Genomic DNA, 71,642 nt, shown 5'->3' on the forward strand with positions numbered 1-71,642 from the left:
CTGAAACAGGGAGGGTCTGAGATTAACTTGTCCAATAAGAAACACTCGTTTTTGTTGCAAGACGTTTACAGTGCACTAATGTATACAACCCAGGTCAGGGCAGAGATCTTGTGGCCTACTGGTATGACATATTTGTTTATTAGGATTCCCATGAGCTTTTGTAGAGGCAGCAGCTACTCTTCCTGGGGTCCACAAAAACACAAAACATGACAAGTAACAAAACACTGGTACACTAACTAGGTTTCCATCCAATTGGCAACAGATTTTCATGCTAATATTCTGAAATCCGCATTAAAACAATATGCACATTTTTCCCACCAAAGATGTGTTTCCATCAAATTGATTTCTTGCAGATAAAAGGCTGTGCGTGATGACGTCGTACACATAAAAATACGTTTTTGCAGGTGAATTCCCATGGATTTACAAGTTAAATTAGTTTCCATCGCGTTTTCAACTCTACTTTTATAACGTGTGTGCCCGCTTTGTTATTGGCACGTGAGTCTACATTATGACATTATTATGGACAAAAGAGCGAGATTATTTTGTCAAACGGCAGCTAAACATTCATCATGTCACCAGAATAAGACCCTCAATATTTATTGGAAAGGAGCATCAAACTCGTCACCGTGCTCTTTCACCTCCCTGTAATCTGTAGACAAAAAAAACGGCATGATTTCCGAGTCATAGCGTGTCTCCCAAATTTACTTCGATATGATGGTTATTATATCAATATTTGCCCATAAAGGCGTTTCCACCGCCATTTCTCGCAGAATTAATTTTAATAACACAAAAAGATCCCACCTTGTCTAGCGTATTTTGTTTTTGTCGACATTTTGGAAGTTTACGGGGAAATGTTCTGTTTCCATCAGGTCATGACATTTTTTATCCGACATGTAGGCCTACTTTATTTACTCCCATAAAAAGGTTGGATGGAGACCTGGTTAGTAACCAGGTTATAGCGGCAGGTAGCCTAGTGGTTAGAGCGTTAGACTAGTAACTGAAAGGTTGCAAGATCGAATCCCTGAGCTGACAAGGTAAATATCTGTCGTTTTGCCTCTGACCAAGGCAGTGACCAAGGCATTGTTCCTAGGCCGTCATTGTACAATAGGAATTTGTTCTTATTAACTGACTTGCCGAGTTAAATTGAGAAGGAAAAAAAAGTAACGATTGAACGTCACAACCAGGCTGATGTAAACAGGAAATGCCGGTAGTTTTATAAATGCCTACAGACAATATTTGACATTAATTAAAATTAATTATACGAGAAATTACGTCGGAAACGCCTTTATGGGCAAATGTTGATATAATAACCATCATATCGAAGTAAACTTGGGAGTCACGCTATGACATGTTGTGTGGTCCTCCCGCTACGACTCACCGTTAAAGCATGCAGTTAATTAGTCTACAGATTAAATAAATGATGATGAACTTTACAGGGTGGTGAAAAGAGCAAGGTGATGAGCTGGATGCTCTTTTCCAATTAATATAGAGGGTCTTATTCCGGTGACATGATGATCGATGCTTGGCTGCCGTTTGACAAATAAAATAATATCACTCTTATCCATAATAATCTCATAATATAGGCTGACTACCCGCGCTGTATGTGCGAGCTGTTGACTAGAGCGTATGTGTCAAGACCAGAGTGGGCACATTTGCTATATAACGCAAAAGTTTTTGTGACGAAACCATCAGTAGAGTTGAAAAAGTGAAGGAAACTCATTTGACTTGCATTTTGTCATTGGACACATGGGAATTGAACACAAAAAAATTATTTGTATGTGCATTACGTCATCACCCACAACCTTTTATCCGCAATAAGTTAGTTTGATGGAAACACATCTCTGATGGGAAAATGCCTATATTGTTTTATGCAGATTTTAAAATATTAATCTGAAAATTTGCCAGTCACACAAATTAAAAATACGATATACCATTTTTTTTTTAAATAATAAAACAATACAACAAAAATTCGTGTCTATGTTTGTGTCCCCTTTAAGTCACCACCATTTCAGGAGATGTGGTTGTCAATTTTTCTTGGTGATTTTACTGTTTTCTAGAGTAGTGGGAGATGAAAGAGTTTAATTCCCTGTATAATACTGTGCTTTGTTTTGAAATCATTTTAGGAATTGGGGACTGTGAAGAGACCCCTGGTGGCATGTCTTGTGGGGTATGTATGGGTGTCTGAAAATTAATGCTATTTGATTATGCAGAAATCTGGAATTTTCACTACAGTAATATTTCTCATGGAAAGTAGAACAGAAGCAGTTCATTTCGTCAACTGTCAAAAAGGAAAGACTGACATGCATGTTGTTGGACTGGTGAGACGAATTGAAAACACTCCCTGCACTGCCACTTAGTGCATGGAGATGTAAGTGAAGCCTGAGGCCTTGACAATATGCAACACGAATGCAAAGGATCTATTCTGTGTTCCTCTTTATAACCATGCTATAGGAAGCTTGTTAACTAACCAGTGAGTTTTCTGGCTGTGGAGTGGTCAGACCTGAATGTTAACTGTTAAAACGAATAGGGCAATTTTGGGGATGGTTCATTTTCTTTGTACTTTCACTTGAGGACAAATCAAAAGTATGTGGACACCTGCTCGTCAAACATCTCATTCCTAAACCATGGGCATTAATATGGAGTTGGTCCCCCCCTTTGCTGCTATAACAGCCTCCACTCTTCTGGGAAGACTTTGCACTAGATGTTGGAACATTGCTGCGGGGACTTGCTTCCATTCAGCCTCATGGGCATTAGTGAGGTCGGGTGACTGATGTTGGGCGATTAGGCCTGACTCACAGTCGGTGTTCCAATTCATCCCAAAGGACTTCGAAGGGGTTGAGGCCAGGGCTCTGTGCAGGCCAGTCAAGTTCTTCCACACCGATCTCGACAAACCATTTCTGTATGGACCTCGTTTTGTGCACGGGGGGCATTGTCATGTTGAAACAGGAGACTTCCTCAAACTGTTTCCACAAAGTTGGAAGGACAGAATTGTCTAGAATGTCATTGTATGCTGTAGCGTTAAGATTTCCCTTCACTGGAACTAAGGGGCCTGAACCATGAAAAACAGCCCCAGACCATTATTCCTCCTCCACCAAACTTTACAGTTGGCACTATGCATTAGGGCAGGTAGCGTTCTCCTGGCATCTGCCAAACCCAGATTCGTCCGTCGGACTGCCAGATGGTGAAGCGTGATTCATCACTCCAGAGAACGTGTTTCCACTGCTCCAGAGTCCAATGGCGGTGAGCTTTGCACCACTCCAGCCGACGCTTGGCATTGCGCATGGCGATCTTAGGCTTGTGTGCGGCTGTTTGACCATGGAAACCCATTTCATGAAGCTCCCGACAAACTGTTATTGTGCTGACGTTGCTTCCCGGAGGCAGTTTGGAACTCGGTAGTGAGTGTTGCAACCGAAGACAGATTTTGTGCTACAGCACTCGGCGGTCCCTTGCTGTGAGCTTGTGTGGCCCTTGTTGCTCCTAGAGGTTTCCACTTCACAATAACAGCACCTACAGTTAACCCAGGGTAGCTCTAAGCAGGGCAGAAATTTGACAAACTGACTTGTTGGAAAGGTGGCATCCTACTATGATGGTGCCACGTTGAAAGTCACTGAGCTCTTCAGTAAGGCTATTCTACTGCCAATGTTTGTCTATGGAGATTGCCTGGCTGTGTTCTCGATTTTATACAACTGTCAGCAACGGGTGTGGTTGAAATAGCCGAATCCACTCATTTGAAGGGGTGTCCACATACTTTTGTATATAGAGTGTAGCAGGAAAAGGGTGGACCAACTGCATATTAATGCACACGACTTTTAGTCATGTAGTGCATCTAATCCAAGGGGTTGTACGCCCCCTGGCGGACAAACAAAAATACTGCACCATCACCATTTTGACCCACCCATCTACCCCCCCCCCCCAAAAAAAGTATTGCTCATTTAAATACCAAAGCTGCCATTTTGTAGCCTTTGTGTTGAAACTAGCTCCAGACATGAATGACTTTTTGACTAATTTAGAAACTTCCAAATCCTTAAGATGCATTCAGATGAAATCAAATTATTTCCCAAAAGCTTGGTTTCATGTAGCACATAAAATGAATGCAAATTAAATCACATACAATTATTCTCAAATTAGGAAAAGGCTGGTATTTACTCAAGATTATATTCACAGGACACCCCATGAGCCCAGCTCAAAAGTAGCACCCTCCCGAGTGGCGCAACAGTCTACGGCACTGCATTTCAGTGCTAGAGGCATTACTACAGATCCTGGTTCAATTTCAGGCTCTATTACAACCAGCTGTGATTGGGAGTTTCATAGGGCGGTGCAAAATCACCCCAGCGGTGTCTGGGTTTGGCCGTCATCGTAAATAATTATTTGTTCTTAACTGACTTGCCTAGTTAAATAAAAAAAAATTAACTTTAAGTATAAGGAATATGGTGCTACTTGGGACAGATCCAATGTATGCACAGAAGAATCGCGAGGTGGAGGGACGGGAGAATTGCGAGGTGGAGGGACGGGAGAATCCTAAGGTGGAGGGACAGGAGGCACTAGATGTTCAATAATTTATTTTTCACCACATTAAGGCTTTAATGTACGCAACCAATTATTTTATGGACAGCAATTTAACCCTTTATTCATTGTCCAGATTTCAGCTCCATGATTGCTACACCAAAAGATAAAATTATTATTTTACACTGAATTAGCCTGGTCCCAGATCTGTTTGTGCTCTTACCAAATACATTGCTCATTGTTAAGCCAAACATGATAATGACTGACCAGGGATGGCACAAAAGACTGGTACTCTGGCTAGAATTGAAAGGAAATTCAGGCTTAAAAACAGGGTTGCTAGGTGATGGGATACAACAAGGCCACAAAACAAAAATGGACTAAAGTAAAACAAGTCATGTACCATTACTTTTTGGGGGGGGGGGGGGAATTCCATCACCAAAAAACAAATCCAGAAAATGGCATTGTGGAAAACATGTTTATTTGTCAACTCAAAACAACCGCTTCTGTTGGGACCATTGAGACACAATCCACTCCTACTGAAGATCAGTTAGAGAAGGTCCAAGTGCAGTTTAAGGTGGTTGAATGGCTTTAGGTTAAGGTGTTGATGTATAGGGGTCATGGTGCCATCATCCTCCACGCCGCTCACTTGAAGCATTTGCCCTGGTTAAAGGGTTTTCCCACGTGTTTGAATTCACCCTCCCAAGCAAAGTACTCCTTGACCATGGTCTTGGTTTCGCCGCTGTCGGGGTCCAGTTTGCGCCAGGCGTAAGACTCGTAATCAATCTGCCAGTCATCAGACAGCTACACAGGAGGGAGAAATGATAGGTGGTCAACTAAAAGCAATCATACAAATCATTGAATTCCCAACATTGGGACAGCAGAATGAACCTGTAGGGTTTATAAATGCTTGGTGAGACTAACAAGATCAACCAAGTCACTCAAATGTATACAGTTGTAGCACATGGTTCTCCAAGAGCACGTTTTCAATTCAGAACTGCAGTAGACCTCCCAGTTCTCTCTGACACAGATCAACTTCAATCCAGGACTAAAAAGCTTGGTCAAGGGAACATTTAAATGTTTAACTTCTTTTGGACTGGGGGGGCAGTATTGAGTAGCTTGGATAATAAGGTGCCCAGAGTAAACTGCCTGCTACTCAGGCCCAAAAGCTAGAATATGCATATAATTAGTAGATTTGGATAGAAAACTCTGTTTCTAAAACTGTTTGAATGATGACCGAGTATAACAAAACTCATATGGAAGGCAAAAACCGGAGAAAAAAATCAAACCAGGAAGTGGGAAATCTGAGGTTTGTAGTTTTTCAAGTCATTGCCTATCGAATATACAGTGTCTATGGGGTCATATTGCACTACCTAAGGCTTCCACTAGACGTCAACAGTCTTTAGAACCTTGTTTGAGGCTTCTACTGTGAAGGATGAGGGAATGAGAGCTGTTTCAACCAGGTGTCTGGCAGATTGCCATGAGCTCAGTCTCGCGCGCCCGTGAGAGGTAGCTGTGTTCCATTGCATTTCTAAAGACAAAGGAATTGTCCGGTTGAAACATTATTGAAGATTTATGATAAAAACATCCTAAAGATTGATTCTATACATCGTTTGACATGTTTCTACGAACTGTAATATAACTTTTTGGACTTCTCATCTGAACTTTCGCCTGGACGACCACGCCTCTTGAGTTTGGATTTGTGAACTAAACGCAAAAAAAAGGAGGTATTTGGACCTAAATTATGGACTTTATCGAACAAAACAAACATTTATTGTGGAACTGGGATTCCTGGGAGTGCATTCTGATGAAGATCAAAGGTAAGTGAATATTTATAATGCTATTTCTGACATCTCCTTCTTTGGAAAATGGCTGTATGTTTTTCTGTGGCTAGGTGCTGACCTAACATAATCGCAAGGTGTGCTTTCGCCGTAAAGCCTTTTTGAAATCTGACACAGCGGTTGCATTAAGGAGAAGTTTATCTATTTCCATGCATAACACTTGTATCTTTTATCAATGTTTATTATGAGTATTTCTGTAATGTGATGTGGATCTCTGCACTTTCGCCGGATGTTTGTTTGAGACAATGCATTTCTGACCATAACACACCAATTTCAAATGAGGTTTTTGGACATAAAGATTAACTTTATCGAACAAAACACACATTTATTGTGTAACATGAAGTCCTTTGAGTGCCATCTGATGAAGATCAAAGGTTAGTGATTAATTTAATCGCTATTTCTGACTTTTGTGAGGGCTCTCCTTGGCTGGAAAATGGCTTTATGGTTCTGTGACTAGGTGCTTACCTAACATAATCGTTTGGTGTGCTTTCGACGTAAAGCCTATTTGAAATCGTACACTGTGGTTGGATTTACAAGAAGTTAATCTTTAAAATGGTGTAAAATACTTGTATGTTTGAGGAATTTTAATTATTGTATTTCTGTGTTTTTGAATTTGGCGCCCGGCAATTTCACTGGCTGTTGTCGAGCTTTAATCCTGGTCTACACTTAATATATGTCTGGGAAACAAGTCCCCAGTGTATCCCCAAGACTGTTCAGTCAACTTTATTATTCCACAGGGGAATAATGGACAAGAATTGTCTACTAAAATGACCTTCCACCCCAAACAGCCCAAGGGGAATCAGAAACTCACAGTGAAAGCTAAGTCCTGTCCTCTGAAGATCCAGATTCCAGAAATGCTACTGTCGTTGTTCCCGCCGAACAGGATCACGCTGGCAAAGCCGTTCTTGCGGAGTTTGTCAAGTCGCTGGAACATTCCTGAAAGATGAACAGCTCTCAGTATCCCCCAGACATTCCCAGTACCCCCCCCCAGACATTCCCAGTACCCCCCCAGACATTCCCAGTACCCCCCCCAGACATTCCCAGTACCCCCCCCAGACATTCCCCCCAGACTCCAACATTCCGTTTTTGACAATGATTGCTACATGTGAAATCCTTGACGAAATACACAGCTGCAATGCGGAGTGAAAAGTGAGATTAACATGAACAAACCTTTACTATCGAGTCGCCCCTATGAACTGTTGACATAACCATGGATGGCAGTGATTATAGAGCCTATGGATGGCAGTGATTATAGAGCCTATGGATGGCTGTACTATGGATGGCAGTGATTAGAGCCTATGGGTGGCTGTGGGTGTCGAGCCTATGGGTGGCTGTGGGTGTCGAGCCTATGGGTGGCTGTGGGTGTCGAGCCTATGGGTGGCTGTGGGTGTCGAGCCTATGGGTGGCTGTGGGTGTCGAGCCTATGGGTGGCTGTGGGTGTCGAGCCTATGGGTGGCTGTGGGTGTCGAGCCTATGGGTGGCTGTGGGTGTCGAGCCTATGGATGGCTGTGGGTGTCGAGCCTATGGATGGCTGTGGGTGTCGAGCCTATGGATGGCTGTGGTATGGATGGCTGTGGTATGGATGGCTGTGGGTGTCGAGCCTATGGATGGCTGTGGTATGGATGGCTGTGGGTGTCGAGCCTATGGATGGCTGTGGGTGTCGAGCCTATGGATGGCTGTGGGTGTAGAGCCTATGGATGGCTGTGGGTGTCGAGCCTATGGATGGCTGTGGGTGTCGAGCCTATGGATGGCTGTGGGTGTAGAGCCTATGGATGGCTGTGGGTGTAGAGCCTATGGATGGCTGTGGGTGTAGAGCCTATGGATGGCTGTGGGTGTCGAGCCTATGGATGGCTGTGGGTGTCGAGCCTATGGATGGCTGTGGGTGTAGAGCCTATGGATGGCTGTGGGTGTCGAGCCTATGGATGGCTGTGGGTGTCGAGCCTATGGATGGCTGTGGGTGTCGAGCCTATGGATGGCTGTGGTATGGATGGCTGTGGGTGTCGAGCCTATGGATGGCTGTGGGTGTAGAGCCTATGGATGGCTGTGGGTGTAGAGCCTATGGATGGCTGTGGGTGTAGAGCCTATGGATGGCTGTGGGTGTCGAGCCTATGGATGGCTGTGGGTGTCGAGCCTATGGATGGCTGTGGTATGGATGGCTGTGGGTGTCGAGCCTATGGATGGCTGTGGGTGTAGAGCCTATGGATGGCTGTGGGTGTAGAGCCTATGGATGGCTGTGGGTGTAGAGCCTATGGGTGGCTGTGGTATGGATGGCTGTGGGTGTCGAGCCTATGGATGGCTGTGGGTGTAGAGCCTATGGGTGGCTGTGGTATGGATGGCTGTGGGTGTCGAGCCTATGGATGGCTGTGGGTGTAGAGCCTATGGATGGCTGTGGGTGTCGAGCCTATGGGTGGCTGTGGTAGGTATCTCACCCATGATGAGGTTGCAGCTCATGAAGGTCATGGTGAGCTCCTCGGGGAATTTGTACTCGCCGTACCAGATGGAGTAGCCCTCCTTGTCAAAGTGTTCCCAGAAGTGGGGCACGGCTACAGTCAGCGTGTCCTCGTTAGAGTACTTCCTCTTGAACTCGTCCATGACAAATGCACTGCAGGAAGAGAGAGGAATCAGGAGAACAGGGGGAGGGATTGTACACTCCTAGTCACCTAATAACTCAGAGGTTAATATATATACAGTGCATTCGGAAAGTATTCAGACCCCTCAACTTTTCCCACATTGTTACTTTACAGCCGTACTCTAAAATGTATTAATTCAATGAATGTTTTTCCTCATCCATCCACACACACACCCCATAATGACAAAGCGAAAAACTGTTTAAAATATTATTAGTAATATCCCACAGGGCTAATGGCAGTAGATTTGAGGGTAAAGCTATGAGGCATTTCCAATGACTAGAGCCCACAGAGAGGAGTCTGTCAGGAGAATATTCCAGAAAGCAGGATTATTATTCAACTAACTTTTATAGCCACATGTAATTTAGGATTTTTTGGTTGATTAAAGGGGATTTTAGTTGTCAAAAGCGTGACTTTCTTGCGTTTTATATATACACAAACACTGCAGTTCCACACGAAGGTTGGAATAATAGTGACGTTTTAAAAATGTTAATGCCCTTTTAGTGTAGGAACTGGTTGAAAAACCACACAGAAAACACCTGATGTCAGCCTGTTTTGGTGGGATGGAATTTCGGCCTGCCTGGTGACATCACCAAGCATTCAATTAGATAATAGACCAATAAGAGAGCTGCAAAACTCTCTGCCAATAACATCTCGTCTGCCACCCACTCAAACAGTCCTTGCTTGAGAAATTGCTCTTTGCCACGAAGCTAGTTTTGTTCATTTTAGGCCCTTTCAATTTAAAACAAATCACAGTAAGGTACTTAATTGTTACCCAGAAATGATTTGATATCGAGATGAAAAACAGCAGCATTGGTCCTTTAAAAAAGAAATAAGCTACATTTGTAGAAGATAATTACGCCATGACAATTGTAAGTATATTCCTCAAAAAACGATTCAGTTATTTCAAGAAACTTTGGACAGCTGGCCAACTCACTGATCCAGCCTTCTGGAACAGCCTCCAGTCCTCAAAGGTGTTTGAAAGGTTAAAGTTAAGATTTTTTAAATGAACCAGAAAATCTATAGTTATTCCTGGTTGCTAATCAAAGTTAGCTGGCTAACTCATTGATCCAGCTTTATAATATACCCTCTTTGGATCAATGAGTTAGCCAGCTAACTTTGATAAACAACCCAAAATAGGGCAGGGAGTCTCATCTATTTTATGAGGGAGCCCTGCATCTACACTATTTATAAATACAACATAATACAAATACACAAGAATACAAAAATACCCCAAGTGTTTTAAATTGTTGAGTCAATTACACCATGACAAGCTTATTATCTATATATATATATATATATATATATATATTTTAAAAAAAAGTTATCACAATATTTAGGCAAGTTAGCAGGCTAACTCATTTATCCAGATCATTAGTATAACCCTCAGTTCTGATATATGTGGACATATCATGTACCTCTTTGGTAGGTGAGCGAAAGGGTCCTTTGTTTTGGGTTCTGAAGCCAGAGCTGCTTCACACTCGTCCATTTCCTCCTCAGCGGGGGCAGCTTCCTTCTCTTCCTTCTTCTTCTTATCCTTCTTCTCCTGAGGTTTGCCTGCCTCCTTTCCAGCTTTCTCTTTCTTGGGAGGGGTGTCCTTCTTGGGAGGGGTGTCTTTCTTGGGCTGCATATCAGAGAACTTCTTGGCTGGAGTATAAAGACATTCAATAACAAATCCAGTGTAGTGTACTACACCGAGTGTTTCCTTGTGTTTGCATCTTTTAACATCAAAACAAACCTTATTACCATTTGATCACAATATTAGCATACATCGGTCCTTGAAGAGGGGCGTACCTGCACCGCTCATAATATATCAACTATTGTCCCAGGTCTTCTAGTCAGATTATTGTAGATTGGTCTACTTTAACCTGTGCCAAAGTCCTGCGTTATTCTCCCAAGGATTAGATTTCACAACGAGGGGGATGCCTCTGTCATGATAGTACGGTCTTGGGTGGGTGACAAATTACTTCATATAAACTTTTCAATCTTCTCCATGAAAACAAACTCCCCAATTATTTCTAATTTAGAAATCTATCAAAATGTGTAAAATGTGCAGAAAATACAACACAATTCTTCATAGAAAACATTTTTTATATCATGGAACTAGAACAATATGTGGAAGAATCCTTTCTTTTACGGTTGGTCCTTACGATCAAACTGAGCCATCTTGCCGCAGAGCTTGACCTCTCCGAGCACAGTCTTGAACTGGGGCTGGTTGACACAGGTCTGGAACCAGCGGGTCACGTTGGGGAAAGGTTGGCGGAAGGAAGGCTCAAGGACCTACAGGAGGAGAGGGACATTTAAAACCACGTGGACAGCTCCATTACTCTAAACAAAAGATGTAGCATTTAGGCCAATGTTTCCCATACATTGGTCAAGTTTGTAGCTAGATGTGATATGTGCAGTCATAAAGGGTTCTGCCTCGAGGAATGGCTAGAGAAATACTAACCCTAGGCTAAGTCATAAGACATCAAAGCCACATCGGCCAGTTTCCCGGACCCAGATTAAGCCTAGTCCTGGATTCAAAACCCTTCCATGTTTTTTTCAATCTCCATTGAAAGTGTGTTTTAACCCATCACTAGGGTTACTGTCTGGTAAACCATCCTGAATGTAACACTAGTGTGTTTTAACCCATCACTAGTGTTACCCTGTCTCTGGTAAATCCTGAACGGAACACATCCCTATATAAAGTGCACTTAATAGGGAGCCAATTTGGGGAGACAGCCTATGTTTAAATATAAAAGGTTCCCTGATTCAACAAGCCATTGATTCGTTAACTGAAGCAACAAAAAAAATGTTCAAGAGGTACTTTCTTGAGGAACGGACAGGGAAACACCCACCTGGACTAAGTCAGAGGACATGAAGCCCCGAGGGTATGTGTGGTCATAACAGAATGTCAAACCTGTTTAAAGAGCCAGATCATGCTGCAGGCCACACTGATATCAGCCAGGCTGACTCGCTCTCCGACCAGGAAGGTCCTGGTGCTGAGGTGATGGTTGAGGACAGACAGAACCTTCTTTACCTCCTCCTTGGCCTGCTCTGTTGCCTGGAGGAGGAGGAGGAGGGGGGGGGGGACGCAATGCATTACATTTACAATGGATACATTAGATTGTGCATGACTAGAGGCTACAGGGTGAGAGACATGGCACCAAATTGAGCAGAGTGACCGTAAACCAGAACAGATAAGTTGGCTCCTAAGACACTTCATTTAGCATTAGTCACCTAACCGAATTTCTATGTCATGTTATACTACCAGTGTGAAGTTACGTTGCCCATTGCCTCCACCACCATGCGGCACATCTCAGATGTTTGCTATAGCATGTGACTTAATGTATCTCACACAACACCTAGAGAATGTTAACAGCAATACAGACTATGGGTGTGAACATTAAAACCCAATTGGGATGGTTTGTGGTCCCAATACGAAAAATTAAATAATATTTTGCTGATAAACAATCATGTGTGGCTGGTAGATTAAAAGGTTAATTTCCCACCATGGTTGTGACATCTGTTCATCTACAGTGTAATTTCAGAATACAATGGTAACAGTACATACCTGTTTGTTGAACTGCATGATTCCCAAGGTGGGGAAGACCCACGCAGAAGCTGGAGGGATGATTTCAGCATCGGCAAAGCTCACCCACTGAAGCACCTGGGACTGGGCCTGGGGACTGCTGCCACGCAGGGCCTCATTGCTCACTGGAGGAGAAGACGGTACATACGATGAGAAGACGGTACGTACGACGAGAAGACGGTGCGTACGAGGAGAAGACGGTACGTACGACGAGAAGACGGTACGTACGACGAGAAGACGGTACGTACGACGAGAAGACGGTACGTACGACGAGAAGACGGTACGTACGACGAGAAGACGGTACGTACGACGAGAAGACGGTACGTACGACGAGAAGACGGTGCGTACGACGAGAAGACGGTACGTACGACGAGAAGACGGTACGTACGACGAGAAGACGGTACGTACGACGAGAAGACAGTACGTACGACGAGAAGACAGTACGTACGACGAGAAGACAGTACGTACGACGAGAAGACAGTACATACGATGAGAACGTGGGCTCAGATCGTAACAGGTAATGCCGTCCCAAAGGGGCAGTGAATCCAAGCAAAATGCTGTGTGATCTGTATTTTCCCAATCCCATGTTTACAACAAAAAAAAAAGAAGAAGTGGATATGGCGATTTTGGTGGACATTCCAGCCCATTGGCCTTAAAAAACACAGTCCAGTCATGACTTGTATCAAGGATCAGAGCAGATACTCTACCAGTATGGCTTTCCCACTGAGTCACTGGTGTTTACTCCTTATAAAACACCGTGGTGCTGTACCAGGGGAAATGGAGTCTCCAATCCTAAAGGACTAAACTACTAACTTGAGTCAAGAGCCTGTGAACCATCTAAACAGTTGCCATTGATAAGGAAAAATATTAAAGTGTTATGTTAACTGTTTGCTAACCGTAGTAGTCCCACCCCACCCCCTTCAATGATTTCAGCATTTACCAACATTTAAGCATAAGATTAACACCGCCATCTCGCGCAGTACAAGACTAGAAACGCGGGTTATTTTTTACTTTAACAATAAACTACCTATTTAGCTAATAAAAAGGTTACAGTAGTTTCCCTATTCATATCTGGATCCTGGGACGCAGTTAGTGTTAACGCTGGGACCGCCAATATATGTCCAGGGATCCTAGCTCTAACAAGGTGGTAATACATTGGTAAAGCAGCTAGCCTAGCTGCTAGCAATCAAGCTAGGCAACCTGGGCTACTATTGCTGGATACCAAGCACGCTAAGCTGGATACCAAGCACGCTAAGCTGGATACCAAGCACGCTAAGCTGGATACCAGGCACGCTAAGCTGGCTACCAAGCACGCTAAGCTGGCTACCAAGCACGCTAAGCTGGCTACCAAGCACGCTAAGCTGGCTACCAAGCACGCTAAACTGGCTACCAAGCACGCTAAACTGGCTACCAAGCACGCTAAGCAGTTAGCCCTTGTGGCTAGGACCACCGATTTCAATTTGTCTTGGTTTTAGGACCACCGCTGGCGTCTCTCATTTCACGGAGTGAATAGAGGGCTCGTCCTACTATCTTTACTATCACGCCTTTGGAAAAAAGACGAGGATTACATCTCTGCTGGGAAGGGACGTGAACTCTTGGAGAAGCAGTAAGTTTTCTATAAGGAAATGATACTTCAGCAGGAAAATAACTTTGATCGTGGAGTCGACCAACAAACGGCTGGACGACTTAACTAAAGATGTACAAGACATATAAAACAAGCCTTCAGTTCACACAGAAGGATGTGGATGTATTGAAGACCACACAGGATACACTTCCCAGAAACTGTTCCTCTAGAATGAAATCCCCACTGTCAGGGAGGGTGGTAATGTATGCTGATGACTCTACAATGTACAGTCGTGGCCAAAAGTTGAGAATGACACAAATATACATTTTCACAAAGTCTGCTGCCTCAGTTTGTATGATGGCAATTTGCAAATACTCCAGAATGTTATGAAGAGTGATCAGATGAATTGCAATTAATTGGAAAGTCCCTCTTTACAATACAAATGGACTGAATCCCCCCAAAACATTTCCACTGCCTTTCAGCCCTGCCACATTGGGCTGAAGACGCAAGGTTGCATCCCCAGACAAACACCCGATGCAGCCAATCAAGTTTATGATTGACAGCTGATTAGTAGCATTCAGGTGATGAACTGGGGTAGTTGGAAACCGAACACTGCACGAGGGCAGCTATCGAGGAGGACGAGGGTAACTGGCCACCCGTCTGCAGGTAGCCTAGTTGTTAGAGTGTTGGGCCAGAGTAGCATACATTCTGATTCTCTGTAATAATTATATGGGAATAATGCATTTTATTTTGTTTCTTGCATCAACCACCACAACATTTTTTTGTCACCCCCTTGTCTGAAGGACAAGTGGATAATCAGGTTAATGTCAAGCCCTGCATGTTATTCCCCCCTCAAAAGTCTCATGGAATATAGGCCTACATTGACCACACATTGGCTGCTACTGTTGGCTGAATGATAGAACAGCAATTTCCATGTTAAAATGTTATGGGATGCGTGTGTAACAGTATAACTTTAGTCCGTCCCCTCGCCCCGACCGCGAACCAGGAACCCTCTGCACATATCAACAACAGTCACCCACGAAGCATCGTTACCCATCGCTCCACAAAAGCCACGGCCCTTGCAGAGCAAGGGGAACCACTACTTCCAAGGTCTCAAAGCGAGTGACGTCACCGTTTGAAAGGCTATTAGCGCGCACCACCGCTAACTAGCTAGCCATTTCACATCGGTTACACATTAACTTAAAGCTGGTACAGCCTTAGTGTTCACAGTAAACGCACGCCAGAAGTTGCACAGAATTTTCACAACGTTCCAAGTTTGCGCCCAGCAGACCTGACTTTTGAGTGAACACCGCCCTATGGCCCCTGGTCAACAGTAGTGCACTACCCTATGGCCCCTGGTCAACAGTAGTGCACTACCCTATGGCCCTGGGTCAACAGTTGTGCACTACCCTATGGCCCTGGGTCAACAGTAGTGCACTACCCTATGGCCCCTGGTCAACAGTAGTGCACTACCCTATGGCCCTGGGTCAACATTTGTACACTACCCTATGGCCCCTAGTCAACAGTAGTGCACTACCCTATGGCCCCTGGTCAACAGTAGTGCACTACCCTATGGCCCCTGGTCAACAGTAGTGCACTACCCTATGGCCCCTGGTCAACAGTAGTGCACTACCCTATGGCCCCTGGTCAACAGTAGTGCACTACCCTATGGCCCCTGGTCAACAGTAGTGCACTACCCTATGGCCCCTGGTCAACAGTAGTGCACTACCCTATGGCCCCTGGTCAACAGTAGTGCACTATATAGAGGACAGGGTTCCATTTGTCTACTCCAGATGCAGAAAAAGACGGGATGTGAAAAGCAGACTTACGGTAGTGAGCAATGGCATTACTCTCGGAAAGACAGAAGCCGTCATCGCCCTGAAAAGCTGGAACCTGGCGAGGGGGAACAGTTTAAAAAAGGAAAACAGAGTCAGTCATTTATTTGATTAGTTGGCAGTCCATTTTCAACACCTTTCCCTAGACGGGAAACACCAACCAATAGCAAATGTTTACGTCTGATGCTCAGGGTTAAAAAGCTCAATAAAACTTCATGATTATTTCAGGTGAAGAAATTCAAAACATCATTGCATCATACAAACTATTTTTGGGAATATAGTGTTGCTAACACAGACAGTACAACATCTTGTCATCCAAGTTCAAGGATGTGTACAAGGTAAACCGTGTTAGTATCCCAAGTGGCACACTATTCCCTATATAAGACCCTGGTCAAAAGTAGTGCACGGTGTAGGGAATAGGGTGCTATTTCAGATGGATCACGTTACAAAATGGATACAGAAACTGACCTTGCCCAAGGGGAAGTTGTTGAGGAAGGCGGGGGTACGGTTCGTCTGCCCGAAGGTGAAGGCAGGGGCGCTGCTGGCCACCTTAAGAGAGACGAGATTATACTTTATTCATCCCAAGAGAAATTAGGCTGCGTTTACTCAGGCAGCCCAATTCTTATCTTTTGCCCAGTTATGGCCAATAGAGCTGATCGGTCAAATTACGAATTGGTGGCAAATGATCAGAATTGGGCTGCTTGTGTAAACAGAGTTACGTTGTCATCGTCACAGCCGTAGTAAAAACAATATAAATACAAGATTTAAAAACAAATCACAGGGCAATAAGAATAAATATGATAAGGCAGGTTAAACTTGTAGTACCTTGAGGCGTGCACCGCTGTACTGGGCTGCAATCTGCGCCTTGAAGGCTCTCCAGTTCTCTGGATACGTGTACAGAGTCTACAGAAGGGAGAAGAGAACCATCACAACTATATTAAAATGGGGAGGAAAACCCTGTACACAGTAGTGCTTCTAGATCCAGGTGGTGGTTTAGGCAGGAACAACTAGTAGAATCACTAGTAGCTACATAACTAGTGGTTTCTAACAGTAGGCTACGCAGGGTGTTCAATCAAAAACACATTTTGATCAATGTGTCAAATTATGTTATTAATTATAATTGTATATATAACTGTGTATATAACAAAACTTATTGGAGTTTTTACCCTTATAGGATGACCAAAATTAGGGTGACTTAATCAATTGAGGCCAGAGAAAAAATGATCTGGTAAAAAATAATCTGGAAAAAAGCATCGCGTCAGCTAGGCTGGATGCGGTGAGAAAATGAAGGCTAACTGACAGGCTCACCCTTGAACTCATCTTTCACCTTGAATCCGGCGGATATAAAACATAGGACAAATAGATATTGATTTTTTAGACATGACATGCATAGTTTATTTATTTTACCTTTATTTAACTAGGCAAGTCAGTTAAGAACAAATTCTTATTTTCAATGACGGCCTAGGAACAGTGTGTTAACTGCATTGTTCAGGCGCAGAACGACAGATTTTTACCTTGTCAGCTGGGAGATTTGAATTATCAACCTTTCGGTTACTAGTCCAACGCTCTTACCACTAGGCTACCTGCCGCCCCAAGTTAAATAAAAGCCAAAGAAATAAATAAAAAAGGTAGTATTTTAATAATTTAGCATACGCCTTTCATATTAATGCCAAATTCCTGTTCTTTTTTCAACGATTTCTCACAAAAACAAGCCTATCTCTGTAAAATGTCAACGGAGTACTGAGCGTACAGCAAGCTTTTTATTTTCATAGCCTTTTACATTGAATTCAGCTCATGTCATGTTAATTCAGCGACCTGAGGAAACAACTTTGCAGACGTTAACCACAACATGTAAAATCCTCAAGACCGTGTGAGAAATAAAATTTGATTTGATTTGATAGCAGCGCCGCTCTGGGATTATTAACGATTGTATTAGGTTACAAAATTCTACTTTTTTGATATAATGTTGATGTGTTAGAGAAAGATTGCAAACAATTCAGAACATGAATAATTATATTTGTCTTGGTAAAATGTATTTTATAACACAAGGAAGTGTAATGTAATGAAATCTTGTTTTCAACCACTTGGGGCAGTGTGTAGACACCCTACAGCAGGGGTGTCAAACATACGGCCCGCGGGCCGGAACCGGCCCCCAAGGAGGTTCGATCAGGCCCGCAGGATAATTTGAAAGTGGAAAAAATGCATAAAAGACATGGAATTAATATTTTTAATTCGCTGCAATTCATGGATTATCCGCTAAGGGGCGCACTCTTTCCATCAGAGTAGAAGACAAGCCGCATCACTGAGACAGACTGAAAACAGCAGACGGTATCAATGCGCCATCTGCTGCTTGTTACGACGTTGTTAATACCTTGGTCTCTACCTCTCCGCTACACCCTCATTAGCCAAAATGTCGTTATCCAAACGGAGAAAAGTAGATAAGGAGTGTAGAATTTTCAAAGAAAAATGGACCACGTCCTATTTATTTACAGAGATGCACGGAAAACCTTCGTGCTTGGTGTGTTTGCAACAAGTTTCGGTATTTCGGTACCTTTAAAATGCTGCCTTAGATACTGTTTGCATTGAAAGAATACAGCTCTGTGAAGATGAATCCTTACTGTGGTGATTTAAAAAATGTGCACTTTAATGTTAGTCAGCAGCTTCAAAACAAAAGTTGTGTGATGGAATTCTACTGTTCATACAACTCCATAAATTTTCAGTATGTATTGTATGTGTATGTATGTTTCATGTATGAAGTTTACAGATTTACAGGACAGGCGAACACTTTCTTCATTACACATTTAAAATCACTCTCCTTAGTTTGTAAGGTGTACGCAGGGATTACATTTAGATTTTATATGCGTATGTGTAAGTGGTTTAAAAATTCCTTTCTTTAAAAGTCTCATTTAATCTTAAAGTGCATTACTATATTTTTCAGTACCAATTAAAGTTTTGTGCCTTTGTACAATCAGTGGGATCAGTTGCAATGCATATTTGTGAATGATAAAAGTAAATTGCACATTTGTCTAAGGAAATATGAGGTGTTTCATGAAATGTTTTGTAAAAGGATAGTTCATTAAATTTCAATATTTTCCTAATGTTCTTGTGCTTCTTTACACCAAAACAAAGGAAAGACATGATATTTTGGTTATTTATAGCAGAGTATGGTATAATTTTAATGGTCCGGCCCACTTGACATCTCCCTAGGCCGTATGTGGCCCACGATGCAAAATGAGTTTGACACCCCTGCCCTACAGTATGGGACAGTTTCCCCAGCCACAGATAAAAAGCTTAGTCCTACTTAGGGCTGTTACGGTCATCGGCTGGTCAGTCACGACTCATGACCGCAGTCAAATACCAAATTTGGGGAAGATAATTTTCACCATAAATTGTTTTACCTTTATAATAAAGCACTAAAAGACATCACATTTGCGGTCTATTTTGAGAATGGAGTGTTCCAGCAAATTGATTGCATTTTGGAAAATGTGCACTTATCGCCTACTGTCCTGTGCTCATTGCTACACTTATAATGTGAAGAAATAGGCTAATAGTTTACCAAGATTTTTTAAGCTAACGCTACTTCCTTATGTTGTGCCCTGCTTTTAGCCAGTGGTAAACAGACTGCTGCAGCCCGATTGGCTGAATGCAATACGCCAGATCCGAGACTTGCATTCTTAGATATTAGTCACTGAATGGATGTTTTATGTGCTAACCACGGGGGATAGGGTTGTATTGCCAGCTGTACACACTAACTTCGGACGGTAAGATGAAACGACTGAATATCGCCATCTGTCAGGCTTTGGGCTAGCCTAGAAGCTGATTGCTGGTAAAAACATTTGAATAATGCATAGCCAAAATACATCAGAAGGATATCAGTAAAACAGCTTAAAATATTTTAAAAATTAAATTCCAGTGCCAAAAATGTATTCCTAATGTCTCACAACAGCTATACAACAAGCAACTCACTTAGACCCTTGGTGTTGGGAATGTACAGGATATGTAAACTTTATCGGCCGATATGCCCATTGTTACACCCAATGCAGGCAGAGGTTACACCCCTTTAAATCTCACTTCCTTGCATTGGTTACTGAGCTTGCTAAAGTCAAAGTTATGCCAAGTCATTAGGGCACATCACTTGCGGATCACAAAGATGCTTAGGCAATCATAATGAATATCCTGCATTGGTAGTGGCTTACCCCTAAAGTTGACCACAATCCTATCCAAACAGCAAGCGAACTAGTTAGTTTGATACCTACTGTTAGCTAGTACAACCTACTTTCCATTAAGTACGTTGCTAGTTAGCTAAGTAGCCACAAGTATGCTACCCAGAGACTCCAGATGGCAATATTTGTATACTTTGCAAATAAAAGCTGTAAATAAGCCATGACACGCAGGAGATACAAAATAGACAGCAAGTAATTTCATTCATTATTCGTCACGGACTCTGAAGAACCCAACGTGGCACAAGGTACGGAAAGAGGCGTCATTTTACCATCGCAAATGCTATTATGCTGCATCGTCAAGGAATACTTTATAGGGGGTAAAAAATAAACATAGCAATGAAGTTTAAAGTGGCTAAATGTGTCAGATATACTAAAGGGTAATGGATAAGTGGACGGATGGGGGCGATTTTGTACAGATGGTTGCTGAAAAGCAAATAACAATTAAGTGACAAGGCATCTCTCCATCTTACTCACCCCTGCCGCCATCTTTAGGACGAGAGAAAGGAAGAAACAAGGCGCGCACCAGTGACGTATTTACTGCCTGTTGGGGCGCGTCGCTGAAATCAAACGTTGAATGAAAATGCTGAAAAGAAATGGCATTTTGCCCCCAAAAATTAATATGAGCTGTGTTTTAATACCCATACTATTATACGGTATACTTGAGTATATACTACATACTATTAGTTAATATGAGTATACTGTAAGCGAACACTGTACTAGCGCTTCGCCTGTCTACCGGAAGTTGATGCTGTTGCTATGCAACCTCTTGCGAGTTTGTTAGCGTAACATAATTACTTGCTAGAGATTTTACGATATCGGGTTCATAAATTCAATCTGGAATGCCAGTTCGTAAATTACGAGCGTTTCGCTCTAGGTTAGTTCAGACCATTTTACTCGCCCTAGCAGGCTGTTTTCATGTTATCAGACATCTCTCTGAACATCTCTCTCTGATTCGGAGTAGATAGCCAGAATTAACAATGGCAAGTTCGTGTTAGCATATACAGTAGTTAATATGGCAAATTCGGCGTATTATTAGCCAACTAACGATATATATATATGATTTGACCTTTTTTTAACTAGGCAAGTCAGTAAAGAACAAGTTCTTGTTTACAATGACGGCCAAAGAACAGTGGGTAAAACAGGAGTAGAACGACATATTTTTACCTTGTCAGCTCGACTCGGGGATTCTATCTAGCAACCTTTCTGTTACTGGCCCAACGCTCTAACCACTAGGCTACCTGCCGCCCCTAGATAACGTTAACTAGCTAACATACCGGTAAATACTGCTGTAATTCTATGCGGTACGTAAGGATTACGTAGCTAACAAATTGTCAGCCAAAATAACGTGTAATGTAACTTATTTGAAAAGTGATTACTTTATTACATTGCTCAACATGTTCTTAACATTTGTCATAATTAGTTAAAGCAATTAATTTGTATCGGCTCTCGTCAGACTCCGGCTGCATTTTACGCAATTTTCTTCAAAACTGAAAACGCAGTGAAGCCACGCCCATTTTATGTAGAATTGCATTATGGGCCCAAAAAGCAATTTATACAAAGTGGGGACGATTTTGCGTTACAACAATAAAATGTAATGTATTTTTCGAAGTGGGTTTCAAAGAATTTCCATTGATTGAATGTGATGGATAGGTCTGTATCCCATTTGTTATTTGTGTGTATTAGAATTTTAAAAAGCACAACACATACGAAATGGAGCAGACCTCAATGCAAAACATATTTAGCAAAACATTCAATGAAGACAAGGTCAACATTACCAAAAAATAAACATTTATTTCAGTTCAAGTTGTAGAAATACAATATACAACAGCAACTGAAGGGTAACTCAGACGATACAGCAACATAACCACCTGCTTATCAACAGGCTCTGTGTGGTTTCAATAGTAAGTATTCATACTGTGTCCCCACTTAGTACAGGATTTGTAGCAATACCACATTATCAACCTAGAAAAATATTTGTATTGACAGTACTGTATTGTCGTGGCATTTACATAAAATATGAGAGATGTATGATGATACATCAGCATAGCACTGCTGGTACATCAGCTGACAAGACCTGAGAACAGAAAAAGAGAAAAAAATGAATTACAGATCAATTAAATCTAAAAAATAAAAAGACACCTATGAATGAAGACGACTAATAAAAGTGAAAACTCCAACATACCCAGGTAATCGTCCATGAGGGATCCAATAGCAAACTGAAAAAGCAAATATTCAACATTACAACTTGCAGGGCTCTTTACAGAGATGAGACTATGGAAATATTTCATACTTTAGATAGATTGGCTTGCAATCTGTGAGGATATTATACTGTGCCTTCGGAAAGTATTCAAACACCTTGACCTTTTCACATTTTGTTACATTACAGCCTTATTCTATGATTGATTACATTGTTTTTCCCCCTCGTCAATCTACACACAATACCTCATAATGGTGAAGCAAAAACAGGTTAAAACTTTTGCTAATTTATATAAAAAATATAAAAAATGGATATCACATTCAAATAAATTATTCAGACCCTTTACTCAGTACTTTGTTGAAGCACCTTTAGCAGCAATTACAGCCTTGAGTCTTCTTGGGTATGATGCTAAAAGCTTGGGAAACCTGTACTTGGGGAGTTTCTCCAATTCCTCTCTGCAGATCCTCTCAAGCTCTGTCAGGTTGGATGGGGAGCGTTTTGCTGCACAGCTATTTTCAGGTCTCCCCAAAGATGTTCGATCGGGTTCAAGTCCGGGCTCTGGCTGGGCCAATCAAAGACATTCAGAGATGTGTCCCAAAGCCACCCATGCATTGTCTTGGCTGTGTGCTTAGGGTCATTGTTCTGGAGCAGGTTTTCATCAAGGATCTCTGTACTTTGCTCCGTTCATCTTTCCTTTGATCCTGACTAGTCTCCCAGTCCCTGAAAAACATCCCCACAACGTGATGCTGCCACCACTATGCTTCACTGTAGGGATGGTGCCAGGTTCTCCAGATATGACACTTGGCATTCAGGCCAAAGAGTTCAATCTTGGTTTCATCAGACCAGAGAATCTTGTTTCTCATGGTCCGAGAGTCCTTCATGTGCCTTTTGGCAAACTCCAAGTGTGCTGTCGTGTCTTTTACTTAGACATGGCTTCCGTCGGCCACTCTACCATAAAGGCCTGATTTGTGGAGTGCTGCAGAGATGGTTGTCCTTCTGGAAGGTTCTCCCATCTCCACAGAGGAACTCTAGAGCTCTGTCAGAGAGAGCATCGGGTTCTGGGTCCCTTCTCTCCCCCCCCCCCCCCCCGATTGCTCCGTTTGGCTGGGTGCTCAGCTCTAGGAAGAGTCTTGGATGTTACAAACTTCTTCCATTTAAGAATGACAGAGGCCACTGTGTTCTTGGGGACCATCAATGCTGAAGACATTTTTTGGTACCCTTCCCCAGCTAGGTGCCTCGACAGAATCCTGTCTCAGAGCTCTACAAACAATTTGTTTGACCTCATGGCTTGGTTTTTCCTCTGACATGCACTGTCAACTGTGGGACCTTATATAGACAGGTGTGTGCCTTAACAAAACATGTCCAATCAATTGTGTTTACCACAAGTGGACTCCAATCAAGTTGTAGAAACTTTTCAAGGATGATCAATGGAAACAAGATGCATCTGAGCTCAATTTTGAGTCTCATAGCAAAGGGTCTGAATACTTATGTAAATAATAATATTTGTATTTTTTATAAATTAGTAAACATTTCTAAAAACCTGTTTTCGCTTTGTTATTATAGGATATTGTGTGTAGATTGCTGATTTAAAAAAATATATATTTAATCAATTTTAGAATAAGGCTGTAACGTAACAAAATGTAGAAAAAGTCAAGAGGTCTGAATACTTTCCGAAGCCACTGTATAGGTCTGTCAGGTAGCATCCTTAGTTGACGGGGATTTGACAGCATACTCACAATGTCGTTTTTATCCACTCTTGTTCCCACGATCTTTAACCGAATCTCATCATCCTGTTGGATTACAATGTCCTAATGTGGAGAAGACAGAATCCTTAATAAGAAGACATGTATCCAACAGTTGTGTTACCTAAATATTAATTTAGTAAAATGGCACCCACACCACCACTATTTAGTGAAGAACTCATTTTAGATCTCACCTCATCAGTGGTCTTATAACAGGGAGGATTTGAGTTGGGGTCAAACTCCATCTCTGAGGGAATGGACTGCAGAAACAGTAAGTAACCACATTGACATTTTATTAAAGAGTTTATCAATAAAAAAAACATTCAACAACTAAAAGGAGACATTTCCATGTGGACCTACATGACGAGAGATGAAACAGGACATGGGGCCGATCTCTGTGAACAGTCCAACCTGAAAATAACGGAACATCTTGAATTATTAAAAATTTCACCATGAAAACAATACGATCTATTATTGTCCAGCCTTATTCAGATGGTAATGAGATCAAAGAAGATTTGTCTATGTCCCAAATGGCACCCTATTGACTGTGGTCAAAAGTAGTGCACTATAAAGGGAATAGGGTGTTTTTGTTCTACACAGTCTGAATAACTAACCCCTTTTTGCATAATGCTACTGATAGTTAAATAAAACTGTCCCATTGTTTCAGAGTGCTCCACCTCAAATATCAGCTTATGGACGCTCAAGATGATCTATCCCCCATCCTCTCCGTCATGGCAGACGCCCAGAAATATGTCTACATCTCAGTCATAGACTATCTTCCAAAGTCCCAGTTCACTGAGCCACTCAGGTGACTGTCTGTCAGCACTCAATGTTTTCATACAACCTCTCAGATTGTTTTCATGTACAGTACGTGATTTTTTTTTATTATTTTTTTTAAACATTTGTATGTATTCTTTTGTACCTAGAACAATGAATTTGGCCCACTGATTATTTTATTTGGCCCCCTAAGTTGGTGCCCCCCCAAAAAAATATTAATTGTTGGGGATAAAAGACTGTAAAAACACCACTAAATTAGCTCTGATTTAAATTTTGGAAATATATTCCAAAGTATTCCCATGCATAATAGAGAGATATGTGATTGTATAGAAATGGTAGCAAGGTTAGAAATAATGTTTTAGTCAAATACTATATCTGTTTGGGCTTCAATGCGGCAAATTTGCAGTCAACAAACTCTTTCTAATATTTCTAAAATCGTCCAGCGACTGAATCTAGTTGATGACCCCTGACATAGGGAATAGATTTCCATTTGGGACGTAGCCCTTGTTTTGTTTCCTTACTTTGTTGACCTGGGTAACCACGGCATCTACCACCTCGCCTTTGAATGGACGGAAGACAATAGCCTTGTACTTGACGGGGTAAAGCACGAATCCCCTGCCTGGTTGGATGACACCTGCACCAATGTTGTCAATGGTGGTCACCGCAATGACGAATCCATATCTGAAACAAGAGAATTACTGAGTCAATAACTGAACAAGCATATCAACATGATACTGGTCAAAACAACCAACCCAGTCTTGTGGAAGTGTCCAAACTGTAAAGACAATTTGTGGTATCTTGTTTACATTGAAATGTAGCCTGGAGTCCAAACTGAATGACTTAGTTTCACTACACTGAGCAATACTGAGTGTGGGTTCCAGGTTAATGAAAGGGAAGCTTCCCTGGCTCAATACTACTCACTTTCCTGTGCATGTTCCCTCCACCTCTGTGAAGAGCTTCTGTTTCACAGTGTTCAGGAGATTGGGACCAAAGTACCGAGGGTGGAGCAGGATCTCATGCTCCAGGGAAATCTGTGAATGATCATATATATATATATATAGTACCAGTCAAAAGTTTGGACACACCTACTCATTCAATGGAGTTGGACCGCAGAGTGAAGGAAAAGCAGCCAACAAGTGCTCAGCATATGTGTGAACTCCTTCAAGACTGTTGGAAAAGCATTCCTCATGAAGCTGGTTGAGAGAATGTTGAGAGTGTGCAAAGCTGTCATCAAGGCAAAGGGTGGTTACTTTGAAGAATCTAAAATCAATAATATATTTGGATTTGTTTAACACTTATTTGGTTACTACATGATTCCATATGTGTTATTTCATAGTTTTGATGTCTTCACTATTATTCTACAATGTATAAAAGTCAAAATAAAGAAAAACCCTTGAATGAGTAGGTGTCCAAACTTTTGACAGGTACTGTATATATAGTTAGTGTACAGTTTGTTTTTACAGTAGGTAACTTAGTACTGAACAAGTCATACTGTTTATAGCTGAGAATGACAGCAGTTACTTTCATTGAGTCTAAGGGTGTTTCCACATATAGCCCTCTTTAATGTGAACTCTGGGGTAAAAAAAAAAAAGCCAAAGAACTCAGGTATCTTTGTATTCACACTGCCCTTGCATTTGAATAAGGACTCAACTCTTTTGCCAGTTCACTTCACCTATTTTGTGGACAGAGTACTCTTTGCATGCACATTGCTATGTTAAGAAAATAACCAAGATCTTTTTCCAACATACACTCTGGGTTTTTACAAAGTGCAGGACAAGCCATTTAATCAGAATGTGTTATCTGACTGCTACTATTAGACATAATTCTAAATCAAAAGATACTGTTAACATGTACATTTGATGGCTAACAAAATAAATAGTAATATAATAACTGCAGAATAAATAATGCTGTAACTGAAAATTGTACACACAAGTTAGGCTACTGCCCCTTTAAAAGCTAGAATAGATTTTGTACCCAATGTTGCGATTTTCACCAAATATATTGTCTTCTCACACTTAAAATAGCGTATGAAGCTCTTAGCCTATTGATCACATATTGCAAACAAATACTATGACCTAAAAACGAATTTCTGTGCGTCCTTGACAATCGCTAATAAATAAAAAATGATGCACATTTGTACGTAATCTGGAGCAGCAGGCAGCCTAGTGGTTAGAGCGTTGGACTATTAACCGAAAGGTTGCAAATTCAAATCCCCCCAGCTGACAAGGTAAAACTCTGTCGGTCTGCCCCTGAACAGGCAGTTAACACACTGTTCCTAGGCCGTCATTGAAAATAAGAATTTGTTCTTAAACTGACTTGCCTAGTTAAATAAAGATACAATTAAAATCTCTATTTTGTGAGGAATTATGGCAGGGTTTAACGGTGTTGTTGTAGTAGTCTAGTGTGTGTTGCGGGAGTAATGACAAGCGAACATGGGGAACTTTACGTTCACAATATCCTAAAAACGGGAACCGGACCGCGTAATTCAAGCGAACCGAACTCAGACCACCTCTCGAGATGGCCTCAGTTCGGTTCGCTTCGGGGGCTCTTTTAAGGGGTCCGAGTTCCTTTGGAGTGTATCACACTGCACAAAAAAAACGCACGGAGGTCACAAACATTGGCTGAAAGGGTCCATGTATGAAAACACCTGGACCCTTTCACACCAAACACCAAAGTAACATGTAGCTTTCTTAAACTATCATCGCCAGACAGGTATCAAACAGTTAAATATGCTATTATGGACGTTAACAGAGCAGTTAGCTAGCCAACCGGCTAACAAAGCTAGCACTAGCGATAGCATAGTTAGCCAAGGGTGTTATCGTCACAAGATCATACAAATCGAACATCTTACATGATAAAACATGATTTCCCGCTGACGCTTCCTTGATTGTAGCCTTCTGTTTAATTTATCAGCAAGTACTAATTTAGTTATTTAATGTAACTCTTTTGCTTCTCAATGGAAGTGCAGTTATCTTTCAAAATTATTATTTAAGTCCAGCGGCACATCACAGGAAGACAGTAATGTTTGACTTCTGGAAAAAGTTTTACTTCCGGAGCATTAGATTCACAGCCTTTTTGTCCAATAATGTGATCACTGATTATGATTCAAGACAAAGATTCGTGGGCTTAAAAATAACAAATAATTAATTTTAAGAACAAGAATGAAGTTGAAATGTCTTTGGTTTTAAAAAGAAGCAACAGATGACATAAGACAAAAATGCATCCGACATGACACTGACAGGCCATCAGTCTTTTCCCATATAGACAACACATGCCTTGATTCACTGAGTGTCAGTCAGTCAAGGCAAAAGTAATTGATCAAAAACAGAACTTCAAGATTCATTCAATATTGACACTTCCATTGCGAAGCAAAAAAGTTACAGCAAATAACTCAAGTAGAAAATATGTATTCACCCAAAAAATTCAAATATATACAGTAAAATGCTGAGTGTAACAGAACATAATTATGAAATGAGTAGTTGATTGTAAGCAATCAATGCAATGTAAGCGCTTGTGATAGGCAGCATACTGAGGACCAGTGGAAGTATATGCCAAAACAATTATCTAAGACTAATATGAGTATGTGTCCCAAATGGCACCCACCCTATTCCCTACACTGTGCACTATTTTCTCAGTTCAAAAATAGTGCACTATATATGGAATAGGGTGCGATTTGGGATGCACACAATGGGTCATCACCGTTAGCATCATCTACCACAGTGTTTGACATTGGTCATTAGAAAGGGATTTGGCGTATTGAGATGTTCAGTCCCTTAAGAAGACTTCCTGTAGCTGGGTCTGTTAACTCCTCTGGCTCTCTCTCTCTGCCACCACATAATCTGTCTGGTTCACCACCAGCCCAACACCTGTTAACTCCTCTGGCTCTCTCTCTCCCACCACAGAACCTGTCTGGTTTACCACCAGCCCAGCACCTGTTAACTCCTCTGGCTCTCTCTCTGCCACCACAGAACCTGTCTGGTTCACCACCAGCCCAACACCTGTTAACTCCTCTGGCTCTCTCTCCCACCACAGAACCTGTCTGGTTCACCACCAGCCCAACACCTGTTAACTCCTCTGGCTCTCTCTCTGCCACCACAGAACCTGTCTGGTTCACCACCAGCCCAACACCTGTTAACTCCTCTGGCTCTCTCTCTCCCACCACAGAACCTGTCTGGTTCACCACCAGACCAACACCTGTTAACTCCTCTGGCTCTCTCTCCCACCACAGAACCTGTCTGGTTCACCACCAGCCCAACACCTGTTAACTCCTCTGGCTCTCTCTCTGCCACCACAGAACCTGTCTGGTTCACCACCAGCCCAACACCTGTTAACTCCTCTGGCTCTCTCTCTCCCACCACAGAACCTGTCTGGTTCACCACCAGACCAACACCTGTTAACTCCTCTCGCTCTCTCTCTAACACCACAGAACCTGTCTGGAAATGAGGTAAAACGGATTTATGTTTCCCGGCCACTAGGAGAGCCGCCTCTGGATGAACGTTTTCCTGTTTGCTTATGGCGGTATACAGCTCATTGAGTCCGGTCTTAGTGCCAGCATCGGTATGTGGTGGTATGTAGACAGCTTCGGAAAATACAGACGGAAACTCTCTCGGTAGATAGTGTGGTCTACAGCTTATCATGAGATACTCTACCTCAGGCGAGCAAAACCTTGAGACTTCCTTAGATATCGTGCACCAGCTTTTGTTTACAAATATACATAGACCTCCACCCCTTGTCTTACCAGAGGCTGCTGTTCTTTCCTGCCAATACAGTGTATAACCCACCAGCTGTATGATATTCATGTCATTGTTCAGCCACGACTCAGTGAAACATAAGATATTACAGTTTCTAATGTCGCGTTGGTAGGATATACGTTCTTTTAGTTTGTCCAATTTATTATCCAGCTATTGTATGTTGGCCAATAGTACATATGGCAAAGGCAGATTAGCCACTCGTAGGTGGATCCTCACAAAGCAAACCGATACCTCTTCCATCTTTTTCTCCTGCGAATGACAGGGATGAGCGCCTGTTCGGGTGTCTGAAGTACATCTCTCTCGTCTGACTCATTAAAGAGAAATTCTTTGTCCAGTTCAAGGTGAGTAATCGCTGTTTTGATTTTCAGAAGCTCTTTTCGGTCATAAGAGACAGTAGCAGCAACATTATGTACAAAATAAGTTACAAAAAAAATGAAAAAAACAAACAAAATAGCACAGTTGGTTAAGAGCCCATAAAATAGCAGGCATACCCTCATCTTTGGGATGAGTTGGACAGCAGCATGAAGGAAAAGCAGTCAACAAGTGTTCAGCATATGTGGGAAATTCCACAACAAAACCTAATACAGATAAGAATATAAAGTTTAAAATATATGGATGAGGCACCCTTTGCCTTGATGACAGCTTTGCATACTATTGGACATTCTCTCAACCAGCTTCACCTGGAATACCTGTTATATATTGCTGCACAGTCAGATCTAGAAGCATAAGCATTTCATTACACTCGCAATAACATCTGCTAACCATGTGTATATGACCAATAAAATTTGAGTTTATTTTTTATTTTATTTGGCTACTTTGAATAATCTAAAATATATTTGGATTTGTTTAACACTTTTTTGGTTACCACATGATTCCATATGTCTTATTTCATAGTGTTGATGTTTTCACTATTATTCTACAATGTAGAAAATTGTTTAAAAATTAAGAAAAACCCTTGAATGATGCACGCATGGAACAAAGCTTGCAGCCTGACAGGGTTCTCTACCTAGTTCATGGAGAGAACAAGATCCGATCGCCGTTGTCGACACTTTATTTTTGCCGGTATTGCAGTGAATTGCGTTCCCTAGAATGTGTGTCTCACGAGGTAAGTGACGAAAATGTCAACACTACTGTGACTAACTATCTCAATCCTAGAGATATCTAGGATTGGGTTGGTTTAAAATAAAACTTCACCTCACCAAAAAAACATTATCATAACCCACCAACCGGTGGCACCATCAACCAAACGACAACAGTAGGTGACGTCGACGCCTGGGGATTCATGCCGCGTTCAAAACAATTGGGAGCTCGGAACTCCCCGACTTCATACGTCAGCGCCTAAAAAACAACTGGTAATTTAAAAAAAAACGAGCTCAGACTGAGAAAAATCGATTTGAACGGCCACCCAACTCGGAATTCCAACTCAGGAACTCGGGCCTCTTTCCGGAGCTCCAACTTTCCTACCTGAAGATCACTGACGTCATTATTTGATCTCGTATTCTTCCGTGTTCCCAGTTCTTCTGAACGCGGCATCAGTTAGAGATGGCGTCCCTTTTGCAGCCTGACAGGGTTCTCTACCTAGTTCATGGAGAGAAAAAGATCCGATCGCCGTTGTCGACACTTTATTTTTGCCGGTATTGCAGTGAATTGCGTTCCCTAGAATGTGTGTCTCACGAGGTAAGTGACGAAAATGTCAACACTACTGTGACTAACTATCTCAATCCTAGAGATATCTAGCTAGCTCGTAGCGTTAGCGGTTTGGGAGGGATTGGTCAACATAGTCCAGCCCCCGTACAATAAACATTTTAATGTTATTTGCCATATCGCACGCCAATCAACATTTATTAAACAGCTCTGTCGTGTGATTGGTCGGATATGTCGTCTTTACTTCCGTCCTACTTTCATAATTTTGTACGTTTATCTAGCTACCTAGCTAAGCTAACTGTTATCAAGCAAGACAGCTAGCCAAAAAACACAATACATCGTTTGTGTTCACTATTAACTTATTTTGTCCAATTAACAGTGACACAAATTCCCACTGGAAATACAATTTAAACTCAACAAGCATTTTTAATTTTTAGCTAGCTTCACAGCCTCCTAGCTGGCTAACGTACTCCATTCGTCACCACACCCAGACAGATCGACCACAATGCGGTCTCAGATCTAGCAAACACATTTTGACGAGTTCGTTATTCTTGTGAAATATCTTATTTAGGTAACTGGCTAACTATTTATCTAGTCGATACGTGCCACGTCAGACAGCTATGATTGTTCATTTACACAGCCACAGAACTGACAGTGACCCTCACCACAGAAACTCACATTTTATTATACTGAAGCTGATAGGATGCTAACGCATACTAATCATGTTTCAGCGTGAACCAATATCTATCTGTGCAGTTATAACTACTAGTTAGCTACGATGGAAAGCAATACACATTCATATATTCCCACTAACCACAGTTCATAATAATGGCCGGGAACGGTGCAAATTGAATGGCATCAACCAGGTGTTTGATGTATTTGATACCATTCCACGAATTCCGCTCCAGTCATTAACACAAGCCCGTTCTCCCCAAATAAGGTGCCACTAACATAGATTGTTGAATGCTGTCTCTGGTTTCTAGGTGGACTCACATTACTGTCCAAGCTGCCTGGAGAATATGCCTTCAGCAGAGGCAAAGCTGAAGAAGAACAGGTGAGAAACATTTGCAACTGAGCATCAGCATATAGACCTGTTATATACGGTCTATGGCATAGACTTATTCCTTATTGTGTAGCCATTGACAATGGTCACTGCATCCAGCCTACATTTCCCAGCTCTCTGTTTTGTTCTAGGAAGAGGATATTCAACCAGCTGAACGAAAACTTCAGGTTAGGCATAGAGGTTAAGCTTAGGGTTATCTATCAATCATGTTTATTTTCTATATTAATGCTGGAAATTGCCAGGGACCTCAAGATACGATATTATCACGATACTTGGAGAACAAGTTCTGAAGGAAAAATTCTGGCGTTTTGGTGCAGGTACAGCCAATTATCGCAAAAATAATATTTCAAAAATGAATATCCCGATATGTAACTATTAACCCCCCCTCCATCACTATTATATATGTAATTCTGTGGGGTTGAATATTAGGTTAAGGTTAGTTATAGCCTAGTTTAGGGTTAAGGAAAGCCATAAAAGCTAGCATTGGGTTTGAGTACTACGACTATTTCTTCCGATTGAAGAACAAAGGTAGTGTTTATAACTAGCTATACCTTCTTTCTCTGCGTGCCCCAGGTGTGCCAACTGCTTCGACTGCCCATGCTGCATGCACACCCTGTCCACCCGGGCAACCAACATCCCAGCCCCTCTTCCTGACGACCCCAGCAAGACGGCCATGAAGAAGGCCTATTACCTGGCCTGTGGCTTCTGTCGCTGGACATCCAGAGATGTGGGCATGGCTGACAAGTCTGTGGGTGAGTGCCAGGCCTACCTTACTGTTGATGATGATGATGATGAGATATTGGACTGTTGACTATGTTTATATTGGGCCTTTGTTAAACTTGGCCAACTATTCTGTGGCTGAGTGAGTGTGAGAAGTGGCTTCAACCAAATCAAATAGCAAACCTAGCTGATGATCCTAGTTACTAAGCTACTGAAGGAAGTGTCCCCCCCCCCCGTCCCCCCCTGCACTGGTGATGAGGGGGAGATATATGGGACTGACTTGTTAATAGTCTATGTTAGAATGGTTCAAATGCTAAACAAATTAATATCTGATGTATGGAGCTTTGTTTGTAATTGTAACTCTGAATAGAGATGTGTCCCTTATCATGTACATGACTAGTAGCCTACATGTCTGTTATGTGATTGACTTGTTTTCTGGAGGACTATTTCACTTGTATTGTTTTTTGTGTGTCTTCACTTCAGCCAGTGGAGGATGGCAGGAGCCGGACAACCCTCATACTCAACGGGTATGTTGCCTTCCTTTTGGTCTGATCTATTTTCTCTCTCAAGTGTTGCTCACATGTTGAGCTAGACAACCCCAGGCCGTAGAATGTTGTGACACTGGAAGTTACATAGAGTCTATTGTAATTGATGCTGTATTTAAAAACCCCCACTGTGTGATCAACCACAAATAGACACACTCCTGATACAGGCCCCAGGCGTAAGTATTGGCTTTGACTTGTGCTTTCTACTATTTATTTACTGCTGGTAATATACATGGGTGGGGCGGCAGGTAGCCTAGTGGTTAGAGTGTAGGGGCGGCAGGTAGCCTAGTGGTTAGAGTGTAGGGGCGGCAGGTAGCCTAGTGGTTAGAGTGTAGGGGCGGCAGGTAGCCTAGTGGTTAGAGTGTAGGGACGGCAGGTAGCCTAGTGGTTAGAGTGTAGGGGCGGCAGGTAGCCTAGTGGTTAGAGTGTAGGGACGGCAGGTAGCCTAGTGGTTAGAGTGTAGGGGCGGCAGGTAGCCTAGTGGTTAGAGAGTAGGGGCGGCAGGTAGCCTAGTGGTTAGAGCGTAGGGGCGGCAGGTAGCCTAGTGGTTAGAGCGTAGGGGCGGCAGGTAGCCTAGTGGTTAGAGCGTAGGGACGGCAGGTAGCCTAGTGGTTAGAGAGTAGGGGCGGCAGGTAACCTAGTGGTTAGAGAGTAGGGGCGGCAGGTAGCCTAGTGGTTAGAGCGTAGGGGCGGCAGGTAGCCTAGTGGTTAGAGCGTAGGGGCGGCAGGTAGCCTAGTGGTTAGAGCGTAGGGGCGGCAGGTAGCCTAGTGGTTAGAGCGTAGGGGCGGCAGGTAGCCTAGTGGTTAGAGCGTAGGGGCGGCAGGTAGCCTAGTGGTTAGAGCGTAGGGGCGGCAGGTAGCCTAGTGGTTAGAGCGTAGGGGCGGCAGGTAGCCTAGTGGTTAGAGCGTAGGGGCGGCAGGTAGCCTAGTGGTTAGAGCGTAGGGGCGGCAGGTAGCCTAGTGGTTAGAGCGTAGGGGCGGCAGGTAGCCTAGTGGTTAGAGCGTAGGGGCGGCAGGTAGCCTAGTGGTTAGAGCGTAGGGGCGGCAGGTAGCCTAGTGGTTAGAGCGTAGGGGCGGCAGGTAGCCTAGTGGTTAGAGCGTAGGGGCGGCAGGTAGCCTAGTGGTTAGAGCGTAGGGGCGGCAGGTAGCCTAGTGGTTAGAGCGTAGGGGCGGCAGGTAGCCTAGTGGTTAGAGCGTAGGGGCGGCAGGTAGCCTAGTGGTTAGAGCGTAGGGGCGGCAGGTAGCCTAGTGGTTAGAGCGTAGGGGCGGCAGGTAACCTAGTGGTTAGAGCGTAGGGGCGGCAGGTAGCCTAGTGGTTAGAGCGTAGGGGCGGCAGGTAGCCTAGTGGTTAGAGCGTAGGGGCGGCAGGTAGCCTAGTGGTTAGAGCGTAGGGGCGGCAGGTAGCCTAGTGGTTAGAGCGTAGGGGCGGCAGGTAGCCTAGTGGTTAGAGCGTAGGGGCGGCAGGTAGCCTAGTGGTTAGAGCGTAGGGGCGGCAGGTAGCCTAGTGGTTAGAGCGTAGGGGCGGCAGGTAGCCTAGTGGTTAGAGCGTAGGGGCGGCAGGTAGCCTAGTGGTTAGAGCGTAGGGGCGGCAGGTAGCCTAGTGGTTAGAGCGTAGGGGCGGCAGGTAGCCTAGTGGTTAGAGCGTAGGGGCGGCAGGTAGCCTAGTGGTTAGAGCGTAGGGGCGGCAGGTAGCCTAGTGGTTAGAGCGTAGGGACGACAGGTAGCCTAGTGGTTAGAGCGTAGGGACGGCAGGTAGCCTAGTGGTTAGAGCGTAGGGACGGCAGGTAGCCTAGTGGTTAGAGCGTGGGGACGGCAGGTAGCCTAGTGGTTAGAGCGTGGGGGCGGCAGGTAGCCTAGTGGTTAGAGCGTGGGGGCGGCAGGTAGCCTAGTGGTTAGAGCGTGGGGGCGGCAGGTAGCCTAGTGGTTAGAGCGTGGGGGCGGCAGGTAGCCTAGTGGTTAGAGCGTGGGGGCGGCAGGTAGCCTAGTGGTTAGAGCGTGGGGGCGGCAGGTAGCCTAGTGGTTAGAGCGTGGGGGCGGCAGGTAGCCTAGTGGTTAGAGCGTGGGGGCGGCAGGTAGCCTAGTGGTTAGAGCGTGGGGGCGGCAGGTAGCCTAGTGGTTAGAGCGTGGGGGCGGCAGGTAGCCTAGTGGTTAGAGCGTGGGGGCGGCAGGTAGCCTAGTGGTTAGAGCGTGGGGGCGGCAGGTAGCCTAGTGGTTAGAGCGTGGGGGCGGCAGGTAGCCTAGTGGTTAGAGCGTGGGGGCGGCTGGTAGCCTAGTGGTTAGAGCGTGGGGGCGGCTGGTAGCCTAGTGGTTAGAGCGTGGGGGCGGCAGGTAGCCTAGTGGTTAGAGCGTGGGGGCGGCAGGTAGCCTAGTGGCTAGAGCGTGGGGGCGGCTGGTAGCCTAGTGGCTAGAGCGTGGGGGCGGCTGGTAGCCTAGTGGTTAGAGCGTGGGGGCGGCAGGTAGCCTAGTGGTTAGAGCGTGGGGGCGGCAGGTAGCCTAGTGGTTAGAGTGTGGGGGCGGCAGGTAGCCTAGTGGTTAGAGCGTGGGGACGGCAGGTAGCCTAGTGGTTAGAGCGTAGGGGCGGCAGGTAGCCTAGTGGTTAGAGCGTAGGGGCGGCAGGTAGCCTAGTGGTTAGAGCGTTGGGTCGGTAACGTAAAGGTTGCTAAATCGAATCCTCCGAGCTGACAAGGTAAAACTCTGTCGTTCTGCCCCCGGAACAAGGCAGTTAACCCACTGTTCCTAGGCCGTCATTGTAAATAAGAATTTGTTCTTAACTGACTTGCCTAGTTAAATAAAGGTGAAATAATAAATCAAAGGGGTATGCTGATGAGATATATATATACTGTATACATGGTTCTCTGTTCTGTCATTTCCTCCTCCTATTATAATAATAGTATCCTATGACAGTCAGACTCATGCTATGTGTATTCTTCCTCCAGAGACTCATGGTATTGTTGGGTATTTCTTTTCTCAGATCAATAAACTGATAGAGTATTACCAGCAGCTGGCCCAGAGGGAGAAACTGGAGAGGGACAGGAAGAAGCTGGCCAGGAGACGACCCTATATGCCACTGGCCTTCTCGGTACACCACACACACACACACACACACACACACACACACACACACACACACACACACACACACACTGGCAGATAACATGCTCAGCTTTCACACTTCTCTCTGGAATACGAACTTGGCTTTTTTTATACGGTAAACCTCTCTCAATAACCACAACCCAGCTCTCACTTTGTTTTAATTTTTATAATGAGCATTCTCAAATATGCTTTTAATCTTTGTTTGTTGTGATGGTTATGGCTGTTTTATTAACCCTGCTGGTGGCAGAATCTGAAATTAACAATGCAACTATTTCTGAATAGCCTACATAATGTTATGTTCCAGTATGTTTACATTGATTAAACTGCATGTGTAGTTCATGTGTATGGACAGAAGGACTGGTTTAGGTTAGAACCTGGGGCATACTGGAACATTGAGTCACTATAAGCTAGCTGTGTGCTAGCTATATAACGTTACTAGCTACTGCAGCTGAAGAGTCACTATAAGCTAGCTATTTAACGTTATTAGCTACTGCAGCTGAAGAGTCACTATAAGCTAGCTGTGTGCTAGCTAGCTATATACTAGCTACTGCAGCTGACGAGTCACTCACTATAAGCTAGCTGTGTGCTAGCTAGCTATATACTAGCTACAGCAGCTGAAGGGTCACTATAAGCTAGCTGTGTGCTAGCTAGCTATATACTAGCTACTGCAGCTGAAGGGCCACTATAAGCTATCTGTGTGTTAGCTAGCTATATACTAGCTACTGCAGCTGAAGGTTCACAATAAGCTAGCTGTGTGTTAGCTAGCTATATACTAGCTTCTGCAGCTGAAGAGTCACTATAAGCTAGCTGCTAGCTGTGTGTTAGCTAGCTATATACTAGCTACTGCAGCTGAAGAGTCACTATAAGCTAGCTGCTAGCTGTTTGCTAGCTAGCTATATACTAGCTACTGCAGCTGAAGAGTCACTATAAGTTAGCTGCTAGTTGTGTGCTAGCTAGCTATATACTAGCTACTGCAGCTGAAGAGTCTTCAGCTCTACCACTAATGCTTTTCTGTTGCTGTTGCATGTCGTCAGTTACCTGCCATGACTGCTGCTTTGGTTTCACTTGATACGTTCTTCTTTGTCTTTGCTTCTGCACGCTGATATGTTGGTTTTAACCCCTCCGTCCCCCAGCAACACACTATTCATGTGGTGGTGAGTTGTATTTTTCACAACTTTGATAGTCAAACACTGTTCTCTCTCTCGGGAAATGTAATGTTAAAACTGATTTTAGCCTATTGTATAGTAGACGTTTGTAACTCACTGTGAACATAAAGATTTGTGTTCTCTTTGTTCAAACCAAAAATATTTCTCTAGGTTTGGTTTATTTCTTTAGCTTCGATCACAATTTTATTTTAGGCATTTATGCTAGTAAATGTTTTCCTAATTTAGATATTTTATAAATCTAAATATTTCCAGTTATCAATAGAAATGCCAGGGTTTCCTCTTCTGTAAGTCATGGTGATGTCTTGTCTGTGAGTTAGTTGACATTTGTGGTTGTGTTGCTCTGTAAAGGAGAAGTATGGTCTGGGTACCAGACTACAGAGACAGAGACCTGGAGCTCCTATCACCAGTCTGGCTGGTCTTTCGTGAGTATTACATTCCATTCACACAAATGTTATTGTCCATAACGTATGAGTATCACATCCTGGTACTATACGGCACCATTCCTTTATATTCTCCTTAACGTATGAGTATCACATCCTGGTACTATACGGCACCATTCCTTTATATTGTCCTTAACCTATGAGTATCACATCCTGGTACTATACGGCACCATTCATTTATATTGTCCATAACGTATGAGTATCACATCCTGGTACTATACGGCACCATTCCTTTATATTGTCCTTAACCTATGAGTATCACATCCTGGTACTATACGGCACCATTCCTTTATATTGTCCTTAACCTATGAGTATCACATCCTGGTACTATACGGCACAATTCCTTTATATTGTCCTTAACCTATGAGTATCACATCCTGGTACTATACGGCACCATTCCTTTATATTGTCCTTAACCTATGAGTATCACATCCTGGTACTATACGGCACCATTCCTTTATATTGTCCTTAAACTATGAGTATCGCATCCTGGTACTATACGGCACCATTCCTTTATATTGTCCTTAACCTGTGAGTATCACATCCTGGTACTATACGGCACCATTCCTTTATATTGTCCTTAACCTGTGAGTATCGCATCCTGGTACTATACGGCACCATTCCTTTATATTGTCCTTAACCTATGAGTATCACATCCTGGTACTATACGGCACAATTCCTTTATATTGTCCTTAACCTATGAGTATCACATCCTGGTACTATACGGCACCATTCCTTTATATTGTCCTTAACCTGTGAGTATCACATCCTGGTACTATACGGCACCATTCCTTTATATTGTCCTTAACCTATGAGTATCACATCCTGGTACTATACGGCACCATTCCTTTATATTGTCCTTAAACTATGAGTATCACATCCTGGTACTATACGGCACCATTCCTTTATATTGTCCTTAACCTGTGAGTATCACATCCTGGTACTATACGGCACCATTCCTTTATATTGTCCTTAACCTGTGAGTATCACATCCTGGTACTATACGGCACCATTCCTTTATATTGTCCTTAACCTGTGAGTATCACATCCTGGTACTATACGGCACCATTCCTTTATATTGTCCTTAACCTATGAGTATCACATCCTGGTACTATACGGCACCATTCCTTTATATTGTCCTTAACCTATGAGTATCACATCCTGGTACTATACGGCACCATTCCTTTATATTGTCCTTAACCTGTGAGTATCACATCCTGGTACTATACGGCACCATTCCTTTACATTGTCCTTAACGTATGAGTATCACATCCTGGTACTATACGGCACCATTCCTTTATATTGTCCTTAACCTATGAGTATCACATCCTGGTACTATACGGCACCATTCCTTTATATTGTCCTTAAACTATGAGTATCACATCCTGGTACTATACGGCACCATTCCTTTATATTGTCCTTAACCTGTGAGTATCACATCCTGGTACTATACGGCACCATTCCTTTATATTGTCCTTAACCTGTGAGTATCACATCCTGGTACTATACGGCACCATTCCTTTATATTGTCCTTAACCTATGAGTATCACATCCTGGTACTATACGGCACCATTCCTTTATATTGTCCTTAAACTATGAGTATCACATCCTGGTACTATACGGCACCATTCCTTTATATTGTCCTTAACCTGTGAGTATCACATCCTGGTACTATACGGCACCATTCCTTTATATTGTCCTTAACCTGTGAGTATCACATCCTGGTACTATACGGCACCATTCCTTTATATTGTCCTTAACCTGTGAGTATCACATCCTGGTACTATACGGCACCATTCCTTTATATTGTCCTTAACCTGTGAGTATCACATCCTGGTACTATACGGCACCATTCCTTTATATTGTCCTTAACCTGTGAGTATCACATCCTGGTACTATACGGCACCATTCCTTTATATTGTCCTTAACCTGTGAGTATCACATCCTGGTACTATACGGCACCATTCCTTTATATTGTCCTTAACCTGTGAGTATCACATCCTGGTACTATACGGCACCATTCCTTTATATTGTCCTTAACCTGTGAGTATCACATCCTGGTACTATACGGCACCATTCCTTTATATTGTCCTTAAACTATGAGTATCGCATCCTGGTACTATACGGCACCATTCCTTTATATTGTCCTTAACCTGTGAGTATCACATCCTGGTACTATACGGCACCATTCCTTTATATTGTCCTTAACCTGTGAGTATCACATCCTGGTACTATACGGCACCATTCCTTTATATTGTCCTTAACCTGTGAGTATCACATCCTGGTACTATACGGCACCATTCCTTTATATTGTCCTTAACCTGTGAGTATCACATCCTGGTACTATACGGCACCATTCCTTTATATTGTCCTTAACCTGTGAGTATCACATCCTGGTACTATACGGCACCATTCCTTTATATTGTCCTTAAACTATGAGTATCACATCCTGGTACTATACGGCACCATTCCTTTATATTGTCCTTAACCTGTGAGTATCACATCCTGGTACTATACGGCACCATTCCTTTATATTGTCCTTAACCTGTGAGTATCACATCCTGGTACTATACGGCACCATTCCTTTATATTGTCCTTAACCTGTGAGTATCACATCCTGGTACTATACGGCACCATTCCTTTATATTGTCCTTAACCTATGAGTATCACATCCTGGTACTATACGGCACCATTCCTTTATATTGTCCTTAACCTATGAGTATCACATCCTGGTACTATACGGCACCATTCCTTTATATTGTCCTTAACCTGTGAGTATCACATCCTGGTACTATACGGCACCATTCCTTTACATTGTCCTTAACGTATGAGTATCACATCCTGGTACTATACGGCACCATTCCTTTATATTGTCCTTAACCTATGAGTATCACATCCTGGTACTATACGGCACCATTCCTTTATATTGTCCTTAAACTATGAGTATCACATCCTGGTACTATACGGCACCATTCCTTTATATTGTCCTTAACCTGTGAGTATCACATCCTGGTACTATACGGCACCATTCCTTTATATTGTCCTTAACCTGTGAGTATCACATCCTGGTACTATACGGCACCATTCCTTTATATTGTCCTTAACCTATGAGTATCACATCCTGGTACTATACGGCACCATTCCTTTATATTGTCCTTAACCTGTGAGTATCACATCCTGGTACTATACGGCACCATTCCTTTATATTGTCCTTAACCTGTGAGTATCACATCCTGGTACTATACGGCACCATTCCTTTATATTGTCCTTAACCTGTGAGTATCACATCCTGGTACTATACGGCACCATTCCTTTATATTGTCCTTAACCTGTGAGTATCACATCCTGGTACTATACGGCACCATTCCTTTATATTGTCCTTAACCTGTGAGTATCACATCCTGGTACTATACGGCACCATTCCTTTATATTGTCCTTAACCTGTGAGTATCACATCCTGGTACTATACGGCACCATTCCTTTATATTGTCCTTAACCTGTGAGTATCACATCCTGGTACTATACGGCACCATTCCTTTATATTGTCCTTAAACTATGAGTATCGCATCCTGGTACTATACGGCACCATTCCTTTATATTGTCCTTAACCTGTGAGTATCACATCCTGGTACTATACGGCACCATTCCTTTATATTGTCCTTAACCTATGAGTATCACATCCTGGTACTATACGGCACCATTCCTTTATATTGTCCTTAACCTATGAGTATCACATCCTGGTACTATACGGCACCATTCCTTTATATTGTCCTTAACCTGTGAGTATCACATCCTGGTACTATACGGCACAATTCCTTTATATTGTCCTTAACCTGTGAGTATCACATCCTGGTACTATACGGCACAATTCCTTTATATTGTCCTTAACCTGTGAGTATCACATCCTGGTACTATACGGCACCATTCCTTTATATTGTCCTTAACCTGTGAGTATCACATCCTGGTACTATACGGCACCATTCCTTTATATTGTCCTTAACCTATGAGTATCACATCCTGGTACTATACGGCACCATTCCTTTATTGTACACGTACATGACTAATCATGTTGATCACTGAATAGGGTGCAGTTTGGGAGAAAGCCATGCTGTTAGTTCATAAATACAGCTTTCCCTGTCTGCTATAATGTCTGTTCCTGTCTGCTATAATGTCTGCTATAATTTCTGTCCCTGTCTGCTATAATGTCTGTCCCTGTCCGCTATAATGTCTGCCCCTGTCTGCTATAATGTCTGCCCCTGTCTGCTATAATGTCTGCCTCTGTCTCCTATAATGTCTGTCCCTGTCCCCTATAATGTCTGTCCCTGTCCCCTATAATGTCTGTCCCTGTCCCCTATAATGTCTGTCCCTGTCCCCTATAATGTCTGTCCCTGTCCCCTATAATGTCTGCCCCTGTCTCCTATAATGTCTGCCCCTGTCTCCTATAATGTCTGCCCCTGTCTCCTATAATGTCTGCCCCTGTCTCCTATAATGTCTGCCCCTGTCTCCTATAATGTCTGCCCCTGTCTCCTATAATGTCTGCCCCTGTCTGCCCCCGTGTCTGTCCCTGTCTGCCCCCGTGTCTGTCCCTGTCTGCCCCCGTGTCTGTCCCGGTCTCCTATAATGTCTGTCCCTGTCCCCTATAATGGCCTTCACTGTGTCTGTCCCTATTCTAGTCTGAAGGAAGGTGAAGACCAGAAGGAGATTAACATAGAACCAGCTCAGGCCTTAGATGAGGTGGAGCCACTGCCTGAAGACTGCTACAACAGACCCATCAACCTACCTGAGGGTAAGAGACAACCACCCCTAACCACTAACCCCTAAGCCTAGCCCCTAACCACTAAGCCTAACACTAACCCCGGACCTTGAACTCTACACTAACCCTACACCAGACCTATCCACCTACCTACATTTACATTTACATTTAAGTCATTTAGCAGACGCTCTTATCCAGAGCGACTTACAAATTGGTGCATTCACCTTATGATATCCAGTGGAACAACCACTTTACAATAGTGCATCTAACTCTTTTAAGGGGGGGGGGGGTTAGAAGGATTACTTTATCCTATCCTAGGTATTCCTTAAAGAGGTGGGGTTTCAGGTGTCTCCGGAAGGTGGTGATTGACTCCGCTGACCTGAGGGTAAGAGACAACCACCCCTAACCACTAACCCCTAAGCCTAGCCCCTAACCACTAACCCCTAAGCCTAGCCCCTAACCACTAACCCCTAAGCCTAGCACTAACCCCGGACCTTGAACTCTACACTAACCCTACACCAGACCTATCCACCTACCTGAGGGTAACAATGATTTAAAAAAAAATCTACAATCGTTAATTGAAACAATAATAATATGTTCTCCCCTGTTTTGGTAAAAAGCTGAGCGATGGGGGCTGGAGAAATGTAACCACTCTCAGATTAATAGACAGCTATGGATGCAAGGACTGACCATCCATGATATTAAAATGATTGTTTTAACCATGTTATGAGGCTATACAGTGTTTTACATTTATGTTGTTTACAAACATTTGAGTAAAACAAGTTTATATTTTGTGTTCAGATGGGGTACGACAGTTGAACAAAGCTCATGAGGCATTTAAGTTCTATTCTTCAATAGTCAATGGGTACAGATCATTCATTTTAATAAAAATAATCTAGCAACTAAGGATTCTAGCTTCATCCACTACTTTTCCTTAGAGCTATTTGTTCTAATGAAGTCTACAGCTATATCATAGCCAGGGTACGCTGTGGTTGTTTTCAAATCTGCCGCGTTTTGTTGTCTAGTTGACCGCGTTTTGTTGTCTAGTTGACCGTGTTTTGTTGTCTAGTTGACCGTGTTTTGTTGTCTAGTTGACCGTGTTTTGTTGTCTACTTAGGCAGTGTTTTGTTGTCTAGTTAGACCGTGTTTTGTTGTCTAGTTGACCGTGTTTTGTTGTCTAGTTGGGCCGTGTTTGGTTGTCTAGTTAGGCCGTGTTTGGTTGTCTAGTTGGACCGTGTTTGGTTGTCTAGTTAGGCCGTGTTTGGTTGTCTAGTTGGACCGTGTTTGGTTGTCTAGTTAGACCGTGTTTGGTTGTCTAGTTAGGCCGTGTTTGGTTGTCTAGTTGGGCCGTGTTTGGTTGTCTAGTTGGGCCGTGTTTGGTTGTCTAGTTGACCGTGTTTGGTTGTCTAGTTGGACCGTGTTTGGTTGTCTAGTTAGACCGTGTTTGGTTGTCTAGTTAGGCCGTGTTTGGTTGTCTAGTTGGGCCGTGTTTGGTTGTCTAGTTAGGCCGTGTTTGGTTGTCTAGTTGACCGTGTTTGGTTGTCTAGTTGACCGTGTTTGGTTGTCTAGTTGACCGTGTTTGGTTGTCTAGTTGACCGTGTTTGGTTGTCTAGTTGGGCCGTGTTTGGTTGTCTAGTTAGACCGTGTTTGGTTGTCTAGTTAGGCCGTGTTTGGTTGTCTAGTTAGGCCGTGTTTGGTTGTCTAGTTGGGCCGTGTTTGGTTGTCTAGTTGGGCCGTGTTTGGTTGTCTAGTTAGGCCGTGTTTGGTTGTCTAGTTGACCGTGTTTGGTTGTCTAGTTGACCGTGTTTGGTTGTCTAGTTGACCGTGTTTGGTTGTCTAGTTGACCGTGTTTGGTTGTCTAGTTGGGCCGTGTTTGGTTGTCTAGTTAGACCGTGTTTGGTTGTCTAGTTAGACCGTGTTTGGTTGTCTAGTTAGACCGTGTTTGGTTGTCTAGTTGACCGTGTTTGGTTGTCTAGTTAGGCCGTGTTTGGTTGTCTAGTTAGACCGTGTTTGGTTGTCTAGTTAGACCGTGTTTGGTTGTCTAGTTGGCCGTGTTTGGTTGTCTAGTTAGGCCGTGTTTGGTTGTCTAGTTAGGCCGTGTTTGGTTGTCTAGTTAGACCGTGTTTTGTTGTCTAGTTGGGCCGTGTTTGGTTGTCTAGTTAGACCGTGTTTGGTTGTCTAGTTAGACCGTGTTTGGTTGTCTAGTTAGGCCGTGTTTGGTTGTCTAGTTAGGCCGTGTTTGGTTGTCTAGTTAGGCCGTGTTTTGTTGTCTAGTTGGGCCGTGTTTGGTTGTCTAGTTAGGCCCTGTTTGGTTGTCTAGTTGGGCCGTGTTTGGTTGTCTAGTTGGACCGCGTTTTGTTGTCTAGTTGGACCGCGTTTGGTTGTCTAGTTGGACCGTGTTTGGTTGTCTAGTTGGGCCGTGTTTGGTTGTCTAGTTAGGCCGTGTTTTGTTGTCTAGTTAGGCCGTGTTTGGTTGTCTAGTTAGGCCGTGTTTGGTTGTCTAGTTGGGCCGTGTTTGGTTGTCTAGTTGGACCGCGTTTTGTTGTCTAGTTGGACCGCGTTTGGTTGTCTAGTTGGACCGTGTTTGGTTGTCTAGTTGGGCCGTGTTTTGTTGTCTAGTTGGACCGCGTTTGGTTGTCTAGTTGGACCGTGTTTGGTTGTCTAGTTGGGCCGTGTTTGGTTGTCTAGTTAGACCGTGTTTTGTTGTCTAGTTGGGCCGTGTTTGGTTGTCTAGTTAGACCGTGTTTTGTTGTCTAGTTAGGCCGTGTTTGGTTGTCTAGTTGACCGTGTTTGGTTGTCTAGTTGGACCGTGTTTTGTTGTCTAGTTGACCGTGTTTGGTTGTCTAGTTAGACCGTGTTTGGTTGTCTAGTTGACCGCGTTTGGTTGTCTAGTTGGGCCGTGTTTGGTTGTCTAGTTGGGCCGTGTTTGGTTGTCTAGTTGGGCCGTGTTTGGTTGTCTAGTTAGGCCGTGTTTGGTTGTCTAGTTGACCGCGTTTGGTTGTCTAGTTGGGCCGTGTTTGGTTGTCTAGTTAGGCCGTGTTTGGTTGTCTAGTTAGGCCGTGTTTGGTTGTCTAGTTAGGCCGTGTTTGGTTGTCTAGTTAGACCGTGTTTGGTTGTCTAGTTAGGCCGTGTTTGGTTGTCTAGTTAGACCGTGTTTGGTTGTCTAGTTAGGCCGTGTTTGGTTGTCTAGTTAGACCGTGTTTGGTTGTCTAGTTAGACCGTGTTTGGTTGTCTAGTTGGACCGTGTTTTGTTGTCTAGTTGGACCGTGTTTTGTTGTCTAGTTAGGCCGTGTTTGGTTGTCTAGTTGGACCGTGTTTGGTTGTCTAGTTGGACCGTGTTTGGTTGTCTAGTTGGACCGTGTTTTGTTGTCTAGTTAGACCGTGTTTTGTTGTCTAGTTGGACCGTGTTTGGTTGTCTAGTTGGACCGTGTTTGGTTGTGTAGTTGGACCGTGTTTGGTTGTCTAGTTGGACCGTGTTTTGTTGTCTAGTTGGGCCGCGTTTGGTTGTCTAGTTAGGCCGCGTTTGGTTGTCTAGTTGGACCGCGTTGTGTTAACTCCCTGGTGTGTGTTATGTATTACAGTGACCACCTTGCGTCAGCGGCTGCTTCAGCCTGACTTCCAGCCTGCCGGAGCCTCTCAGCTCCACCCCAAACACAAACACCTGCTCATCAAGCGCTCTCTGCGATGCAGGGTCTGTTTATGACACAGTACTTTACACTACACTAACCTTCTCAAGAAAGGGCATTTTTCTACTATTTTACAGTTGTTTTTCTGTCATTTTATCTTGATTAGTCATGGTAGAATTGTTGCTTTTCTTCCTAGAAATGTGAGCACAATCTGAGCAAGCCAGAATTCAACCCAACTTCAATAAAGTTCAAAATCCAGCTGGTGGCTGTGTAAGTATTGCTTAGCATCTCCTCTGTACCGAACACATTCACCTTGTATTCTACTCTTTAATGGTGGTTTTGTTGTATTATTTCTCAGTAAAGTGATGTTATTTTCACTCCTAAAGGAGTTACATCCCTGAAGTCAGAATAATGTCCATTCCAAACCTGCGCTTCCAGAAGGCAAGTCAATTATTCAAGTATCGGAATCACGTCCCAAAACATGTTCGAAGACATTCTGTGTCCACATGTCTGTAGGGGAGCAGAATGACTTACAGTATGAGTGGTATCATGTTGTCTGTAGGAGAGCAGAATGACTTACAGTATGAGTGGTATCATGTCTGTAGGAGAGCAGAATGACTTACAGTATGAGTGGTATCATGTTGTCTGTAGGGAAGCAGAATGACTTACAGTATGAGTGGTATCATGTTGTCTGTAGGAGAGACTTACAGTATGAGTGGTATCATGTCTGTAGGGGAGCAGAATGACTTACAGTATGAGTGGTATCATGTTGTCTGTAGGAGAGACTTACAGTATGAGTGGTATCATGTCTGTAGGAGAGCAGAATGACTTACAGTATGAGTGGTATCATGTTGTCTGTAGGAGAGCAGAATGACTTACAGTATGAGTGGTATCATGTCTGTAGGAGAGCAGAATGACTTACAGTATGAGTGGTATCATGTTGTCTGTAGGAGAGCAGAATGACCTACAGTATGAGTGGTATCATGTTGTCTGTAGGGGAGCAGAATGACTTACAGTATGAGTGGTATCATGTTGTCTGTAGGGGAGCAGAATGACTTACAGTATGAGTGGTATCATGTTGTCTGTAGGAGAGACTTATAGTATGAGTGGTATCATGTCTGTAGGAGAGCAGAATGACTTACAGTATGAGTGGTATCATGTCTGTAGGAGAGCAGAATGACTTACAGTATGAGTGGTATCATGTTGTCTGTAGGAGAGCAGAATGACTTACAGTATGAGTGGTATCATGTCTGTAGGAGAGCAGAATGACTTACAGTATGAGTGGTATCATGTTGTCTGTAGGAGAGACTTACAGTATGAGTGGTATCATGTCTGTAGGGGAGCAGAATGACTTACAGTATGAGTGGTATCATGTTGTCTGTAGGAGAGACTTACAGTATGAGTGGTATCATGTCTGTAGGAGAGCAGAATGACTTACAGTATGAGTGGTATCATGTTGTCTGTAGGAGAGCAGAATGACTTACAGTATGAGTGGTATCATGTCTGTAGGAGAGCAGAATGACTTACAGTATGAGTGGTATCATGTTGTCTGTAGGAGAGACTTACAGTATGAGTGGTATCATGTTGTCTGTAGGAGAGCAGAATGACTTACAGTATGAGTGGTATCATGTCTGTAGGAGAGCAGAATGACTTACAGTATGAGTGGTATCATGTTGTCTGTAGGAGAGCAGAATGACTTACAGTATGAGTGGTATCATGTTGTCTGTAGGAGAGACTTACAGTATGAGTGGTATCATGTTGTCTGTAGGAGAGCAGAATGACTTACAGTATGAGTGGTATCATGTCTGTAGGAGAGCAGAATGACTTACAGTATGAGTGGTATCATGTCTGTAGGAGAGCAGAATGACTTACAGTATGAGTGGTATCATGTCTGTAGGAGAGCAGAATGACTTACAGTATGAGTGGTATCATGTTGTCTGTAGGAGAGACTTTCAGTATGAGTGGTATCATGTCTGTAGGAGAGCAGAATGACTTACAGTATGAGTGGTATCATGTTGTCTGTAGGAGAGCAGAATGACTTACAGTATGAGTGGTATCATGTTGTCTGTAGGAGAGCAGAATGACTTACAGTATGAGTGGTATCATGTCTGTAGGAGAGCAGAATGACTTACAGTATGAGTGGTATCATGTTGTCTGTAGGAGAGCAGAATGACTTACAGTATGAGTGGTATCATGTCTGTAGGAGAGCAGAATGACTTACAGTATGAGTGGTATCATGTTGTCTGTAGGAGAGCAGAATGACTTACAGTATGAGTGGTATCATGTCTGTAGGAGAGCAGAATGACTTACAGTATGAGTGGTATCATGTTGTCTGTAGGAGAGACTTACAGTATGAGTGGTATCATGTCTGTAGGGGAGCAGAATGACTTACAGTATGAGTGGTATCATGTTGTCTGTAGGAGAGACTTACAGTATGAGTGGTATCATGTTGTCTGTAGGAGAGCAGAATGACTTACAGTATGAGTGGTATCATGTCTGTAGGAGAGCAGAATGACTTACAGTATGAGTGGTATCATGTTGTCTGTAGGAGAGACTTTCAGTATGAGTGGTATCATGTCTGTAGGAGAGCAGAATGACTTACAGTATGAGTGGTATCATGTTGTCTGTAGGAGAGCAGAATGACTTACAGTATGAGTGGTATCATGTCTGTAGGAGAGCAGAATGACTTACAGTATGAGTGGTATCATGTTGTCTGTAGGGAAGCAGAATGACTTACAGTATGAGTGGTATCATGTTGTCTGTAGGAGAGACTTACAGTATGAGTGGTATCATGTCTGTAGGGGAGCAGAATGACTTACAGTATGAGTGGTATCATGTTGTCTGTAGGAGAGCAGAATGACTTACAGTATGAGTGGTATCATGTTGTCTGTAGGGAAGCAGAATGACTTACAGTATGAGTGGTATCATGTTGTCTGTAGGGAAGCAGAATGATTTACAGAATGAGTGGTATCATGTCTGTAGGAGAGCAGAATGACTTACAGTATGAGTGGTATCATGTTGTCTGTAGGAGAGCAGAATGACTTACAGTATGAGTGGTATCATGTTGTCTGTAGGGAAGCAGAATGACTTACAGTATGAGTGGTATCATGTTGTCTGTAGGAGAGACTTACAGTATGAGTGGTATCATGTCTGTAGGGGAGCAGAATGACTTACAGTATGAGTGGTATCATGTTGTCTGTAGGAGAGACTTACAGTATGAGTGGTATCATGTCTGTAGGAGAGCAGAATGACTTACAGTATGAGTGGTATCATGTTGTCTGTAGGAGAGCAGAATGACTTACAGTATGAGTGGTATCATGTCTGTAGGAGAGCAGAATGACTTACAGTATGAGTGGTATCATGTTGTCTGTAGGAGAGCAGAATGACCTACAGTATGAGTGGTATCATGTTGTCTGTAGGGGAGCAGAATGACTTACAGTATGAGTGGTATCATGTTGTCTGTAGGGGAGCAGAATGACTTACAGTATGAGTGGTATCATGTTGTCTGTAGGAGAGACTTATAGTATGAGTGGTATCATGTCTGTAGGAGAGCAGAATGACTTACAGTATGAGTGGTATCATGTCTGTAGGAGAGCAGAATGACTTACAGTATGAGTGGTATCATGTTGTCTGTAGGAGAGACTTACAGTATGAGTGGTATCATGTTGTCTGTAGGAGAGCAGAATGACTTACAGTATGAGTGGTATCATGTTGTCTGTAGGAGAGCAGAATGACTTACAGTATGAGTGGTATCATGTCTGTAGGAGAGCCGAATGACTTACAGTATGAGTGGTATCATGTTGTCTGTAGGAGAGACTTACAGTATGAGTGGTATCATGTCTGTAGGGGAGCAGAATGACTTACAGTATGAGTGGTATCATGTTGTTTGTAGGAGAGACTTACAGTATGAGTGGTATCATGTCTGTAGGAGAGCAGAATGACTTACAGTATGAGTGGTATCATGTTGTCTGTAGGAGAGCAGAATGACTTACAGTATGAGTGGTATCATGTCTGTAGGAGAGCAGAATGACTTACAGTATGAGTGGTATCATGTTGTCTGTAGGAGAGACTTACAGTATGAGTGGTATCATGTTGTCTGTAGGAGAGCAGAATGACTTACAGTATGAGTGGTATCATGTCTGTAGGAGAGCAGAATGACTTACAGTATGAGTGGTATCATGTTGTCTGTAGGAGAGCAGAATGACTTACAGTATGAGTGGTATCATGTTGTCTGTAGGAGAGACTTACAGTATGAGTGGTATCATGTTGTCTGTAGGAGAGCAGAATGACTTACAGTATGAGTGGTATCATGTCTGTAGGAGAGCAGAATGACTTACAGTATGAGTGGTATCATGTTGTCTGTAGGAGAGCAGAATGACTTACAGTATGAGTGGTATCATGTCTGTAGGAGAGCAGAATGACTTACAGTATGAGTGGTATCATGTTGTCTGTAGGAGAGCAGAATGACTTACAGTATGAGTGGTATCATGTCTGTAGGAGAGCAGAATGACTTACAGTATGAGTGGTATCATGTCTGTAGGAGAGCAGAATGACTTACAGTATGAGTGGTATCATGTTGTCTGTAGGAGAGCAGAATGACTTACAGTATGAGTGGTATCATGTCTGTAGGAGAGCAGAATGACTTACAGTATGAGTGGTATCATGTTGTCTGTAGGAGAGACTTACAGTATGAGTGGTATCATGTCTGTAGGAGAGCAGAATGACTTACAGTATGAGTGGTATCATGTTGTCTGTAGGAGAGCAGAATGACTTACAGTATGAGTGGTATCATGTCTGTAGGAGAGCAGAATGACTTACAGTATGAGTGGTATCATGTTGTCTGTAGGAGAGCAGAATGACTTACAGTATGAGTGGTATCATGTCTGTAGGAGAGCAGAATGACTTACAGTATGAGTGGTATCATGTTGTCTGTAGGAGAGCAGAATGACTTACAGTATGAGTGGTATCATGTCTGTAGGAGTGCAGAATGACTTACAGTATGAGTGGTATCATGTTGTCTGTAGGAGAGCAGAATGACCTACAGTATGAGTGGTATCATGTCTGTAGGAGAGCAGAATGACTTACAGTATGAGTGGTATCATGTTGTCTGTAGGAGAGCAGAATGACTTACAGTATGAGTGGTATCATGTTGTCTGTAGGAGAGACTTACAGTATGAGTGGTATCATGTCTGTAGGGGAGCAGAATGACTTACAGTATGAGTGGTATCATGTTGTCTGTAGGAGAGACTTACAGTATGAGTGGTATCATGTCTGTAGGAGAGCAGAATGACTTACAGTATGAGTGGTATCATGTTGTCTGTAGGAGAGCAGAATGACTTACAGTATGAGTGGTATCATGTTGTCTGTAGGAGAGCAGAATGACTTACAGTATGAGTGGTATCATGTTGTCTGTAGGAGAGCAGAATGACCTACAGTATGAGTGGTATCATGTTGTCTGTAGGGGAGCAGAATGACTTACAGTATGAGTGGTATCATGTTGTCTGTAGGGGAGCAGAATGACTTACAGTATGAGTGGTATCATGTTGTCTGTAGGAGAGACTTATAGTATGAGTGGTATCATGTCTGTAGGAGAGCAGAATGACTTACAGTATGAGTGGTATCATGTCTGTAGGAGAGCAGAATGACTTACAGTATGAGTGGTATCATGTTGTCTGTAGGAGAGCAGAATGACTTACAGTATGAGTGGTATCATGTTGTCTGTAGGAGAGCAGAATGACTTACAGTATGAGTGGTATCATGTCTGTAGGAGAGCCGAATGACTTACAGTATGAGTGGTATCATGTTGTCTGTAGGAGAGACTTACAGTATGAGTGGTATCATGTCTGTAGGGGAGCAGAATGACTTACAGTATGAGTGGTATCATGTTGTCTGTAGGAGAGACTTACAGTATGAGTGGTATCATGTCTGTAGGAGAGCAGAATGACTTACAGTATGAGTGGTATCATGTTGTCTGTAGGAGAGCAGAATGACTTACAGTATGAGTGGTATCATGTCTGTAGGAGAGCAGAATGATTTACAGTATGAGTGGTATCATGTTGTCTGTAGGAGAGACTTACAGTATGAGTGGTATCATGTTGTCTGTAGGAGAGCAGAATGACTTACAGTATGAGTGGTATCATGTCTGTAGGAGAGCAGAATGACTTACAGTATGAGTGGTATCATGTTGTCTGTAGGAGAGCAGAATGACTTACAGTATGAGTGGTATCATGTCTGTAGGAGAGCAGAATGACTTACAGTATGAGTGGTATCATGTTGTCTGTAGGAGAGACTTACAGTATGAGTGGTATCATGTCTGTAGGAGAGCAGAATGACTTACAGTATGAGTGGTATCATGTTGTCTGTAGGAGAGCAGAATGACTTACAGTATGAGTGGTATCATGTCTGTAGGAGAGCAGAATGACTTACAGTATGAGTGGTATCATGTTGTCTGTAGGAGAGCAGAATGACCTACAGTATGAGTGGTATCATGTCTGTAGGAGAGCAGAATGACTTACAGTATGAGTGGTATCATGTTGTCTGTAGGAGAGCAGAATGACCTACAGTATGAGTGGTATCATGTTATCTGTAGGAGAGCAGAATGAGTTACAGTATGAGTGGTATCATGTTGTCTGTAGGAGAGACTTACAGTATGAGTGGTATCATGTCTGTAGGAGTGCCAGGTGCTGCTCACCCTGACCAACCCAGTGGAGAATATTACCCACGTCACCCTGGTGGGCTGTGAGGAGGGAGACCCAGAGGACATCAACACCACTGCTAAGGTACTGCTGACTCGTGTTGCAAAGCTACCGGTAATTTACCAAAGTTACCGGGATCTTTAGTAAGTTTGGTAAGTAACAGATTGCCATAGATTTTCTATCACAACTTTGGTAATTTTATACTTGAAAACATGTATTTATATATAGTTTTTTTTAAATATCTGTATCCATGAGTTTCTAATAGATGGACCATGTGGTTCAAGAGAAAATAGACGAATGAATTGAAAAAATAATCTAATCAACAATGGCTGTATTTTCACTCTAACTCTTCTATCTATTTACTTCTATCTATTTACTTCTATCTATTTACTAGTTTAGCCCCAAAACATTGACAGCAAATACATAGTCACAGTAAAAAAAATATATATATATATATATATTAAAACATAAAATATGCATGCATGAAGTCCCAGTCAAAAGCTTGGACACAAACTACTCATTCAATGCCAAGAGTGTGCAAAGCTGTCATCAAGGCAAAGGGTGGCTACTTTGAAGAATCTCAAATAGAAATGGCTGAAACCCTCATAGTAAACACCAATGGTAATCACTAAGTTGATGGTTTACATTTAGGATTTTTTAATTTTTTTTTACAGCTTTCTCATTCTTAATTATATATTAAAAAAAATATATATATATATTTTGTGATAGGGCCAGCAATTATTAGACTCCTATGATAAGCTAAAGTACCCAAAAGGGCCACTAGATGTCTTGTGATCACATAATTTTTATTTAATTTAATAAAAATTTTACTTTATTTAACTAGGCAAGTCAGTTAAGAACAAATTCTTATTTACAATGACGGCCTAAGAACAGTGGGTTAACTGCCTTGTTCAGGGGGCAGAACGACAGATTGTTTACCTTGTCACCTCGGGGACTCGATCTTGCAACCTTTCAGTTACTGGCCCAACGCTCTAACCACTAGGCTACCTGCCGCCCTAAAAAGCCTTGAAAGATACCACAATTCTGGTAGTTTACTGGTAAATTTAGACCGTTTCCAGTAAAATTCCCTTCCTTTACAAACCTACTGCTGACCTCTCACCCCTTACCTCTGTTGTTGATGTTAATATTGTTGTTTATAGGTGATGGTTCCTACCAAGGAGTTGGTCCTGGCAGGGAAGGATGCTGCAGCAGAATACGACGAGTTGGCTGAGCCTCAGGACTTCCAGGACGACCCAGAGTAAGTCTTAAGTGAATTATGGTCATATCAAATCATATTTTATACAGTAGAATTAAGCAATAAGGCCCGAGGAGGTGTGGTATATGGACAATATACCACGGCTAAGGGCTGTTCTTATGCACGACGCAATGCAGAGTGCCTGGACACAGCCCTTAGCCGTGTTATATTGGCAATATACCACAAATCCCAGAGGTGCCTTATTGCTAGTATAAACTGGTTACCAACGTAATTAAAGCAGTATAAATAACTTTTGTCGTACCCGTGGTATACAGTCTGATATACCACGGCTGTCAGCCAATCAGCATTCAGGGCTCGAACCACCCAGTTTATAATGTAGTATATACAGTTGAAGTCGGAAGTTTACATACACCTTCTCCAAATACATTTAAACTCAGTTTTTCACAGCTCCTGACATTTAATCCTAGTAAAAATTCCCTGTCTTAGGTCAGTTAGGATCACCACTTTATTTTAAGAATGTGAAATGTCAGAATAATAGTAGAGAATGATTTATTTCAGCTTTTATTTCTTTCATCACATTCCCAGTGGGTCAAATGTTTACATACACTCAATTAGTATTTGGTAGCATTGCCTTTAAATTGTTTCGGGTAGCTTTCCACAAGCTTCCCACAATAAGTTGGGTGAATTTTGGCCCATTCCTCCTGACAGAGCTGGTGTAACTGAGTCAGGTTTGTAGGCCTCCTTGCTCGCACATGCTTTTTCAGTTCTGCCCACACATTTTCTATGGGATTGAGGTCATGGCTTTGTGATGGCCACTCCAATACCATGACCATGTTGTCCTTAAGCCATTTTGCCACAACTTTGGAAGTATGCTTGGGGTAATTGTCTATTTGGAAGACCCATTTGCGACCAAGCTTTAACTTCCTGACTGATGTCTTGAGATGTTGCTTCAATATATCCACATAATTTTCCTGCCTCATGATGCCATCTATTGTGTGAAGTGCACCAGTCCCTCCAGCAGCAAAGCACCCCCACAACATGATGCTGCCACCCCCGTGCTTCACGGTTGGGATGGTGTTCTTCGGCTTGCAAGCCTCCCCCTTTATCTTCCAAACATAACAATGGTCATTATGGCCAAACAGTTCTATTTTTGTTTCATCAGACCAGAGGACATTTCTCAAAAAAGTACAGTCTTTGTCCCCATGTGCATTTGTAAACTGTAGTCTGGCTTTTTAATGGCATGTATTGATCACATCTTCACTAATGCTGCAGCAATTAGCTTGAATGCCGTATCCAGATCCATAGGATGTCGTGATCACAATATAGTAGCCACATCTAGGAAAACCAAAGTTGCAAAGGCTGGGCCTAATATAGTGTGTAAGAGGTCATACAAGGAGTTTTGTAGTCGTTCCTATGTTGTTGACGTAAATAATATTTGTTGGTCCGTGGTATGTAATGAGGAGCAAACAGACGCTGCACTTGACACATTTATGAAATTGCTTATTTCAGTTAATAATAAGCATGGACCCATTAAGAAAAGTACTAAAAACGATTAAATGCTGTGGATCAATGAGGAATTTAAAAATTGTATGGTTGAGAGGGATGAGGTAAAAGGAATGGCAAATAAGTCTGGCTGTACAACCGATTGACAAACGTCCTGCAAATTGAGAAATCATGTGACTAAATAAAAATAAACAAAGATGAATGACAGTAAAAAGCTTTCGGGCTCCTTAAATGACGTTTTGGGGAAAAAAGGCAAACTCAGCTCCATCATTCATTGAATCCGATGGCTCATTCATCACAACCAACTGATATTGCCAACTACTTTAATTATTTTTTCATTGGCAAGATTAGCAAAAGTAGGCATGACATGCCAGCAACACTCTGATACTACACATCCAAGTATATCTGACCAAATTATAAAAGACAAGCATTCTAATTTTGAATTCTGTAAAGTGAGTGTGGAAGAATTGTTGTCATCAGGGTCTGACAACTTGGATGGACAATTACTGAGGAAAATAGCGGATGATATTGCCACTCCTATTTGCCATATTTTAAATTTAAGCCTACTAGAAAGTGTGTGTGCCCCCAGGTTTGGAGGGAAGCTAAAGTCTTTCCGCTACCTAAAATTAGTAAAGTCCCCTTTACTGGCTCAAATAGACATGCCACCAGAGGTCTCTTCACAGTCCCCAAGTCCAGAACAGACTATGTGAGGCGCACAGTACTACATAGAGCCATGACTACATGAAACTCTATTCCACAAACTGCCTTCATTTTGCTGGACCCCAGGTAGAGTAGCTACTGCCTTAGCAGCAGCTAATGGGGTTCCATAATAAATACGAATACGTCGGTGTCCGCAACATGGCTGGTTTTCCCTTTTGTAGTCTGTGGTTGTCTGGAGACCCTGCCACATATGTCTCGTCTGAGCCGTTGAATTGCGACTCCACTTTGTCTCTATACTGACGTTTTGCCTGTTTGATCGCTTTACGGAGGGAATAACTACACTGTTTGTATTCAACCATATTCCCTGTCACCTTGCCATGGTTTAATGTGGTAGTTCTCGCTTTCAGTTTTGCGCAAATGCTGCCATCTCTCCACGGTTTCTGGTTAGGGTCGGTTCTAATAGGCACAGTGGGAACAACATCCTCTATACACTTCCTGATGAACTTTGTCCGTGTAAACGTCAATGTTATTCCCAGAGGCAACCCGGAACATATCCCAGTCCGCGTGATCAAAACAATCTTGAAGCGTGGATTCAGATTGGTCAGACCAGCGTTGAATAGACCTTAGCACGGGTACTTCCTTGTTGAGTTTCTGCCTATAGGAAGGGAGGAGCAAAATGGAGTCGTGATCTGATTTGCCAAAGAGAGGGCGGGGGAGGGCCTTGTAGGCATCTTCAAAAGGGGAGTAGCAGTGATCTAGTGTTTTTCTCTAAGCGAGTACTACAGTCAATGTGTTGATAGAACTTCGGTAGCGTTTTCTCAAATTTGATTTGTTAATGTCCAGCTACAATTAACACAGCCTCAGGATATGTGGTTTCCAGTTTGCATAAAGTGTAGTTCTTTGAGGGCCGTCGCGGTATCAGCTTAAGGGGGAATATACACGGCTGTGACTATAACAGAAGAGAATTCTCTCGGGAGGTAATATGGTCTGCATTTGATTGTGATGTATTCTAGGTCAGGTGAACAAACGTTATCTGTACGTTATCACAATCACACCATGAGTAGTTAATCATGAAACATACACCCCCACCTTTCTTCTTCACGGAGAGTTCTTTATTCCTGTATGCACAATGAACTGAGAACCCAGCTGGCTGTATGGACAAGGACAGTATATCCAGAGAGAGCCATGATTCCGTGAAACAGAGTATGTTACAGTCCCCGATGTCTCTCTGGAAGGAGATCCTCGTGCTGTATGAACTGAGGAGCAAGGACATTCGTTTAAAACAAGTGTACTTTATAGGGAATAGGGTGCCATTTTACCTCTGCCCCTGGTCTCCTAACCTTCCCTCTCTGCTCCTGTCTCTCCTCCAGCGTGGTGGCCTTCAGGAAGTCCAATAAGATTGGTTTCTTCATCAAGGTGGTCCCTCAACGCGAGGAGGACGGTGATGTCACGGTGTCCTTTAAGATCCGCCACGACTTCCGCAACTTGGCGGCTCCCATAAGGCCGAGCGAGGAGGGCGATGCCCCCACCGAGGCCATCTGGCTGACACACCACGTAGAGCTCAGCCTGGGGCCGATCATAGCGTGAAGAGCTTACACACACACACACACCGAATACATATCTTTTACACACACACACACACACACACACACACACACACACACAAGCAGAAACTCAAAATACACATATACTAAGTATACAAAACATTAAGCTCTTTCCATGACAGACTGACCAGGTGAATCCATGTGAAAGCTATGATCCCTTATTGACTTCAGTCTGTGTAGATGAAGGGGAGGAGATGGGTTTAAAGAAGGATTTTCAAGCCTCGAGACATGGATTGTGTATATGTGCCATTCAGAGGGGGAATGGGCAAGACAAAAGATTTGAAGTGTCTTTTGAACGGGGAATGGTAGTAGGTGCCAGGCGCACCGGTTTGACTGTGTCATCAAATGCAACTTCAACTCTTTTCACACTCAACAGTTTCCCGTGTGTGTATCAAGAATGGTCCACCACTCAAAGGACATCCAGCCAACTGGACACAACTGTGGGAAGCATTGGAGGCAACATGGGCCAACATCCCTGTGGTACACCTTGCTACACCTTGTAGAATCCATGTCCCGATGAATTGAGGCTGTTCTGAGGGCCAAAAGGGGGGGGGGGGTGCACCTCAGGTTCCACCTCAGGTTCCTAATGTTTCGTATACTCAGTATATATAGTAGAACAAGAGAGAGAGGACACACTAACAGATATACAACACACACACACACAGTTTACATGCATTGGATCAAATATCTTACACACACACACACTTTTCTGTACCCCTAGCAGTTCCAGAGACCCTTTCCTGCTTCACGCTTCAATTTAGGCATTATCTTCATCATCCTCCTCTAAGGATGAAAATTATTTACCTGCATGCTATGCCAGGCTACATCTACCTACTAATAAATGTATCTTAGATGATGTCATTACTGTACTCCTCTGGTTTGAAGGTAGGGTGAGACTGTCATTACTGTACTCCTCTGGGTTGAAGGTAGGTTGAGACTGTCATTACTGTACTCCTCTCTGGGTTGAAGGTAGGGTGAGACTGTCATTACTGTACCTTCTCTCTGGGTTGAAGGTAGGGTGAGACTGTCATTACTGTACTCCTCTGGGTTGAAGGTAGGGTGAGACTGTCATTACTGTACCTCCTCTCTGGGTTGAAGGTAGGGTGAGACTGTCATTACTGTACCTCCTCTCTGGATTGAAGGTAGGGTGTGAGTGTCATTACTGTACTCCTCTGGGTTGAAGGTAGGGTGAGACTGTCATTACTGTACTCCTCTCTGGGTTGAAGGTAGGGTGAGACTGTCATTACTGTACCTCCTCTCTGGGTTGAAGGTAGGGTGTGACTGTCATTACTGTACTCCTCTCTGGGTTGAAGGTAGGGTGAGACTGTCATTACTGTACCTCCTCTCTGGGTTGAAGGTAGGGTGAGACTGTCATTACTGTACCTCCTCTCTGGGTTGAAGGTAGGGTGAGATTGTCATTACTGTACCTCCTCGCTGGGTTGAAGGTAGGGTGTGACTGTCATTACTGTACTCCTCTCTGGGTTGAAGGTAGGGTGAGACTGTCATTACTGTACCTCCTCTCTGGGTTGAAGGTAGGGTGAGACTGTCATTACTGTACCTCCTCTCTGGGTTGAAGGTAGGGTGAGACTGTCATTACTGTACCTCCTCTCTGGGTTGAAGGTAGGGTGAGATTGTCATTACTGTACCTCCTCGCTGGGTTGAAGGTAGGGTGTGACTGTCATTACTGTACTCCTCTCTGGGTTGAAGGTAGGGTGAGACTGTCATTACTGTACCTCCTCTCTGGGTTGAAGGTAGGGTGAGACTGTCATTACTGTACCTCCTCTCTGGGTTGAAGGTAGGGTGAGATTGTCATTACTGTACCTCCTCGCTGGGTTGAAGGTAGGGTCAGACTAAGGATTTGAGAGTTATTTTTGCTGTTGTCTTCAGTACTAAAGTCCAGTCAGTTCTATTAGCAGTATTGAAGTAGTGAGACCTGTAAACGTGTCAGTTTGTCTGAGGTACTCTGCAGCGGTAAGATTATATTACTTTAACACTATCGGTCAATTATACATTTGAATTAAATGTGACGTTTATATTGATTGGAGGGTTTCTACTGAAGATGTGACCAACAGGGAGGGGCTGGTAGCAATGTATTACCTTTCACTGGTACCATTCTGATTTGTCTGGAAGGAATTTCCCCCTTGGTTTGTTAGACAGACCCTTACAACAAGGTTAACCTGTACTGGCTAATAAAATTAATGTTTTAAAAACACCTTTTGTTTATTGTGTTATTGGAGAGGACTCGAAGGTCAATGGACTCAACCCTTAAAAAAACGAGACGAGGACCAACCAACCAAAGATCACGAGCCTAACTCACTGACAGTTTCTTTAATTATAGTTAAAATCAGGACTTTATTATAATAATTTTATTGTGTTTTTACCTTTTTGGATTCATGTGTTGTTTATTGGTTGTCTTTAAACTGTAGTCTAATCAATTTGCCTTTTGTCATTTAGTGCATGTTGACAGTGCCACCACAAGGTGGAGCTGTAGGGTTGTTTATGAAATGGTGTAATGGCATGCTGCCTCCTGTAGATGGCAGCTATGAGTCACTGTCAACAGTGATTTATATTTTACCAGGCAAGTCAGTTGAGAACAAATTCTTATTTTCAATGACAGCCTAGGAACAGTGGGTTAATTGCCTTGTTCCGGGGCAGAACAACAGATGTTTACCTTGTCAGCTCAGGGATTCATTCTAGCAACCTTCCAGTTACTAGTCCTACACTCTAACCACTAGGCTACCTGCCGCCCCTACACTCTAACCACTAGGCTACCTGCCGCCCCTACACTCTAACCACTAGGCTACCTGTCGTCCCTACACTCTAACCACTAGGCTACCTGCCGCCCCTACACTCTAACCACTAGGCTACCTGCCGCCCCTACACTCTAACCACTAGGCTACCCGCCGTCCCTCCACTCTAGCCACTAGGCTACCTGCCGCCCCTACACTCTAACCACTAGGCTACCTGCCGTCCCTCCACTCTAACCACTAGGCTACCTGCCGCCCCTACACTCTAACCACTAGGCTACCCGCCGTCCCTCCACTCTAACCACTAGGCTACCTGCCGCCCCTCCACTCTAACCACTAGGCTACCTGCCGTCCCTCCACTCTAACCACTAGGCTACCTGCCGCCCCTCCACTCTAACCACTAGGCTACCTGCCGTCCCTCCACTCTAACCACTAGGCTACCTGCCGTCCCTCCACTCTAACCACTAGGCTACCTGTCGCCCCTACACTCTAACCACTAGGCTACCAGCCGCCCCTACACTCTAACCACTAGGCTACCTGCCGTCCCTCCACTCTAACCACTAGGCTACCTGCCGCCCCTACACTCTAACCACTAGGCTACCTGCCGCCCCTACACTCTAACCACTAGGCTACCTGCCGCCCCTACACTCTAACCACTAGGCTACCTGCCGCCCCTACACTCTAACCACTAGGCTACCTGCCGCCCCTACACTCTAACCACTAGGCTACCTGCCGCCCCTACACTCTAACTACTAGGCTACCTGCCGCCCCTACACTCTAACCACTAGGCTACCTGCCGCCCCTACACTCTAACCACTAGGCTACCTGCCGCCCCTACACTCTAACCACTAGGCTACCTGCCGCCCCTACACTCTAACCACTAGGCTACCTGCCGCCCCTACACTCTAACCACTAGGCTACCTGCCGCCCCTACACTCTAACCACTAGGCTACCTGCCGCCCCTACACTCTAACCACTAGGCTACCTGCCGCCCCTACACTCTAACCACTAGGCTACCCGCCGTCCCTCCACTCTAGCCACTAGGCTACCTGCCGCCCCTACACTCTAACCACTAGGCTACCTGCCGTCCCTCCACTCTAACCACTAGGCTACCTGCCGCCCCTACACTCTAACCACTAGGCTACCCGCCGTCCCTCCACTCTAACCACTAGGCTACCTGCCGCCCCTCCACTCTAACCACTAGGCTACCTGCCGTCCCTCCACTCTAACCACTAGGCTACCTGCCCCCCCCCACTCTAACCACTAGGCTACCTGCCGTCCCTCCACTCTAACCACTAGGCTACCTGCCGCCCCTACACTCTAACCACTAGGCTACCTGCCGCCCCTACACTCTAACCACTAGGATACCTGCCGCCCCTACACTCTAACCACTAGGCTACCTGCCGCCCCTACACTCTAACCACTAGGCTACCCGCCGTCCCTCCACTCTAGCCACTAGGCTACCTGCCGCCCCTACACTCTAACCACTAGGCTACCTGCCGTCCCTCCACTCTAACCACTAGGCTACCTGCCGCCCCTACACTCTAACCACTAGGCTACCCGCCGTCCCTCCACTCTAACCACTAGGCTACCTGCCGCCCCTCCACTCTAACCACTAGGCTACCTGCCGTCCCTCCACTCTAACCACTAGGCTACCTGCCGCCCCTCCACTCTAACCACTAGGCTACCTGCCGTCCCTCCACTCTAACCACTAGGCTACCTGCCGTCCCTCCACTCTAACCACTAGGCTACCTGTCGCCCCTACACTCTAACCACTAGGCTACCAGCCGCCCCTACACTCTAACCACTAGGCTACCTGCCGTCCCTCCACTCTAACCACTAGGCTACCTGCCGCCCCTACACTCTAACCACTAGGCTACCTGCCGCCCCTACACTCTAACTACTAGGCTACCTGCCGCCCCTACACTCTAACCACTAGGCTACCTGCCGCCCCTACACTCTAACCACTAGGCTACCTGCCGCCCCTACACTCTAACCACTAGGCTACCTGCCGCCCCTACACTCTAACCACTAGGCTACCTGCCGCCCCTACACTCTAACCACTAGGCTACCTGCCGCCCCTACACTCTAACCACTAGGCTACCTGCCGCCCCTACACTCTAACCACTAGGCTACCTGCCGCCCCTACACTCTAACCACTAGGCTACCTGCCGCCCCTACACTCTAACCACTAGGCTACCTGCCGCCCCTACACTCTAACCACTAGGCTACCTGCCGCCCCTACACTCTAACCACTAGGCTACCTGCCGCCCCTACACTCTAACCACTAGGCTACCTGCCGCCCCTACACTCTAACCACTAGGCTACCTGCCGCCCCTACACTCTAACTACTAGGCTACCTGCCGCCCCTACACTCTAACCACTAGGCTACCTGCCGCCCCTACACTCTAACCACTAGGCTACCTGCCGCCCCTACACTCTAACCACTAGGCTACCTGCCGCCCCTACACTCTAACCACTAGGCTACCTGCCGCCCCTACACTCTAACCACTAGGCTACCTGCCGCCCCTACACTCTAACCACTAGGCTACCTGCCGCCCCTACACTCTAACCACTAGGCTACCTGCCGCCCCTACACTCTAACCACTAGGCTACCCGCCGTCCCTCCACTCTAGCCACTAGGCTACCTGCCGCCCCTACACTCTAACCACTAGGCTACCTGCCGTCCCTCCACTCTAACCACTAGGCTACCTGCCGCCCCTACACTCTAACCACTAGGCTACCCGCCGTCCCTCCACTCTAACCACTAGGCTACCTGCCGCCCCTCCACTCTAACCACTAGGCTACCTGCCGTCCCTCCACTCTAACCACTAGGCTACCTGCCCCCCCCCACTCTAACCACTAGGCTACCTGCCGTCCCTCCACTCTAACCACTAGGCTACCTGCCGTCCCTCCACTCTAACCACTAGGCTACCTGTCGCCCCTACACTCTAACCACTAGGCTACCAGCCGCCCCTACACTCTAACCACTAGGCTACCTGCCGCCCCTACACTCTAACCACTAGGCTACCTGCCGCCCCTACACTCTAACCACTAGGCTACCTGCCGCCCCTACACTCTAACCACTAGGCTACCTGCCGCCCCTACACTCTAACCACTAGGCTACCTGCCGCCCCTACACTCTAACCACTAGGCTACCTGCCGCCCCTACACTCTAACCACTAGGCTACCTGCCGCCCCTACACTCTAACCACTAGGCTACCTGCCGCCCCTACACTCTAACCACTAGGCTACCTGCCGCCCCTACACTCTAACCACTAGGCTACCTGCCGCCCCTACACTCTAACTACTAGGCTACCTGCCGCCCCTACACTCTAACCACTAGGCTACCTGCCGCCCCTACACTCTAACCACTAGGCTACCTGCCGCCCCTACACTCTAACCACTAGGCTACCTGCCGCCCCTACACTCTAACCACTAGGCTACCTGCCGCCCCTACACTCTAACCACTAGGCTACCTGCCGCCCCTACACTCTAACCACTAGGCTACCTGCCGCCCCTACACTCTAACCACTAGGCTACCTGCCGCCCCTACACTCTAACCACTAGGCTACCCGCCGTCCCTCCACTCTAGCCACTAGGCTACCTGCCGCCCCTACACTCTAACCACTAGGCTACCTGCCGTCCCTCCACTCTAACCACTAGGCTACCTGCCGCCCCTACACTCTAACCACTAGGCTACCCGCCGTCCCTCCACTCTAACCACTAGGCTACCTGCCGCCCCTCCACTCTAACCACTAGGCTACCTGCCGTCCCTCCACTCTAACCACTAGGCTACCTGCCGCCCCTCCACTCTAACCACTAGGCTACCTGCCGTCCCTCCACTCTAACCACTAGGCTACCTGCCGTCCCTCCACTCTAACCACTAGGCTACCTGTCGCCCCTACACTCTAACCACTAGGCTACCAGCCGCCCCTACACTCTAACCACTAGGCTACCTGCCGTCCCTCCACTCTAACCACTAGGCTACCTGCCGCCCCTACACTCTAACCACTAGGCTACCTGCCGCCCCTACACTCTAACTACTAGGCTACCTGCCGCCCCTACACTCTAACCACTAGGCTACCTGCCGCCCCTACACTCTAACCACTAGGCTACCTGCCGCCCCTACACTCTAACCACTAGGCTACCTGCCGCCCCTACACTCTAACCACTAGGCTACCTGCCGCCCCTACACTCTAACCACTAGGCTACCTGCCGCCCCTACACTCTAACCACTAGGCTACCTGCCGCCCCTACACTCTAACCACTAGGCTACCTGCCGCCCCTACACTCTAACCACTAGGCTACCTGCCGCCCCTACACTCTAACCACTAGGCTACCTGCCGCCCCTACACTCTAACCACTAGGCTACCTGCCGCCCCTACACTCTAACCACTAGGCTACCTGCCGCCCCTACACTCTAACCACTAGGCTACCTGCCGCCCCTACACTCTAACCACTAGGCTACCTGCCGCCCCTACACTCTAACCACTAGGCTACCTGCCGCCCCTACACTCTAACCACTAGGCTACCTGCCGCCCCTACACTCTAACCACTAGGCTACCTGCCGCCCCTACACTCTAACCACTAGGCTACCTGCCGCCCCTACACTCTAACCACTAGGCTACCTGCCGCCCCTACACTCTAACCACTAGGCTACCTGCCGCCCCTACACTCTAACCACTAGGCTACCTGCCGCCCCTACACTCTAACCACTAGGTTACCTGCCGCCCCTACACTCTAACCACTAGGCTACCTGCCGCCCCTACACTCTAACCACTAGGCTACCTGCCGCCCCTACACTCTAACCACTAGGCTACCTGCCGCCCCTACACTCTAACCACTAGGCTACCTGCCGCCCCTACACTCTAACCACTAGGCTACCTGCCGCCCCTACACTCTAACCACTAGGCTACCTGCCGCCCCTACACTCTAACCACTAGGCTACCTGCCGCCCCTACACTCTAACCACTAGGCTACCTGCCGCCCCTACACTCTAACCACTAGGCTACCTGCCGCCCCTACACTCTAACCACTAGGCTACCTGCCGCCCCTACACTCTAACCACTAGGCTACCTGCCGCCCCTACACTCTAACCACTAGGCTACCTGCCGCCCCTACACTCTAACCACTAGGCTACCTGCCGCCCCTACACTCTAACCACTAGGCTACCTGCCGCCCCTACACTCTAACCACTAGGCTACCTGCCGCCCCTACACTCTAACCACTAGGCTACCTGCCGCCCCTACACTCTAACCACTAGGCTACCTGCCGCCCCTACACTCTAACCACTAGGCTACCTGCCGTCCCTACACTCTAACCACTAGGCTACCTGCCGCCCCTACACTCTAACCACTAGGCTACCTGCCGCCCCTACACTCTAACCACTAGGCTACCTGCCGCCCCTGCACTCTAACCACTAGGCTACCTGCCGCCCCCGCACTCTAACCACTAGGCTACCTGCCGCCCCCGCACTCTAACCACTAGGCTACCTGCCGTCCCCGCACTCTAACCACTAGGCTACCTGCCGTCCCCGCACTCTAACCACTAGGCTACCTGCCGCCCCTACACTCTAACCACTAGGCTACCTGCCGTCCCTACACTCTAACCACTAGGCTACCTGCCGTCCCTACACTCTAACCACTAGGCTACCTGCCGCCCCTACACTCTAACCACTAGGCTACCTGCCGCCCCTACACTCTAACCACTAGGCTACCTGCCGCCCCTACACTCTAACCACTAGGCTACCTGCCGCCCCTACACTCTAACCACTAGGCTACCTGCCGCCCCTCCACTCTAACCACTAGGCTACCTGTCGCCCCTACACTCTAACCACTAGGCTACCTGCCGTCCCAGCTGCACTGAACAAAAAATATAAACACAACATGTAATGTGTTGGTCCCATGTTTCATGAGCTGAAATAAAAGATCCCTGAAACTTTCCATACGCACAAAAAGCTTATTTCTCTCCCAATTTTGTGCACAAATTTGTTTACATCCTTGTTAGTGAGCATTTCTCCTTTGCTAAGATAATCCAGCCACCTGACAGGTGTGTCATATCAAGAAGCTGATTAAACAGCATACTCATTACACAGGTGCAGCTTGTGCTGGGGACAAAAGGCCATTCTAAAATGTGCAGTTTTGTTACACAACACAATGCCACAGATGTCTCAAGTTTTGAGGGAGCTTGCAATTGCCATGCTGACTGTAGGAATGTCCAACAGAGCTGATGACAGAGAATTTAATGTTAATTTCTCAACCATAAGTTGCCTCCAATGTCATTTTATAGGATTTGGCAGTACGTCCAACCGGCCTCACAACCGCAGACCATGTGTAACTATGCCAGCCCAGGACCTCCACATCCAGCTTCTTCACCTGCAGGATCATCTGAGACCAGCTGATGAAACTGAGGAGTATTTCTGTCAGTAATAAAGCCCTTTTGTGGGGGAAAAACAAATTCTGATTGATTGGGCCAGGCTCCTCAGTGGGTGGGCCTATGCTTTCCCATGCCCACCCATGGCTGTGCCCCTGCCCAGTCATGTGAAATCCATAGATTAAGGCCTAATGAATTTATTTCAATTGACTGATTTCCGTATATGAACTGTAACTTTTGGAAATGGTTGCATGTTGCGTTAATATTTTTTGTTCAGTGTACGTTAGAGATGGACATTTATCTTTGATTTACTTAACAAAAGCCCCACTCAATAGGTGGTCCAGGGATGGAGCAGCGGTCCCCGAGTGGCGCAGCGGTCTAAGGCACTGCATCTCAGTACTAGATGTGTCAATACAGACCTTGGTTTGATCCCGGGCTGTATCACAACCGGCTGTGATCGGGAATCCCATAGGGCGGCGCACAATTGGATCAGCGTTGCTAGGGGAAGGTTTGGCCGGTGTAGGCCGTCATTGTAAATAAGAATTTGTTCTTAACTTACTTGCCTCGTTAAATAAAAAAATGACATGGCACAAGTGTGTGGGTTCTCTATTGCTCCTCTATGGTGTCTTAAAGAGGGGTTGGGTTAAAAACAGAAGACACATTTCAGTTGGAACTTGTGTGCAATTGACCAATATAGTGATCTTATAGTTTATTGTTGTTTTATATATATTTAAATGTAAAAATGTTATTGCAGAAAAAACAGTATACTTACTTAAGTATACAAACAGACAATGCTAAAATATGCAAGGGGGGGCGGGCGGGGGGGGGGGTTTACAACAAATGACACATTATACAAAGACCTTGGAGGATGCACACATTTGGATTGTTTTAACAGCTTTCTTATTAGAAGAATGCTGAACGGCCTTAATGTACTGCTCGGATTCCTTCTAGAAAACACGGAAGAGAGAGCGGTCCTATTGTTCCTCGAGCAAGGGGGAGGCCGACGACGTCACGGATTCTTTGAAACTCCTTGAAGATTGCATTTGTCTAATCGCGTATCCTGACCAGCAATCATTTGTCTATTGGTTCAACGCTCTAAACGCTAGGCTACCTGCCGACCAATGTACAAATCTTACATGACTTAAATAGCCATTCTCTCTCGCTTCTCTATAAATAAACTGTCAAAATATTATTAGAAACGTCTTTGGTAACACTTGACACCCAGAGTCATAACACGTTATGACACGGTCATAACCATGTCATAATATGTCGTATCACTGTCATGACCCATATATCTACACCTATTGTGTTATTTCTGGCTGGTTATGACCTGTACATGTGTCAACCCACATTTATTCAAATTGGGTTCCTGCCAAGAAGTTTCCTTTCATTTGAAAGTTTGTTTCTTAAGTCCTTTGCTGTAATTCATTATTTACTGTCAAGTTTTTTTTTGTTCATCATATTTAAAATAACTTGTTAGAAAATACACTTTATGACACTTTATGACAAGAAGCATTATGACATCATAATCGTATAAGCCAGATAGGCCAATCACGTACATGACCTTACATCAGTCATCAGTCAAAAAGAGGATGTCTCGTCCTGCTCCTGGAATCTGCTCCTACATTCATCCCAGTCATCAGTAACAGAGAATTGGTGTCTAGCTGCATGTCTGACATCAATGTGGTGAACAATTACAACGATAATTTAATATGGTCAATTTCAAAACAATATAACATAAACATACTGTTGACAAGTAGACGATGGAGTAATGGAATGTGTTGCCTTGCGTGGCAGGTTTTGTGGGTTTTGACACTCTTATGTAGGTGTTATAACCAGCCAGTAAATAACGTAATATATGTCACAACAGGTCTAAATATGTGTCACGACAGTGTTATGACAGTGTTATGACAGTGTTATGACCAGTTATGTCAGTTGTTATTGCATATTATAATTATTATAATTATATTATGACACTGGGTGTCAAGTAAAGTGTTACTAAGTTGTCTTAGAAGCATAGTGTCCTCATAGACAGATGAAATATGATTCATTACCAACGATGGTTTGAGGTCAGTGCTGTTTACGAATTGGAACCCCATTTTCCTTTTCATGGGAAAATACACTTTAGAGGAGGAGATGTTGCTTCAGCAGAAGAACAAGAAGGAAAACACACACACACACACACACACACACACACACACACACACACACACACACAGCTGCTGCTAATAGAGACCGTTGTATCCCTACTATAAATAATGGCCTAACGATCTCACATCTGGTAGGGTAAATGTTCTGTAAACTAATTTCAGTAAATGGAGCCAGACTGAGCCAGGAAGGCAGGCAGGTTAACATGTGGGTGGCTGAGCTGTGTGGTAGTTGTGTTCTTAATAGTCAGTAGTATAACTACTATATTATACTACCACTGTTACTGTTCTAATACTATAGAACTACTTAAAGGCTGTGTGGAATAGTGATCTGTCAACATCAGGCAATACGTCAGTCAACAACCTCACATCACGCAGCGTCTAGACTACAGAGAGACATGAGAAAACCCCCAGAGATGACTGCTAATCCAAACAGGACGGCTGAATGTCGACAAAAACCCAGAGATGACTGCGGGGGGGGGGGGGGGGGGGTCGTAGAGGGGTGGGTGGGTAGGGGGGGATTGTAGAGGGGCAGTGGGGGGGGTGAAGAGGGTGAGGGGGTTGAGGGGACGTCAGCTGCTTTCTCAGTGTTCCTTTTCACTCCCAGGTCCAAAGTCAACATTCTGATGGCTGAGAAATGTCATATTGGTCCAGTGATCAGGAGAGAGAAAGAGTGAGTATGGAAAGAGAGAGAGAGAGAGAGGGGAAGAGAGAGTATGAAAAGAGAGAGAGGGAAAGAGAGAGAAAGCGAGAGACAGAGAGAGAGGGAAAGAGAGAGAGAGGGAGAGAGAGAGAGAGGGGGGAAAGAGAGAATATGGAAAGATAGAGAGAAGTAGGGAAAGAGAGAGTATTGAAAGAGAGAGAGAGAGAGGGAAAGAGAGAGAGATGGAGGGAAAGAGAGAGAGAGAGGGAGGGAGGAAAAGAGGGAGAGAGAGTATGGAAAGAGTGAATGAGAGGGAGAAAGAGAGAATGATGGACACAGAGAAAGGGAGAAAATAGGTAGATTTATTCCAGAGCTAAGGTTTCTCAGGTTGGGCCAGGTTCTTGGGCCAGGTTCTAGACAGAACAGGAGACCCTGAGGACTGTCTGTACTCTATCCATCCATCTGACCCAGACATCATCTATTACCTGTAATTAGCCCGGTGATGGTCTGCTGAGCAGAGAACGATGGGTGGTGATTAATCAGATCCTCCGCTCAACCTGAAGGGGTTGTGTATCAAAACATACCCTTGGTATTTTGCGGTTGGTCTCTGGTTGGTTGACCCCGGAGGTAAGGTGTGTGATATATTGAACATCATGGAACACAAACAGCAGAGGGTATAGACCCCTCTATGTGCTCTATGTGGGATATCTAGCCGGCCCACCTGACAGGCTGTTACCCAAAATGGCCCTATTCCTTCCACTTAGGCCGTAGTCAAAAGTAGTGCACTACTTGGGCCGTGGTCAAAATTAGTGCACTACTTGGGCCGTGGTCAAACGTAGTGCACTACTTGGGCCGTGGTCAAAATTAGTGCACTACTTGGGCCGTGGTCAAAAGTAGTGCACTACTTGGGCCCGTGGTCAAACATAGTGCACTACTTGGGCCATGGTCAAAAGTAGTGCACTACTTGAGTATTATTTGGGAGACTGCCATAGCTCTCTAATGATTTCTATTAGTGGATAAAACACGCCCGTGTTTGGTGTGTCTGACAGTGTCCAGTATGCTGCTGTACGTCTGATTTGTGAGGGGAGATATGACTGAACACAGCAGTCACGGGGATACTTGTCGTCTTCCCTGTGCATGTCCAGACTCTTCCACAGATCCTATCTTGATTAGTTCTGTGTTCCCTGTGCATGTCCAGGCTCTTCCACAGATCCTATCTTGATTAGTTCTGTGTTCCCTGTGCTTGTCCAGACTCTTACAGAGATCCTATCTTGATTAGTTCTGTGTTCCCTGTGCATGTCCAGGCTCTTCCACAGATCCTATCTTGATTAGTTCTGTGTTCCCTGTGCATGTCCAGGCTCTTCCACATAT

General features: G+C 44.4%; 3 protein-coding genes, 1 long non-coding RNA gene and 1 other non-coding gene across 7 annotated transcripts; 2 read left to right on the plus strand and 3 right to left on the minus strand.

Annotated features, from left to right (window-relative positions):
- Window positions 1-4,964: 4,964 nt before the first annotated feature.
- Window positions 4,965-21,504, minus strand: LOC139574654 (elongation factor 1-gamma). The gene is made up of 12 exons (XM_071399417.1): window positions 21,329-21,504; window positions 20,639-20,747; window positions 16,767-16,844; window positions 16,410-16,490; window positions 15,936-15,999; window positions 12,525-12,667; window positions 11,871-12,014; window positions 11,119-11,248; window positions 10,387-10,615; window positions 8,771-8,943; window positions 7,153-7,277; window positions 4,965-5,304 (listed from the first exon to the last, which is right to left on the minus strand). Exons 2-12 carry the CDS (start codon window positions 20,648-20,650, stop codon window positions 5,146-5,148), a joined length of 1,338 nt encoding a protein of 445 aa, XP_071255518.1. The 5' UTR covers window positions 20,651-20,747; window positions 21,329-21,504; the 3' UTR covers window positions 4,965-5,145.
- Window positions 16,124-16,196, minus strand: LOC139574882 (small nucleolar RNA SNORD36). Its single transcript, XR_011674840.1, has one exon. It is a non-coding gene; the product is annotated as a small nucleolar RNA SNORD36 (small nucleolar RNA).
- Window positions 21,505-21,935: 431 nt separating the features above from the next.
- On the minus strand, window positions 21,936-31,212 carry LOC139574655 (DNA-directed RNA polymerase II subunit RPB7). 2 transcript variants are annotated; one of them, XM_071399418.1, is made up of 8 exons: window positions 31,096-31,212; window positions 25,802-25,911; window positions 25,402-25,561; window positions 24,464-24,514; window positions 24,298-24,363; window positions 24,098-24,169; window positions 22,347-22,380; window positions 21,936-22,238 (listed from the first exon to the last, which is right to left on the minus strand). In XM_071399418.1, the coding sequence occupies exons 1-8, from the start codon at window positions 31,162-31,164 to the stop codon at window positions 22,225-22,227; spliced, it is 576 nt and encodes a 191-aa protein (XP_071255519.1). In that variant the 5' UTR covers window positions 31,165-31,212; the 3' UTR covers window positions 21,936-22,224. The 2 variants fall into 2 exon arrangements, with proteins under 2 accessions (XP_071255519.1, XP_071255520.1); XM_071399419.1 differs by lacking the exon at window positions 31,096-31,212 and adding an exon at window positions 27,732-27,932.
- On the plus strand, window positions 31,174-58,429 carry LOC139574653 (dynactin subunit 4-like). 2 transcript variants are annotated; one of them, XM_071399415.1, is made up of 14 exons: window positions 31,174-31,308; window positions 32,259-32,329; window positions 32,912-33,090; window positions 33,542-33,585; window positions 36,575-36,682; window positions 37,830-37,850; window positions 38,211-38,284; window positions 42,976-43,088; window positions 46,637-46,746; window positions 46,878-46,951; window positions 47,068-47,122; window positions 53,353-53,460; window positions 54,537-54,634; window positions 58,126-58,429. In XM_071399415.1, exons 1-14 carry the CDS (start codon window positions 31,174-31,176, stop codon window positions 58,340-58,342), a joined length of 1,407 nt encoding a protein of 468 aa, XP_071255516.1. In that variant the 3' UTR covers window positions 58,343-58,429. The 2 variants fall into 2 exon arrangements, with proteins under 2 accessions (XP_071255516.1, XP_071255517.1); XM_071399416.1 differs by lacking the exon at window positions 37,830-37,850.
- An 8,862-nt stretch (window positions 58,430-67,291) lies between these two features.
- LOC139572530 (uncharacterized) lies at window positions 67,292-68,071 on the plus strand. The gene is made up of 2 exons (XR_011674449.1): window positions 67,292-67,529; window positions 67,817-68,071. It is a non-coding gene; the product is annotated as an uncharacterized lncRNA (long non-coding RNA).
- Window positions 68,072-71,642: the final 3,571 nt, after the last annotated feature.

The sequence above is a fragment of the Salvelinus alpinus genome, chromosome 4 (genome assembly GCF_045679555.1).
Source record: "Salvelinus alpinus chromosome 4, SLU_Salpinus.1, whole genome shotgun sequence".
Lineage (NCBI taxonomy): Eukaryota > Metazoa > Chordata > Actinopteri > Salmoniformes > Salmonidae > Salvelinus > Salvelinus alpinus.

Excerpts from the sequence above, each read along its gene's own strand:
- LOC139574653 (XM_071399415.1), top strand. The coding sequence starts at position 31,174 with ATGGCGTCCCTTTTGCAGCCTGACAGGGTTCTCTACCTAGTTCATGGA. Across the intron at positions 31,309-32,258 it reads TAGAATGTGTGTCTCACGAG|GTGGACTCACATTACTGTCC; the intron begins GTAAGTGACGAA and ends TCTGGTTTCTAG. Across the intron at positions 43,089-46,636 it reads ACCCATCAACCTACCTGAGG|TGACCACCTTGCGTCAGCGG; the intron begins GTAAGAGACAAC and ends TATGTATTACAG.
- LOC139574655 (XM_071399418.1), bottom strand. The coding sequence starts at position 31,164 with ATGCCGCGTTCAGAAGAACTGGGAACACGGAAGAATACGAGATCAAAT. Across the intron at positions 24,170-24,297 it reads GTTATAAGACCACTGATGAG|GACATTGTAATCCAACAGGA; the intron begins GTGAGATCTAAA and ends TCTCCACATTAG. Across the intron at positions 22,381-24,097 it reads GAGTGGATAAAAACGACATT|TTTGCTATTGGATCCCTCAT; the intron begins GTGAGTATGCTG and ends TTGCTTTTTCAG.
- LOC139574654 (XM_071399417.1), bottom strand. Across the intron at positions 10,616-11,118 it reads CAAGATGGCTCAGTTTGATC|CCAAGAAGTTCTCTGATATG; the intron begins GTAAGGACCAAC and ends TTTATACTCCAG. Across the intron at positions 7,278-8,770 it reads GAGCTGCAACCTCATCATGG|GAATGTTCCAGCGACTTGAC; the intron begins GTGAGATACCTA and ends TTCATCTTTCAG.